At 38.9% G+C, this 72089-nt stretch overlaps 1 protein-coding gene across 1 annotated transcript; it reads right to left on the reverse strand.

Moving 5' to 3' along the window:
- Positions 1 to 24121: 24121 nt before the first annotated feature.
- On the reverse strand, positions 24122 to 39591 carry LOC133788727 (PH, RCC1 and FYVE domains-containing protein 1-like). The gene is made up of 10 exons (XM_062226316.1): positions 39238 to 39591; positions 38828 to 39142; positions 37858 to 37944; positions 31519 to 31608; positions 30501 to 30581; positions 30209 to 30403; positions 27786 to 29918; positions 26911 to 27057; positions 25215 to 25600; positions 24122 to 24801 (listed from the first exon to the last, which is right to left on the reverse strand). The coding sequence occupies exons 2-10, from the start codon at positions 38894 to 38896 to the stop codon at positions 24669 to 24671; spliced, it is 3321 nt and encodes a 1106-aa protein (XP_062082300.1). The 5' UTR covers positions 38897 to 39142; positions 39238 to 39591; the 3' UTR covers positions 24122 to 24668.
- Positions 39592 to 72089: the final 32498 nt, after the last annotated feature.

Raw genomic sequence — 72089 nt, forward strand, 5'->3', positions numbered from 1 at the left:
GTGTACACATACCCAATCACCGGGGTCAAAAACCTGCTTGTGACGACCTTTGTGAGCATCAAGTTGGTTAGTGTTTAAAAGAGCCTCCTTAACCTCACTTTTTTTTGCATAAAAGTTATTCTGTTTTCTCTCTAATTTTCCCTCATTGATCGAACTCTTCTCTTTCTTTTCTCTCTCACTTGATTCGACCCTTTTCTCTCTTTGTCTCTCTTTTTTCTCACTCTCATTCATCTTTTCACTCTCCTTCTTTTGCTCACTCAATTTTTTTTTATCACTCAATTTTTGCAACCTCACTTGGTCTTCATATACTTGCTTTGGCGTCAATGGAGCTAGAGTGATAGTTCGTTGACGGAACGTGAATGAGTACTTGTTGGTGAAGCCATCATGCTGGACTCGCCGATCAAATAGCCAAGGCCTTCCTAGAAGGAGGTGTCCAGCTTGCATTGGAACCACATCGCACAATACCTCATCCTCATATTTGCCAATTCGAAATGATACCAGAACCTATTTTGTAACCCTCACTTCACCACTATCATTCAACCACTGCAACTTGTATGGACGAGGATGTTTAAGCGTTGGGAACCCCAACTTCTCAACCATGGAAGAACTAGCAAAGTTAGTACAACTACCTCCATCAATAATCACACTACATACCTTGGCTTTCACATGACAACGAGTGTGAAATATGTTCTCCCGCTGCACCTCTTCTTCCTCTTCTTTTGCTTGCAAATTTAAGGCTCGTCGTGTGACTAGTGCAAGCATCTCACCAGATTCTGGCCCATACTCTTCATCATCTATAGAAGCATCTTCCAATGGTGGCATGTCAGCAAGATCATCTTCATCTTCAGAATCTACCTCGCCATTTTCTTGAATCACCATAACTCTCTTGTTTGGACATTGGCTAGCTATGTGTCCTCGCCCCTGACATTTGAAACACTTTATCTCACTAGAATGGGATGAAGTAGGGGCTGTTTTACCTTGAGAGGTCGTGGCTGGTTTTGGTGTAAAGGATGAAGTAGGTTGGTCTTCTTCCTTCTTTGGATAGTTCGACCGCCAAGGTGTTGCACTTGGATTGTGTGGGCTCGGTCTTGGCCTCGAACTTGTACTACCCTTCTTGAGCTGCCTCTCAACTTTGATTGCCATATGAACCAAATCCTCCAATTCCACATAATGGTGTAGCTCGATTGGGTCAGCAATCTCTCGGTTCAACTCATTCAAAAACCTTGCCATGGTTGCCTCCCGATCCTCTTCGACATTGGCTCTAATCATAGCCATCTCCATCTCCTTGTAATACTCATCAACACTTCTGTAGCCCTGACGAAGACCCTGCAACTTAAGGTACAGATCTCGATAATAATGTGGTGGTACAAACCGTCGCCTCATCACCCTCATCATAGCCTCCCATGTGTCAATAGGGCGATCTCCACTCCGCCTCCTGTTGATGCACAACTGATCCCACCAAACAATAACATAATCAGTAAACTCAATGGCAGCAAGTTTTACCTTCTTCATGTCGGAGTAGTTGTGACAATCAAAAACTAGCTCCATCTTCTTCTCCCACTCAAGGTATGCTTCAGGATCACTCTTCCCCTGAAATGCTGCGATTCTCATTTTGATATTCCCCATATAATTATCTACCTGGTTCCTATCTTCTCTATTCCCACCATACCTCCTATGGTTACCCGTCGATATCCTATCAAACTCATCATCAGAAACTACCCCTTCTAAATCCCCTTCATTCTCATCCTCCCTTTGGTGTACCCTACCCCTCCTTGGTCTCCGTTGTGCCCCCTCTTCTACCCTATCCAACCGCTCATGTATTTGCTCACACTCCTCCCTCAACATCCTCCTCATCTCCCCCATTAAAGCTTCAATTTGTAGATTTGGAACTGTAGGTGGTGGAGCGTCATTGCCTGCATTTCTTTCTATATTTTGTGACATGATGGAGAATCTGCAAAACAATAAGGTTAGACAATTATAGAAAGGACCTCACTGCACTCCCTCACGTGTTTCACTCAAAGAAAATGGTCACTCAAGTACACTCGTGTTTGCACTCAATGATGGCTTTTACCCTCAAATAAGCTCACACCTCTGCCTTTTTCCACTCTATTTTCTTCTTTAAGCTCTTTGAAAACTAATGAAATGGTGATATGGAGGTTCAAGCAGCTAATTCTACCAAACAAATCAAACGAAAACAGATGAAAAAGTGGCGAAAAATGGTGATTTTTGGAACACTTGTGTGGGGTTTTGGCAAAAAGGCCTCTAGACCATAGGGATCAAGAATAGAACAAAAATTTTTAAGAGGGGTTTGGAACACTTGTGTGGTGTTTTTTTTTTTTTAGAGTTCGGATCCCTTTGAATTTTTCTTCTTCTTTCTTTTCTGTCTTTTCTTTTCCTCTTGATCCTCAAACGCAGGTACAAGACACAAGAAAAAAAAAATCAAACTTGGATTCGAAAACAAAACAACTCAGGTTTCACAAAAGAGCAATAGATTCTCAATGCAAATTCGGATTTTCACAATGAAAAACTAGAGAAACTCACTGTCCATTCAGATTTCACAATAAAACAAGAGAAACTCGATGCCAAATCAGATTTCCCAATAAAACAAATTCGGATTGTACAATAAGAACAAGAGAAAAACTCAATGCCAATTCGGATTGCACAATAAGAACAAGAGAAACTCAACCCCAATTCAGATTTCACAATAAGAACAAGAGAAACCCAAGGTACAATTAGGATTTCAAAAGCAAAGCAAGAGAAACTCAATGAAAATTCGGATTTCACAATAAGAACTAGAGAAAACCAATGCAAAGTCAGATTCCACAAGTAGAACAAGATAAAACTCAAAGCCCTAATTCACGTTAAGAACCCTAATTCATGATTTCAGAAATGAAAAGAAAACAAAATAGGGGATTACAAAGGAATTGAAACTTTGTGTAGACTAGTTTCGGATTTCAAGGGATTTCACCAAGAAATAATGGAAACTTTGGAAATAAGGGAATGATTGAACAAGGAAACAATTGAAATAGGGAAATTAACTATAGTAGTTTCAGATTTCACAAGAAAAAAAATAAACAAGGACAAAGAACTCAAACACGACTAGATGATGAATATATATATATATATTTTTTTTGATTTCAGAATTGAAAAACGAATTGAATAGAAAACAGAAATGAAAAAAAAAAAGGATAGGCCAAACCGGATGATCCTAAGCTCTGATACCAACTGATATGAACCACACCAACATTGTGATGAAACCCGACACCAAATATGGAACAGCCACCAAGAACATACGAGATTGGAATGGAACCGCGACCCAATGTAAAGCACGAACCTTGGTATGAGGAAGACGCCACAAACGGGGATGGAATCCGTTTGATAAGTCAGAATGAATGCCACAAGGAATCTCCTTGATAAGTTCAAAAGTTTCTTCAAGAACTCAAGAAGAAATAAACTCACAATTTCATTCAACATAATCTGATTTTTCCAAATGTTTTCAAGGCCTAATATAGGCGAAAATTACATCAAGACAAGCCCCTTTGTCTTCCTAAAGCAAAACCGAAATTTAAAAAAAACAAGCCTTTTGTCTTCCTAATGAAAACCAAAAATTAAAGACAAAAGGACTCTTGGACTCACACAAGTCAAGTGTTTGACTTTTCACAAAATAAACAAAGACTAAATAAAAAATACAAGATGACAAAATACAATAAGACTCATCAAGCTCCTAAACTGAGTAGTTTTGGCTCGCGCCCTCGTCACCAGACCAACTGGAACTAGACTTGGATCTTTAGTCTTGGTGTCCTCATCAGAACTCTTCTCTTTCTTTTCTCTCTCACTTGATTCGACCCTTTTCTCTCTTTGTCTCTCACTCTCATTCATCTTTTCACTCTCCTTCTTTTGCTCACTCAATATTTTTTTATCACTCAATTTTTGCAACCTCACTTGGTCTTCATATACTTGCTTTGGCGTCAATGGAGCTAGAGTGATTGTTCGTTGACAGAACGTGAATGAGTACTTGTTGGTGAAGCCATCATGCTGGACTCGCCGATCAAATAGCCAAGGCCTTCCTAGAAGGAGGTGTCCAGCTTGCATGGGAACCACATCGCACAATACCTCATCCTCATACTTGCCAATTCGAAATGATACCAGCACCTGTGTTGTAACCCTCACTTCACCACTATCATTCAACCACTGCAACTTGTATGGACGAGGATGTTTAAGCGTTGGGAGCCCTAGCTTTTCAACCATGGAAGAACTAGCAACGTTAGTGCAACTACCACCATCAATAATAACACTGCATACCTTGTCTTTCACATGACAACGAGTGTGAAAGATGTTCTCCCGCTGCACCTCTTCTTCCTCTTCTTTTGCTTGCAAATTTAAGGCTCGTCGTGTGACTAGTGCAAGCATCTCACCAGATTCTGGCCCATACTCATTGTCAGAAGCATCTTCCAATGGTGGCATGTCAGCAAGATCATCTTCATCTTCAGAATCTATCTCTCCACTTTCTCGAATCACCATGACTCTCTTGTTTGGACACTGGCTAGCTATGTGTCCTCGCCCTTGACATTTGAAACACCTTATCTCACTAGAATGAGACTTAGTAGGAGTTGTTTTACCTTGAGGTGGTGTGGCTGTGGTGGCTGGTTTTGGTGTAGATGATGAAGTGGGTTTGATGAGGACACCAAGACTCAAAATCCAAGTCAAGTTCCAGTTGATCCAAGTCAAGAGGGGAGGAATGATGAGGACACCAGTTTAGGAGCTTGATCAATATTTAGCTTCTTGTAATGAGTCTTTTTATTTTAATCACGTTTTTTAGTCTTTGTTTATTTTGTGATAAGTCAAACATTTGACTTGTGTGAGTCCAATAGTCCTCTTGTCTTTAATTTCGGTTTTCATGAGGAAGACAAAAGGCTTGTCTTTAATTTCGGTTTTCATTAGGAAGACAAAGGGGCTGTCCTTAATTTTTCGGTTTCATTACGAAGACCAAGGGTCTTGTTTTCATGTAATTTTCGTCCTTATAAGGACTGCCAAAACAATGTGAAAGGGCAGATTATGTTGAATGAAATTGTGAGTTTATTTCTTCTTGAGTTCTTGAAGAAACTTTTGAACTTATCAAGGAGATTCCTTGTGGCGTTCATCCTGACTTATCAAACGGATTCCATCCCCGTTTGTGGCGTCTTCCTCATACCAAGGTTCGTGCTTGGCTAAGCATTGGGTCGCGGTTCCATTCCAATCTCGTATGTTCTTGGTGGCTGTTCCATATTTGGTGTCGGGTTTCGTCACACTTGTTGGCGTGGTTCGTATCAGGGTTGGTCTTCTTTCTTTGGATAGTTCGACCTCCAAGGTGTTGTACTTGGATTGTGTGGGCTCGGTCTTGACCTCGAACTTGAACTACCCTTCTTGAGCTGCCTCTCAACTTTGATTGCCATATGAACCAAATCCTCCAATTCCACATAATGGTGTAGCTCGATTGGGTCAGCAATCTCTCGGTTCAATCCATTCAAAAACCTTGCCATGGTTGCCTCCCGATCCTCTTCAATATTGGCTCTAATCATAGCCATCTCCATCTCCTTGTAATACTCATCAACACTTCTGTAGCCCTGACGAAGACCCTGCAACTTAAGGTAGAGATCTCGATAATAATGAGGTGGTACTATAACGCCCTGGATAGCCAAGACCGTTACACTGTGTGTTTATAAGGTGCCAGACTTGCTAATCAAGTTATTTAAGTAAAATCGTCTTACTGAAACAGTGGAGGAACTAGGGTTAAAAGTGTTTTGGTCTCAAAAGTTACGTTTTCATTACTAAGCATTGTTTATAGACATGGGATCCCAAAAACGACAGTTTAAAAGCTATTTACAAAAGTTACAAAGTTTAAATACATTGTCTGGCCATACTAAGGCAAAAACGAGCAGTTAGGTAGTCCCTGTCCTGGTCCACTCCTCGATCGTGGTGATCGAACAACTAGTTATGTACATTCCACCTTGGAGCTCTCCACCTCGGGTTTGGTCCAGCCTGCCCTTGCCTTAACCTGCACCACGTAGCACCCGTGAGCCAAGGCCCAGCAAGAAAGCATGATAACATAGTAAGATCAGCAACACTTAATAAAGATTTCACAATGCTCAACCGAGAATTCAACATTTCATACATTTATCCAATCAGCAATAACAGTTGTCATTCAGACAGTCAATTAACTATATTCATAGCACAATATTCACGTTCATAACCAATAGATTGTCATACCCATCAAATAACATTCAGGGTTGGCGCCCTTAGTCGCACCCTCTATTTAGCACACTGTCTTCGGCTCAATAGAGCCGCCCCCAGTGTAATACTCACTGACTCTGGCCAGCTTAACCAAGCTCAGTGATAAATAAGCTGCCTCAGCTCCCAGTGGCCGAGCTGCGCCTCAATGCGCAAATATTGATTCCGACACCCTTAGGCCGGTAATCGCATGTCCCATGGCGTAATAACACCATCTCACGACATGATATACAAATATTGGGAACACTTAGTCCCATCGTGACCACATGGTTAATCACACTCACATAACAATACACACCAACATAGGGAACACTTAGTCCCAACCTAACCACATACTCAGGTGCAGCTTTCTTACCTTTCAATTCACTGGTTTCCGATGCCACGAAGCCGCGAGCACGGTCCTCTACCCCGAGCCTCTCCAAAGTCCTAATCACAACACAAAAATAATATTCTTTGTCATTAACCAATCCAAGACTACCTTCCCGGAACCTAATCCACACTCTCGGAACCCCCAAAACCCTAGAACAACACCCCGGAGACATCCCCCGAACCCCCGGGGCAAAGGCCAAAAATTGCCAAATGTGACACCCTGAAATTAGCCTTGTGCCGCGGCACCACATTCCTTGTGCCGCGGCACCCACCTCCAGAGACCCCTAGGCCGCGGCAAGCAAAAGCCGTGCCGCAGCACACCATCGCAGACCCAGATTTCTGGGTTTCCCTTCGCGTTTTTCCCAAGCCTAACTCACTCCAAATCATCCCAACTTCATACCCAAGCCCCAAAACCTGTTTGAAACCCCACACAGACCAACCAACAACTTATAAACACTATAACCCAACTCATCTACACATTTATCCACAGAATTCACACCTAAATTCAAACTCTAACACTTAAACTGAAAGTTAAGAAAAGCACAAACCAGTCCCCTAATTCCTTAAACCATAACAGCCATGAAATTGCAAATACACTTAATACCCTTACCTTTATCAGAGATTCGACTTGAGCTTCCTCCAATCCAAGCTTGAGCTAAGTTCCACCTTAACAAACCAGCTGAATCCCACACAAGAAAAACCATGGCTATTTCTCAATTCCTTTCAAAAACCAAATTCAAAACTTAACAAAACAGGGATCAATTCCTTACCTCAGTATAAACCTTGATATAAGCTTGATTCCACACCCCTTAAGCCCTTCTTCAGCCTCAAAGAATTCAGTTCAGCTCCTCTCCCACCTTGCTTCCTAGGTTCTTGATTCCCCCTTTCCTTCATGCCCTTTCTAGCCTTCCAAAAGCTTAACTTCAGTTATACTTTGCATAAACAAATCGTACCTAACTTTTTCCTTCAGCCAAAGACTCTATAACTCTGCCAAAAGACCTTCTTAACCCTCCATTAATATTACTTACTAACTAAACCTCAAGGGCTTATTTGTCCTTTCCCTAACTTTACAATTCTACCACTTTCCTTGTAAAACTTGTTACTCTCCATAGTTACTAATAGTTACACAGGTTACCAAATTGCCAGTTACCACTATCTAGCTTTCTAGGACCGTCTCGGCACGTGCATCACACTAGTATCACAGCACCCACGTGGTACGATTCACACATCATAATTATCACATAATATAATTCACATAGTCATATAACATGCTTAAAATCATAATCTTGCATCTTAATCATAATCATCACACATAATTCTCATCATGCCCTCCTGGCACACTAATCAAGGCCCTTAAGCCTTATTAGTGAATTTGGGTCGTTACAACTATCCCCTCCTAATGAGAATTTCGTCCTCGAAATTTACTTGAGCAATTCAGGACACAAATTCCACACAACTGATTCCAGCTATCCCGGTCACTCCTTGACCCTATTTTTTCTGGTGTGTTACCTTAACTCAAGGTACAATCTTATTCCTCAAAACCCCAGTCTTTCAATCTCATGTTTAAACCGGTCACCCCACATGGAATATCTTCATTTTAATCTGTAGATCCTTATCAATCAACACATGAGTTTCTCCAATCCATGTCCCTAACATGGAATACAAAATCCAATGCGTATAGCTAACGGTGCCCAAAGATGTAGTCAACTTAAAAACAACCTCACTGATCCCCTACCGGATCCAAACAGCCTTGATGCCCTGGGGTCCATCTAGCTCTTCACCTCTCTATCTCTGGCGACATCCCACGAAAGCTACCATCTTCTACTCGAAACTCCATACCCCTGTTTCCCAATTCAATAAAGTTTTTCCATCTACTTTGAAAAGCGAGTTCCATGTTCTAATCTTTTAATAATCTCAATGATCCCCTGAACTACCTCCAGATCCAAATACAACCTATCACTTATCTCATTCCAACGAAGGGATGATATACAATCCTTCTTATATTTCATTTTATCAAGTGTTCTTCCAATAACCAAATAACTCCCTTTCTCTCTGATTTACCATCAGTCTGAAAATAATAAAACTCGTCAGATTCTGTCTATCTATTCATTGCCTTTCTTAATCCTCCCAAGACCTGAGAATAAGATAAAGTCCTTGTTCAATGAAATTAACTCCGAATTCCATGGAGGCTTACCACCCATCTCACTTAGAGTTTTGAGTACTGATCAGCTGTATAAATTATTCTTACTGATAAAAGCAAGTTCTCCCCAGACGTTGCTCCATGATGACCCCACCATCTTGACAACCTCTCTGCGATACCTATCACCATATTTCCTTATTCCCATTATAGCATACTCAAAGGTTGCGATGCTAATCACAAACTGCGATCGGGATAAGAATTTTGTTCCTCATTCATTAAATTCTTCTCCATCTAGGCCTCTAATACAAAACCTTCAAGTTATTGTACCTTTTTCCTAATATCTGGATGAAAGGACCAAGAGAATAGTACGAGATTCATCCAGAATTTCCATGTAATTTCGGTGTCCATCATAGTCCAAATTTGGTCCTTATATCACTATAAACTTACACATAACACTGTAGAATCCTTTGCTAATTCAATTAAGACTTGCCTTTAATTCCTTTCATTTGGATTTTCCTTAACTGTCATTCTTGTTCCTGTATACGATAATAATTCCAGGTATCCACTGGCTATTAAGCCTACTAGATACACCACTCTAGTTCTAGTCGGATCCTTTAACCAACACCATGCATAGATCATCACTTTCTCCTGACTTGAGGTATCATAGCAACACAACAATTGATTCTAATCTGTAAGAAGCGTGAATCTCACCCAACTACCGGTACCATCACGCTTACCTAGGGAAACTCTTACTTCCAAGGCATTCTCCAACCTTAACAAAGCTCTAACCAGAATACATCACTGTGCCGTCGATCAAGACAATTACAAGTCCAACTCAGATAATCTTTGAATACTCTTTTCACCTATTTCACAAAAAAAAACAGTTTGGCACTGACCAAACCCTCAACACATAACCTAGCATCCTCAGTGCCCTTATCCAACATAATAGCAACCTCCTACCTATTTTTTTTTCCCTGTTCTCCATCTGGTAATAACCAGGTCGAAGATCCCTAACTGCACCTGATCTCTAGCTGGTAATAACCAGATCAAAGATCCTAACTATTCTTGATCTCTAGCTGGTAATAACCAGGTCAAAGATCCTTCCTGAAGTATGTCATCCTACTCAACAATTAAGACCTTAACTCTCACCGTTTTGTTAAAACCATTCAATACAACATCTTAAATCTAATTCCATCCCTGACACCAGTCTTATCCCTAATCCATCTCTTTACGCAGAAGAACTCCCTGACGAATTCCTTGGAAACTTATCTGGAAACCCATAAACCAACCCAGTCTGTCTTGTCCCACTGATACAACTCAAGTAGTGTCCATCACATCAACTAAGGCTCTAATCATTTCCCTTGCAGTAGACCTCACACTCCAGGTATAAACACCAGCCACTGCAAGGATTTCCCCTTTTTAAACTCAAGAGTTACCGCTCCTTTCTTACAACCCATCACCGTTCCCCCTGCTTGACCGACTCTTCATGTTCAAAACCCTCACGTTGTAACTGTCCTCGAGGATACTTCAAGTAGTAGCTGATACATTCATCGGTCTTAGTGTGCTTCTGATCAACTCTTTCCGTACCTGATCTCCTCCCTTCCTGTACTTAACCTGGAATACCTTTGAAGAATGAAGTTACTACCCTCTGAAACCTTACCTCTGACCCTACTGTTTTAGTCGTGATATCATCAGTATAGTAGTCGTTCACATTCCACTTCTAACTGGGGAGTAATTCAACTCGTCATTAGTGACTCCTGAATGCAAACCATCCATGTCATTTCTTGTTCTCTGCTCGTCAAACTTACTCATGTCATTAAAGTACAAACGACTAGAAATCCTTACTAGTAATGCATCACACCCCTCTCGGTACAAGTAATAATTCCCTAAGATGTCTCTTTCCTTGATCCTTATCTAGTAATAACCAGACCGATAATCAACTCCTAAAGACACCGTCCTGTCTTGTAACGAGGCATTTAAACTCTTCATCCCTAGTATCATCTCTCATTGCGTCCCTGATACCAAATTCTTCCATACCCAAATTCCAAACTGTGCCCGAAAGCTGCATTCTCATCTATATCCTTGTTGACTAATTTAATTTCCATCCGATCCAGTCAATATTCTTCAAGGGATACTCATGACTGTCCAGGGTTGTCTCTTATATAACATATTAACTTTCCTCAACAAATACTCATCTGAATCCTTTCTAATAAATGCACGGTACCAATCCTTTCAACTCTTTCCCCAACCAAAGCACAGGTTATCCAATTCACTGATCACCTCTGGGAACTAACCTTGGGCTTTAAATGAATAAAGTATCCCAGTCTTCCCTGCCTCAATGGCCAACCTGTGCACTGAACCCCTTTCCTGTCCAACCCAGGAACCATAAAACCACCAAAGGTTCTCATTCTTCCAATCACTGAGTAGCCACACCTACTATATTTCGACGAACGAAAATATCATCATATGTATTCCCTTCACCATAGATAATGAGGCCCTCTCTCTCTACTGCCCAAGCACAGACAACCAACTCAGAGTTTAACTCACAATGACTTATCATCCTCGGCTTCATCCATTTGTACCGTAATCCAAAGTGGACCGACCAACCCACCAAACTCAGCAATATGTATTATCGCTACCTTGCCACTTTTGACACCCTTTTACCACAATTGCCTAGTAAGGTTACTTATCCCAATTTATCCTTCTCATATCACTAAGAACGGGGTTAGCCACACCCATTCACTAATTGATTCCTGAACAAACCCAAACCTTCCTCGAAACTAGAGGACAAGACTTTCGTACAATAATTCTTGTCTATTCCTCCTCAATAACTGGCCTTTTTCATCCATCCAATAAATTCTATCAGACCTTACAGCCTGACTCCTATATCAACAAACACCAGCGGCGAATCTCAAGGGAAGGTGGAGGATTCCAACCCCCCAACTGTCATCTTCTATTCCTACCAAAACCAAAACTGAATCCAATTGACCATTCTCAATACATACACCCTGAATTAATCTGTCTTTACCGACTAAACTTCTCAGCCCTGACGTTTATACCCAAAACCAACTCAAGGGAAGATCCAAACAATCATAACAACCAAACACACATAAAACATATTAAGCACCCATATTATGCATAAATTATCAAATCTCTTTATCACTAGATGCGTTCATACCTTTTATGCCCTCCATGCCAACAAACGGGTATATCATATAAGTTCAATTTAACATATAATAACCCGCAATCCCTATATCGCCATTACCCATGTATTCAACCACATGCAAGAGCAATACTAATCAACATGCCTAAATAGCACCACACAGCAGTCAAGGGCCAGGCCCCATCAGTATCTCATGCTCCCTATTCATCAAACAGATATCAACAATCATATCTCACTCAAATCATTTAAGCACATCATCATGCATACACAATTACCAAACCCTGAGTTGAGCTTGTCTCCCGCGGCGAATGTACATATCCAGCTAGTCTTCAGGACCCATAAACCAAGGACGCTCTGATACCAAGTTGTAACGCCCTGGATAGCCAAGACCGTTACAATGTGTGTTTATAAGGTGCCAGACTTGCTAATCAAGTTATTTAAGTAAAATCGTCTTACTGAAACAGTGGAGGAACTAGGGTTAAAAGTGTTTTGGTCTCAAAAGTTACGTTTTCATTACTAAGCATTGTTTATAGACATGGGATCCCAAAAACGACAGTTTAAAAGCTATTTACAAAAGTTACAAAGTTTAAATACATTGTCTGGCCATACTAAGGCAAAAACGAGCAGTTAGGTAGTCCCTGTCCTGGTCCACTCCTCGATCGTGGTGATCGAACAGCTAGTTATGTACATTCCACCTTGGAGCTCTCCACCTCGGGTTTGGTCCAGCCTGCCCTTGCCTTAACCTACACCACGTAGCACCCGTGAGCCAAGGCCCAGCAAGAAAGCATGATAACATAGTAAGATCAGCAACACTTAACAAATATTTCACAATGCTCAACCGAGAATTCAACATTTCATACATTTATCCAATCAGCAATAACAGTTGTCATTCAGATAGTCAATTAACTATATTCATAGCACAATATTCACGTTCATAACCAATTGTCATACCCATCAAATAACATTCAGGGTTGGCGCCCTTAGTCGCACCCTCTATTTAGCACACTGTCTTCGGCTCAATAGAGCCGCCCCCAGTGTAATACTCACTGACTCTGGCCAGCTTAACCAAGCTCAGTGATAAATAAGCTGCCTCAGCTCCCAGTGGCCGAGCTGCGCCTCAATGCGCAAATATTGATTCCGACACCCTTAGGCCGGTAATCGCATGTCCCATGGCGTAATAACACCATCTCACGACATGATATACAAATATTGGGAACACTTAGTCCCATCGTGACCACATGGTTAATCACACTCACATAACAATACACACCAACATAGGGAACACTTAGTCCCAACCTAACCACATACTCAGGTGCAGCTTTCTTACCTTTCAATTCACTGGTTTCCGATGCCACGAAGCCGCGAGCACGGTCCTCTACCCCGAGCCTCTCCAAAGTCCTAATCACAACACAAAAATAATATTCTTTGTCATTAACCAATCCAAGACTACCTTCCCGGAACCTAATCCACACTCTCGGAACCCCCAAAACCCTAGAACAACACCCCGGAGACATCCCCCGAACCCCCGGGGCAAAGGCCAAAAATTGCCAAATGTGACACCCTGAAATTAGCCTTGTGCCGCGGCACCACATTCCTTGTGCCGCGGCACCCACCTCCAGAGACCCCTAGGCCGCGGCAAGCAAAAGCCGTGCCGCAGCACACCATCGCAGACCCAGATTTCTGGGTTTCCCTTCGCGTTTTTCCCAAGCCTAACTCACTCCAAATCATCCCAACTTCATACCCAAGCCCCAAAACCTGTTTGAAACCCCACACAGACCAACCAACAACTTATAAACACTATAACCCAACTCATCTACACATTTATCCACAGAATTCACACCTAAATTCAAACTCTAACACTTAAACTGAAAGTTAAGAAAAGCACAAACCAGTCCCCTAATTCCTTAAACCATAACAGCCATGAAATTGCAAATACACTTAATACCCTTACCTTTATCAGAGATTCGACTTGAGCTTCCTCCAATCCAAGCTTGAGCTAAGTTCCACCTTAACAAACCAGCTGAATCCCACACAAGAAAAACCATGGCTATTTCTCAATTCCTTTCAAAAACCAAATTCAAAACTTAACAAAACAGGGATCAATTCCTTACCTCAGTATAAACCTTGATATAAGCTTGATTCCACACCCCTTAAGCCCTTCTTCAGCCTCAAAGAATTCAGTTCAGCTCCTCTCCCACCTTGCTTCCTAGGTTCTTGATTCCCCCTTTCCTTCATGCCCTTTCTAGCCTTCCAAAAGCTTAACTTCAGTTATACTTTGCATAAACAAATCGTACCTAACTTTTTCCTTCAGCCAAAGACTCTATAACTCTGCCAAAAGACCTTCTTAACCCTCCATTAATATTACTTACTAACTAAACCTCAAGGGCTTATTTGTCCTTTCCCTAACTTTACAATTCTACCACTTTCCTTGTAAAACTTGTTACTCTCCATAGTTACTAATAGTTACACAGGTTACCAAATTGCCAGTTACCACTATCTAGCTTTCTAGGACCGTCTCGGCACGTGCATCACACTAGTATCACAGCACCCACGTGGTACGATTCACACATCATAATTATCACATAATATAATTCACATAGTCATATAACATGCTTAAAATCATAATCTTGCATCTTAATCATAATCATCACACATAATTCTCATCATGCCCTCCTGGCACACTAATCAAGGCCCTTAAGCCTTATTAGTGAATTTGGGTCGTTACAGGTACAAACCGTCGCCTCATCACCCTCTTCATGGCCTCCCATGTGTCAATAGGGCGATCTCCACTCTGCCTCCTGTTGATGCACAACTGATCCCACCAAACAATAACATAATCAGTAAACTCAATGGCAGCAAGTTTTACCTTCTTCATGTCGGAGTAGTTGTGACAATCAAAAACTAGCTCCATTTTCTTCTCCCACTCAAGGTATGCTTCAGGATCACTCTTCCCTTGAAATGCTGGGATTCTCATTTTGATATTCCCCATATAATTATCTACCTGGTTCCTATCTTCTCTATTCCCACCATACCTCCTATGGTTACCCGTCGACATCCTATCAAACTCATCATCAGAAACTACCCCTTCTAAATCCCCTTCATTCTCATCCCCCCTTTGGTGTACCCTACCCCTCCTTGGTCTCCGTTGTGCCCCCTCTTCTACCCTATCCAACCGCTCATGTATTTGCTCACACTCCTCCCTCAACATCCTCCTCATCTCCCCCATTAAAGCTTCAATTTGTAGATTTGGAACTGTAGGTGGTGGAGCGTCATTGCCTGCATTTCTTTCTGTATTTTGTGACATGATGGAGAATCTGCAAAACAATAAGGTTAGACAATTATAGAAAGGACCTCACTGCACTCCCTCACGTGTTTCACTCAAAGAAAATGGTCACTCAAGTACACTCGTGTTTGCACTCAATGATGGCTTTTACCCTCAAATAAGCTCACACCTCTGCCTTTTTCCACTCTATTTTCTTCTTTAAGCTCTTTGAAAACTAATGAAACGGTGATATGGAGGTTCAAGCAGCCAATCCTACCAAACAAACCAAACGAAAACCGATGAAAAGTGGCGAAAACTGGTGATTTTGGGAACACTTGTGTGGGGTTTTGGCAAAAAGGCCTCTAGACCATGGGGAACAAGAATAGAACAAAATTTTTTAAGAAGGGTTTCCAGGCTCGTTTTTTTTTTTTGCTCTCGGATCCCCTTCCCTTTTCCTTTCCTTTCCTTTCTTCCTTTTTGTTTTTTTTATCTCTCAAATTTGATAACCCAGATACTCAATTTTTGAAAAGAAAAATTTTGAACACCAAAGAACCAATCCGAAAACCAAGCAAATTGTGGTACTATAACAGATTCAAGAACACTCCCAATAACAGAAAACCAATATTCCCAAAATCCAATCTGTGATTCAACCAATAAGATCAAAACCAAAATAATTTGTGGCACTATAACAGTCTCGGATTCCACAACAAATAAAGGAACCAATTGAAACCAGGGACACAATTGAAACAAGGGAGTTATCAATACCAAATTCGGATTTCACAACAAGAAGAAGAGAAACCCAAGACAAAATTCGGATTTCAAAACAAAACAGCAAGAGAAACTCAATGAAAATTCAGATTCCACAATTAGAACAAGAGAAAAACTCAAAGCCCTAATTCACGTTTTCAGAAAAAAAAAATTAGATGGATTTTCAACATCCCTAATTCAAACGCACCAATTGAACAAAGAATCGAAAATTAAAGAACTTTGTGTATACTAGTTTCGGATTTCAAGGGATTTCACAAAGAAATAATGGAAACTTTGGAAATAAGGGAATGATTGAACAAGGAAACAATTGAAATAGGGAAATTAACTATAGTAGTTTCGGATTTCACAAGAAAAAAATAAACAAGGACAAAGAACTCAAACACGACTAGATGATGAATATTTTTTTGTTTTTTTTTTATTTCAGAATTGAAAAACGAATTGAATAGAAAACACAAATGAAAAAAAAGGATAGGCCAAACCGGATGATCCTAAGCTCTGATACCAACTGATACGAACCACACCAACATTGTGATGAAACCCGACACCAAATATGGAACAGCCACCAAGAACATACGAGATTGGAATGGAACCGCGACCCAATGCTTAGCCAAGCACGAACCTTGGTATGAGGAAGACGCCACAAACGGGGATGGAATCCGTTTGATAAGTCAGGATGAACGCCACAAGGAATCTCCTTGATAAGTTCAAAAGTTTCTTCAAGAACTCAAGAAGAAATAAAATCACAATTTCATTCAACATAATCTGATCTTTCCAAATGTTTTCAAGGCCTTATATAGCCGAAAATTACATCAAGACAATCCCCTTTGTCTTCCTAAAAACTGAAAAATTAAAGACAAGCCTTTTGTCTTCCTAATGAAACCGAAAAATAAAGACAACCCTTTGTCTTCCTAATGAAAACCGAAATTTAAAGACAACCTTTTGTCTTCCTAATAAAAACCGAAAATTAAAGACAAAAGGACTATTGGACTCACACAAGTCAAATGTTTGACTTATCACAAAATAAACAAAGACTAAATAAAAGACAGTCTAATAAATCATATATAACATCATATCGATAGGATACATATATTATTTATGATTCGGTCTTGAAGACATTCAAAAACAATAACAATCATTAAACCAAACATGCATGTGGTGCATTAATTTGAGACTATGCGCATTCATCTCCTTTTGTACCTGTCACTTCGGTGAACAATAGTATATACTTATATAAACATATATACCTAACAGCAACAATAAGAAGTGACTTCAATTATCATTATGCATGTTCATAACAAAACACAACCTATAAGCAATCCATACAAAATACTAGCATGTTTGATACATAATAACAAAACTCCCACTGAGCTCAACAAGCTAGGCTCCTAACAATCCCATTCGAGCAACATGCTCCAGAAATACACATATGGGTAAGCCTTTCGTTAGTGGGTCTGCCAACATGCTAGTGGTAGGCGTGTACTCAATAGAAATGAGGGACTCAGCGACTTTCTCTTTAACAAAATAGTACTTTATATCAATATGCTTTGAGCGAGAAGTACTCCTAGTGTTCTTAGAGAAAGCTACTGCTGCGGAGTTGTCACAATACAATTTCAGCGACCTCGAAATAGAGTCTACAACATTCAAAGCTGAAATGAAATTCCGTAGCCATATTGCTTGACAAGTAGCCTCATAACACGCCATATATTCTGCCTCCATCGTAGAAGAAGCTGTGAGTGTCTGCTTGACACTTTTCCATGAAACAGCTCCTCCAGCCATCATATAAATGTAGCCTGAAGTGGACTTTTTATCATCCACGCATCCTGCATAATCGGCGTCACTGAACCCAACTATATCAAGAGTGTCAGCTCGCCGATAAGTCAACATATGATCCTTTGTACCCTGAAGATACCTCATGACTTTCTTAGCCACTTTCCAATGGCTAAGACCAGGATCACTCAAGTATCTACCCAACACGCCGACAACAAAAGCAATATCAGGGCGTGTGCATACTTGAGCATACATCAAGCTACCAACCAATGACGCATAAGGAATGACTTTCATTTCATCTCTCTCTTTATCATTTTGTGGACATTGGGCCTTTGAGAACTTATCACCCTTCACTATCGGTGCCTTCCCAGGAGAACATGCATGCATATTGAATCTTTTCAAGATCCGATCAATGTAAGTCTTCTGAGACAAACGAAGAATACCATTAGCCCTATCCCGAAGAATCTGAATCCCAAGCACATAGGAAGCCTCACCAAGATCCTTCATATCAAAATGGCTAAACAAAAGTTGTTTTGTCTCAGACAACTGATCAGAATTATTAGATGCAAGCAGGATGTCGTCAACATACAATACTAGAAAAATGAAACTGCTCCCACTGACCTTCATGTATATACATTGATCTACAACATTCTCCTTGAAGCCATTTGCAGTGACAATCATATCGAACTTGAGATACCACTGCCTTGATGCTTGTTTAAGCCCATAGATAGACTTTTTGAGCTTGCAAACCATGTGTTCTTTGCCAGACTTCTCAAAACCAATAGGTTGAGTCATGTAAACATCTTCAAATAAATCTCCATTCAAGAAGGCAGTCCTCACATCCATTTGATTGAGTTCTAGATCAAAATGAGCAACTATAGCCATAATGATTCGCAACGAATCTTTGGTGGAAACAGGTGAAAAGGTTTCTTTGAAATCAATACCTTCTCTCTGGCTATAGCCCTTAGCCACAAGCCTAGCCTTATACCTTTCCACTTGCCCATTCGAGTCACGTTTGATCTTATTCACCCATTTGCATCCAATGGGTCTGCAACCTTTGGGTAATTCAACCAACTCCCAAACTTCATTTTGTGACATAGAATTCAACTCATCTTTCATTGCATCCATCCACAACACAGATTGAGGACTATTCATAGCTTCTTGATAGGTAACTGTCATCCCCAATATCAAGATTTTCACCTTGGTCTTGATTTTGAGGTTCATCATGAGTTTCTACCGGAATCTGTTCAATCATAGGGTCATCAACAGGAGCGGAAGCGGAAGCAACAGGTACAGGGACATAAACACGTTCTTCCCTGAATACAATTTCTCTTGACCCTTGACTTGAACCAAATTCTTCTTCAAAATAGACAGCTCTATCTGATTCTATCACTCTGGTGGTGTGAGAAGGACAATAGAACCTGGAACCCCTCGACCCAATAGTGTAACCTACAAAGTAGCCACTAATAGTTTTCGGATCAAGTTTCTTAGATTGTGGGTTATAGGGCCTTACTTCAGCTTTACATCCCCAAACATGAAAATGACGCAAACTCGATTTCTTACCCGACCACAACTCATATGGTGTCTTTGGGACAGACTTACTAGGTACTTGATTCAAGATATAAGCAGCAGTTCTTAATGCCTCACCCCATAAAAATTCTGGCAAGCTAGAATGAATCAACATACAGCGCACCATGTCAAGAAGTGTGCGATTTCTCCTTTTCAGCGATTCCATTCTGTTGGGGCGTCCCTGGCATTGTATATCTTGCATCAATACCACATTCCTGCAAGTATTTGGCAAAAGGCCCGGGGTTCCTTCCAGTTTCATCATAACGTCCATAATACTCTCCACCTCTATCAGAGTTGACAGTTTTAATCTTCTTTCCCTTTTGAAGCTCAACATTCGTCTTGAAAATCTTAAAAGCATCCAAAGATTCAGATTTTTCACGAATGAGCTCAACATGACCATACCGGGAAAAATCATCAATGAAGGTGATAAAGTATCTATAACCACCCATAGCAGGTGGAACAAAAGGCCCACAAATATCAGTATGAATAGTCTCCAATACATCTGTGCACCTGTCTGACTTGCTCTTTCTAACCTTGGCAGTCAACTTTCCTTTTATACAATCAACACAGGCAGTGAAATCAGAGAAATCAAGATCCTGAAGTACACCATCCTTCACCAATCTCTCCATTCTATCTCTAGAAATATGGCCTAAACGTTTATGCCAAAGCATAGAAGATTTCAAATCTGATCTTGCACGTTTTGACCCAACAATAGCATTAAGAGAAGAAGAACAAGAAGAAGTAGAAGTAACAGGAACAACATCATGTAAATCAAGCTTATATAAGTTTCCACATAAAGTTCCATTTCCAACCAACATAGAGTCACGATACAAAATCAGTTTTCCAGTTCCAAAATGAAGACTATAACCTAGTCTATCCAAAATAGATACAGAAATCAAATTCCTCCTAATAGAGGGTAAATAAGCAACATCATGCAACTCCAAAAAATGCCTAGTATTTAGCTGCAGTCTAACAGTCCCAAAAAATTCAAGTCTGACTTTAGTATCGTCTCCCATGTATACATGCTCCTCCAACCTACTCGGTCTTCTTCGGTTTGTCATTGCCTGCAAGGAATTTGTAACATGAATTGTAGCTCCAGTATCTAACCACCAAGTGTTTGAGGGCACATCAATAATATTGGACTCTAAACAAAACCATCACAAGACAATTACCTTTCTTCTCTAAGTGAGCTTTGAGCTTTCGACAATCAGCTTTCTTATGCCCAAAGCATTGACAAAAGTTGCACTTCCCTTTGAAAAACTCATTCTTATGACCAGTTGAAGATGAGCTAGCTTGCCCATTTCCCTTAGGATGGTTGGCTTTCTTCTTAGGATGCTTTTGGTCACTAGAGTTGTTGGAAGTGAACTTTCTCTTGTGAGGATTGTTTGGGTTCGTCACCATGGAGATACTTCTTGCCCTACCTTTTCTCATGTCCTCCTCTTCCTTGGCAAGAATAGCAGACATCTCCCCAACAGTCCATTGTTCTTTCTGAGCATTATAGCTTGATCTGATCGCATCAAACTGAGATGGAATGTTCTCCATCACCAACCACACCATGTAATCCTCACCAAGGTCCATATCCATGGCCTTAAGTTTATGATAGTGGCCCATGAGCTTGTCAATGTGGGCCCTAATGTCACCTGAACCATCGTAAACAGTGTGATGCAGCATGTTCAAGTGTTCATTCTTCTCATTCTTTGAGAGTTTCTTATACTTTTCCTTAATGGCAGCAAGAAAATCCTTTGCATTTTCAGACTTGGGAATACTATCACGAATGGATTCGTCCATGTGATATCTCATAAGCATCAAGCAACAACGATTGGAGTGTTCCCAGTCCTCGTAAGATTTCTTAACCTTCTCAGTAGCATCATCAGCAGGCTTAGAGGGTTCATCAATTCTCAAGGCCAAGTCCATTTTCATGAAGGTCAAGTTCATCGTGATATTTTCAATCCACTGCTTGTGGTTGATTGCATTCAGCGTCAAGACGGCAGGAGATCTAGGAATGCTTACAGCTGAATGAGAAACAAGAGCAATAACTATTAAATACATGTTATGATAAACCATGTCATTTGTGCTCTTTTCTCATCAATATATGATCGCAAAATAACAAATGATCATTATGTATGCTAGAGTTCTTAGACAAACATACAAAAAAGAACTCATACACAGGTAAGAACAATCTATTAAACATTATAATCAAATACATTAATTTACTATCGAAAGGATAGATAAATTGTGATTCATAATGTTTAATTAATTTTCTTCACCATATTAAGCATCATTACCAAGCAATTATTATCGATAGGATAATTAATTACTTATATAGATCTTAATGTAATTTTGGAGGAAAAAACACAAAATTTAAATAAATAATTATTTAAATGTTCCTCTTTACTAAACAATTCACATGCTTATTCTTACGACAGACAAGAAAATAAACAATAATTGTTGACAATATATAATGAGATTCATGCCACAAAAGATTAAATACAAATACAATTATGCATAGAATTCATGGATTAATCTTGTGCATAAACATATATAAAATAGGGTATTAAAAGTAGAGTGAAGTGGTGAAAAATTAGGTCCAAAATGGACCATGCACGCGCCCCCACGCGCCCCTTTTCCCTTTTTTTTTTTATTTTTTTAAAAGATTGAACTAGAACATTAACAATATCATATCAGAAAAAATAAAATAATCAAACAAACTGTGGCGAACTCGTAATTTTATTTTACCTTGAACAAAATTAATAAATATATATAAATAAAAAAAAAATGTAAAATATAAGGGCAAGGAAACTCTATATTTTAGCTAAATTTAAGCTAAAATGACTAAAAAGTAATTTCAGACAATCCCTTTGTCAATCTCATTACAACCATGCTCTCTATTTAAGCTAGTATAGATTATTTTAATAATTTTTTTACAATTTTGAGTTTTAGTTTTTTTTTAAATTATTTATGTGAAAAGGTAAGTTTTATTAAAAATAATTTAGAAAAAAATAGTTTCTACATTTAAATAACTCCTTAATCTCCTTAATGGGTTTGGAGAGTGAATATAAAGAGCGATTGGAGTGCTTTTTTTTTAATTTCACTTCCTATTATAGTTAAAAAAAAAGGCTATATAGTATTTTTGCCCCCCAAACTATGCCTATACATTGTCGTACTTTCTGATTTTTTTAGACGGTTAAAAATTCCCCAAAAACTATTCACAGTATTGTAAAGTGAGAATTCCGTCCAATGTGGCCAACGACATGCTAGCATGACTCTTTCCTAGCTGATGTGGCATTGCCACGTGTATAATTAAAAAATAAATAGGATTTTACTCCCCCAAACTATTACCACTACCAAATCATGCCCCTCAAATTGAAAATTTTAAAATTTAAACAATATTTTGAATATTAAAAAGAAAAGATAAAAAACATTAAGCTAAAAATCCATTTAAATTAAATCAAATCATACAAAATTAAACAAAATCAAATGGATAAAAACAAAACTATATTAAAATTTTCTCTTATTTTCTTTTACTTTTTCTTACTTTCTTTCACTTTTGCACTAACCAAACAATCTCAACAACACTCATCAATTTATTACAACAAAAACTCAACCAAAAAAATTATCACAACATATGCAAATCAGAATTTCAATCTCTCAAATTCATACACATTTTAATCTGATATTAACAACATAACAAAAAACCCAAAGCTGAATGTCGCCGGGAAACCTGCATGTGCCCAGCCTGTCAATGATGTCGCTACCTAGCCAACTTCAAGCTCACTTGGACGCATGCACAATACCTAAGCTAATTTTTGTCACCATCAATTTTTTTTTAATTTCAATTGATTTTTAGTTTAATGGGTTTTTTCCTTTTTCTTAATATTCAAAAGATTATTTAATTTTAAATTTTTTAAATTCTGGGGGCGGGTGTGGGGACGATTTGGTAATGATAATAGTTCGGGGGTAAGAATCATATTTATTCTTTAAATTATAAACGAGCATTGACATGGCAGTACCACATCGGTGCCCATACTGCCACATAACCATTCCGTTAGCAAAATTGGACAAAAGTCTCACATTTCAGTAAAATTAATAATTTAGGAGGAGTTTTTAACAAGTTGAAAAATCCGGAGGCACAATTTAAATTGGTAATAGTTCGGGAGAAAAAATCCTTACAAGCCTAAAAAATATTATTTTAAATAGTCTCTCCAAGAGGCAAATTGATAAAGTATAAGACTAAAAAAATCTAAAAATAAAATTGTGCCATATCAACAATATTTGTTGAACCCCAATTTGTTTTTTCTCTTGCTAAGAAAGTATTCACTTTTTGATGGACACTAAACAGTCTAATTCTATAATAAACCAACAGTCTCCCCTTAAGTAATTAGTAAGCTGATAGGCCACCGATGACATGTGTATACGCGCAGGGGCAGAGGAAGCAACAGTAGGAAAGCAGCAGGGAATAATTAGTTAATTGGTTAGAGGTTGTTATGTGAGTAACTCTAATGTATAAGAGAGTACGTGGTACCTATGGAACAGTATATGTCGTGTAGTAGAGTCAGTGAGTAGGGTGTGAAGTGTTCGGTAGGGTGTAACCCTTTGTGAGACGGATCTAGGCTCTCGAACTCCTAGCTATCCAATACAGAAACTCATCATTCCTGCTTCTTCTCTATTTTTCTAACCTTTGTGCAGGTACATTCTACCATAAGCCAGAGGTTTACTCTCTTTTTCTCCCTACTGTAAATAATTTCGATTGTAAACCAATTTTAGTAGATGATACAACAGACTTGATTCACTCAAAAACAGGTAAAGAGAATAAAAATTCAGAACCAGCAATATCACAAAAACTGTAAATTTTTAAAAAATATTCCCGTTAAATTCTGTGTGGATTGGATGGAGGGCAACTTAATTGGATAAGAAAAACAAAGCATGGCCTAAAAATTACATAGCAATTGACTGTAAGATTACCTGAAAAAATGTATAAACCGTGGTGAAGGGAAGGGGCAAAAAAAAAACTGCAGATGCATTCACTTATGGAATTTACAAGGCAGCTGCTTTCAACATGAGCCAGCAACCTACTAGGAATTTACATTTCTGACCCTCAATCCCCCACACAAAGGCACATAGGGAAAAAATGGAATACAAATCAAAAAGGGGGGAAAAATTAAAATCAGAGACAAATTGGATAAAATGAGAAAACACAATCAAACCCCTCTTAATTCTCCTTCCTATACCCAAGCCTTTGCTTCCTTTACTTAGCTCCTTTAGAAGGATGGAAGCCAACTCTAATTAATCAGTATGACCTCACTGTTACTCAAGCTCCAATCTAGAGAAAATCCTTTCATTTACATAAAGATTGTATCAATAGGTCAGTGAGCCAAGTCCTCGCTCCCAACACCAACACTAGACTTGTCCATAGTGCGAACGTTGTATTGCTCATAAACTCTGGTTCGGTTCTCTGCCCACCATTGCTCTGCTTGTTTTTCACTAAACCGTTTTCGACTGCATTTTGAAAATAAATTAGAGTTGAGAACCTATCTGATAAGAAAAATTAGTTCATGTTCCAGGATGCATGTGGATTTGAGTGAAATGATACGTTTCAGAATTTTAACCCTTTATACATTGATTTGTGAGGGCTAAAGTAATTCAGACTGAATATCTATGATAAAATTCAATTTCAGTTAAGATTAAATGAAGAAGAACTAAATTGATCATTAATGTTTCAAAATGAGACTCAATCCATAAATTTACTTTGCTTGCAGTAGTCAGCATGTTTCAGTCCTTAAATGTTTTATGGGATCATCAGCACTGTCAACCAATGACGTGTAGAGGTGCAGTATATTATATCCATCATGTTGGTGGAAAATTCTCCAAAAAGCATTGCTCAGATAAAAAGTTATACAAGGATAACATACCTGAAGCGAACACGCTTGAGATCCTTGGCACCTCCTGGAAGAGAGGTAAGTGTAATGTAAACACCCGCTTCGTCTTGCTCAACCCATTCATTGTCATTACGAGATTCACCATCTTTTGTTCGGCTCCCATTTCTAGTTGTTACATCTGAATGGCCTTGTTTATTATGACCTGAACTCCTATTACTGGTGGTAGTGGACCCATTGCAATGCAATTGGCCATTTGCTCCATTTGGCTCTGAATCTTGGGATAATATTTGACCACTCAATCTTTCAATTGAAGGATTAGAAATATCGCTAAACACATGATCAGAGCCCAGAGAAGTGAGAGAAGGTGATTTAGTATTCCGGGATGCTCCAACAGGAAGTTTTTCGGCCATCTCCTTTAACTGTCACCAAAAAAGAAATATAATGCATCATATAAGCAAAATATTATTATGAAAGATCTAACTTAACAAGATTAAAATAGAAGTAAGATCCATGTGACATGGTTATGCATGTATATCATAATTAAGAAACATTGTCCACATAATTGAAGAACGTATCTCATGGAATAGACTGACTGATAAACTAAATAAAACAAGATTCTCCCCCTGATTAACTAAATAATGCATGTCCAAATGAAACAAGATTCTATGGACAAAAGTAATTAAGAATATAAACAAAATAGAGAGAGAAAAATTGAAAATAAGGGGAAATAAGGTTCTTAAACAAGCTCTACGCCACAGCTCATATGCAGAATCTTATTGTTATGCAATTCGTTGATATAGAATAAAAAGTCATCATTGAGCCAAAACTGCCAAAATTATTGATTAAAATTTTATCTTTAAAGAGTTTTCCGATGGCTTTTCATTCCATTCTTCATCCGTTACCAGCACATTCCAAGACGAAAATTTACAACAAAACTAAAATAAATACAACACAATGTTGCCTTTAAGAACATAGATTTAGGCCTTTAGCACTTCAGGCGAAGTGGTTCCAAACCACCATGCTGCAGCTATAGAACTTGTAAACAACCACAAGTGTGAAGTCCAATGTTTATATACAATTAAGACTTTGAAAAAGTTCCATCCTTGATAACTACTCTATTGGAAGTCTGTTCATTGGTAGAATGGTCATGCTTTACTGCTGTTAATAACAATAGATTTACATGATGTAAGATTTCCATTAACAGGCTAGGCTGGATTAAACTTGTTCTCAATTTGTCTAGAGAAGGAAAAACTCAATCTAAAAGAAGCTTATAATATGGGGAAGCATAGGAAAACTACAGCTTTTCAGAATGTTAAATATTCTTTAAAAAAATGTTTCTAAAAGAGAAGAGGCAGAAGATGTCTTGCTAGAACTCTTATCTGCATGGCCACCGGGTAGGAAAAATATTTTCCTTCTAATATTTATTTTCCACTCCCTGGTTTGGATTTTGAGACAACAAAATTTTGAAGCTTTACACAAGCATACTCCTTTGTGTCACTATGATGTGTGATTAAAATAATATTAGACATAAGGGCAGTACTCCTGCAACTTATCATATAATGAGAAAAAACATAAAATTTTTGTATTTACTTCATTTAAATTCCACAAATCTCAAGTGTCAATAATTAACACACTCAAGTCAAGACAAGCAACATTCATGTTCAGTGTTCACATTAGAACCAAACTGCTCAAAAATTGAATAGTGTAGTTATGAGCACAAATATCTTACTTGGGCTGTAAGCGACTTGATGACTTCTTTTGCTGCCTTACACTTGGCAGCCTCTTCCCCTGCACTTTCTCTTGCTTCCTTGAGCAGTTTAGTTGTTCTTTCCAGCTCAACTTCTTGAAGTTGTGCCTTCCGTGTAAGATTTTCAACCTAAGAGAGATGTCAGACACAGAAGAATAACATTAACAGATCAAGTGAATCGACAAGCAGACACGTGAATGAATAAACAGGTCAGTGCATATATTCCTAATTAAAAGTGCATCTCCAATTGCTCCTTGAGGCTGGCTCAAGAGGTTGGGTGTGTTAGTGCGTACAGCCGGGAGATTGGGGAGGGGGGGAGGTTCTTTGCTTGCCCTAAAACATGTATGCCAAACATAATGTGGAATTCACCCTTCCTAAACGTATGATACTAAACAGCTTGTACTCATAGGAGGAGTTTCCAACAGTCAGAAGCATAGATTATTTCATCTATTCACTTTATAGTTTGTGCAGTTGGCTGCACTTAAATGTTTCCATAAACTCAAAGCTGAAAAATCAAAGGGATGGCCATTTTCCATGACATGCGATCCCCAATAATGACATAATTTTATGAGACATTATAGTGAAGTCCACATATAAATCAGTGAGGTAAGAGTGTAAAAACAGAGAAAAAGAATGCTAACACTCCTCCATTTAGAGTATGAGAGATTATCGTAGCTGCTCAATCTCCTATAATTACTTTTTTAAGCATATCCCCAAAATGAAAAGAGCTCAAGTCCATACCCCTTATCTACCTTTTTGAAAATATTCACATTTAACAAACATAAAGCAAATGTAATAAATTTTAAGAGCACATGGAAACTGTAAAGCTAAGTATTAACTTGTCTAAATCATGCTACCTGTGTTCTTAGTTTGATAACCTCCTGGCTGAGGCTCTCGTTTGTCCTTTTGGCATCATCTACAACAATCTTTGGTGATGTAAGTCCTCCAAGAGTTGGAGTTGGTGTTGTAGAACGAGGAGGACTGGGCCGCCTTGAAATTGGAGATGTTGCTCGAGAAACAATTCTTGATCCAGGAACAGAAGCTGAGAAAAACTTCTTGGATGACCCAAAAACTGGATTAAAAGACTTGGAAATATTAAGAGCTCCCCACTGTGAACTTCCATTTGGAATAGGTGAGACCCGACTGCTATTAAATTCCAGTTTCTTGTTCTTCTTTGAAGACCGGGTTTCCACTTGCTTCAAAGACTCCATAGAAGAAAATCTAGCAAGTTGTGTTCGAGATCTTGAATCCAACTTCTCATCTTTATCAATGAATTCATTTGACCCCTGATTGATACTTCCTCTTCTGCTCACAGAAGACTGAGATGAAACATCAGTTTCAATAGCTTTTCTGAGTTTGTTAAAACAACTATCACAAACACGATAGGGTTTGTTGGGGTTTGGTGCCATGGAAGCCTTAAGAGACTTTTTACTGCTACATGAATGGCAGAAAACAAGCCCACAATTATAACAATTATGGCGTTTTCTTTTGAAATTAAATGGTAGACGGCAACCAGAACACATAGATTGATCGATTCCTGATACCCACTTATGAAGACAAATAGCTGCAGTAAAATTAGTGCCACAAGCAATGCTTCTAACTTGCTTGTCTTTCAAAGCTTCAACTAAGGTAGGAGAAGTTCGATCATCTATGTCCCCATGACCTAAACGCCCATTTGCTCCCTTTCCCCAAGTATAAACTTCGGTTCTTGAAGTCAAAACAGCAACATGATACGCACCACAAGCTATTTCATCCACAAAACTCTTGGATAATTTTCCTTCCACACGGGTTGGAAGCTTTCCATCAGCTTGAGGATTTCCCAACTGGCCACAAATTGGACTGCCCATTGTATAGACATTGCCGGATGTTGTAAGTGCAACTGTCAAACCATGTCCACAAGCAACTCGACAAAAGTTTGGTTCAACAAGGGCAGCAACACAAGTAGGCACAAGCCTTGCTTCCTTGTCACCATGACCAAGACGGCCTTTATCACCATCTCCCCAAGTGAACAGCTTTCCTGAAGAACAGTTGCTAGAACTTGAATTCCCAACCATGACTTCCACAACGGCAGCAGTATGCCAAACACCACAAGCTGCTCGCACAGTACGGAGCCCCTTCAAGGATTCCACTTCCCTGGGTAATGAAACACTCATCCTATCTCCATGGCCCAAAACACCAAATGTTCCATCACCAAAAGTGAACAATTGTCCAGCAGATGTCACAACAGCAGTGTGCCAGGGTCCACAAGAGATAGATGAGACATGAATGCCTTCCAAAGGACCATTAACTCTTTTTGGCATCCAATGACTCACTTCATTTCCATGGCCAAGAAGACCAAAATTGTAAGCACCATCCCCCCATGTGTACAAATCACCAGAAAGAGTTACAGCACATGTGTGGTACTCACCACAAGCTACAAGCTCAATGTTTGTATTACTCAAGGCATCAATAAGTTTCGGATAAAAAACGTCAGAATCTACACCATGGCCAAGCCTGCCTCCTGATTCCTCCCCCCAGGAGAAAACTTCTCCTTGCTTCGTAACCAAAGAAGCATGTCGTCCACCACATGCGATGTGATGAACATCAAGCACTACAGCAGATTCTAAGGCTTTGGGCAATAAAGAATCCATTTTTCCAGCAAAACTATTTCCAACTCTATGTGTTCCACCACCCAAAACACCATCTCCTGTTCCTTCCCCCCAAATGAAAACGTCTCCCAGGGCATCACCATCATCATGACCAGAACCTTGGCTTGATGAACTAACAGCACTCGATAGACTGACTCTAAAAGCATCCATCGGCATTGCCTTCATATGTACACTATCTGAGCCTCCTGAAGACAAAGAATGGACTGAAGCAGTTGCAGAATCTGAGGGGAAGAAACCCTTGGGAGGAACAGCATATTGTATCACATCTGATAATGCCTTGTCCAGACCATTTTTTGGAGGACTTTCATATGGACTATGAAGGCGAAGATGATCTGAACCATCCTGGATTAGATAGACAGAAGAAGGTTGATTAACAATATTTTCTTTTTAACCAGAAGTACTGCATTTAATAGGCAAACAAAAACACAGCCAAGCGAGTACCCTTGCAAAGCAAAACAAGACCAAAGCTCAAAACCTAAAAATAAAAGGAGGAAAACTAGAAGAAGGGGGGGCCTCCATACCATATAATTGTGGCACATTTAACTAAGTCATGGACTGCATAATTAAGAGAACCATCTAATATGGAAAACATCCATTCAAGCAAAGGAAAAAAAGGGGAAAAGAGCTTTCACCTTCTGTAAGCTATCATTACTACCGAAGGGAGAATGCAAAGGAGAACTCCTCCTCGTGTATGTTCTAGGACTATTTGCCTCAGATGGGATTCCATCACTCCTAGACTCATTTCTCCATTTTCGATGATGACCACGGGATATCAATGCTTTTAAACCACTAAACCATACCTCAGCTTCATCTTTATCTTTGCAAATCTAGAAGCATGATATCAAGAGAATACAGTCATCTTTAAGATGATTTATTTAAAAACCATACAGCTGTAATCAGGTGAGATAAGAGCACATTTCTTACCAAGTCCAGTGATCTATCATTATAGATAAGAGAAAATGACTGGTACTCCTTCTCTGGCCGTGGATATCTTTGAAAGATTGGCTGTAAAAGGTGTTGTCAGATTTAATCAATACCAAACAGAAAATTTTCCTCATTCATACGGAGTTAACATACTTCTGTTAAGGCAAGAATGAAATTGTGACAATGTAACACCCGTACAAACACATGCTAAAAGATAAGAAAAGTAAATCCCTGCACACAAACACAATTGCTAAGCATCCCACTACCCAAGCCACAATATCTGATTAGAGCGGTTATTAGAACATTGATGAGGAAGCACATGCTGCAAACCTAGACAAATAAAAGTGTTCAACCAACTCATAGGGCATGTGTTCCTAGTAAAAGATCTTACTCAAAATTAGCATTTTGTATCTGTCCTCACCATTCTCCATACAAAATGATAATGCACAGTCAAGTTTCCAAATTTGATCAGATTTCATATTAAATGTGTAAACACAATTGCTAAGCACCCACTGGTAAATTACATGGCTTAGTGCAATCTGTACAATATAATCCAATGTAGAGAAGGTCAAGAAATTCAGTAACAGGTCACCAACTTCTGTGATTTACTAGTACAATGAATCTCAATCTCCATCCACAACTTTATCAATTCATTTAGAAATATCAGAGAAGAATCGGATGCTGCTTAGCAGCCAAAGTACACATACCTAAACAAAGGATTAGAGAATGACAAAAGATTTGTGGGATAAAGCATGTATCAGATAATAACAGCCAATATGTATTTCAAATGTTTCACCCAAATAAAATTATCTATTATCAACTAAATGGGAATTAACAGAAATGCACAAGGTATGGATGATAGATTTTTTTATGGAGCCGAGAAAAATGAAGCAGAAAAGAGTCCAACATTCATAAATTTTGTTGACAACACAACATCTAATAATGTAGAGATAATCAAAGCATAGATATGAACGTGTTTCTCCTCTTTAAGGTGCTATCACCCAAGAAAGACACTTACGGTGCGTTGCCCTGATATAATTCTAGAAACATGGCTCAGTTTAAGGTGTTTCTCCTCTTTCCCGGAGAACCATATTAAAACAGACTCATCCTGAAAGCAACAAAATCAAGAAATAAGAATAACAAATTTAAAAGTACAATCTAAGAATCTTGCTCTACAACTAGCTACAACTGAATGAGAATATTGTTATATTGAATAGATATATTATTACTGTTTTCTTTTATCATAGCTAATAAATGCTAACAAATAAAATAAAGAACAAAACCAACAACTCATCACAACATGACTATAGTAATAGCAAAAATTGCAGACAAATTCAATACAGGGTAAAAAAAACATGTGATTGAGCTCAATAGTGACTTTTAAAGACGTGATGTTGTCGAGTTCTCAAATTATGACTCTTTATGTGATGAAGTCATGGTAATACAGTTTAAAAGGGTTATATTGAACAAACTTCCATTGAAGACAGTCTTTTCTTTATTCCTCTAACTATGTAAGATGAGATTATTTGAGAGTTCAAATGTGATGAGTTATTCCGACTCAATTTTACTAGAACTTGCATACATATGGGGAGAGAAAAAGAGATGCAAACTGAAAAACCAATTCCCAAAGAGCCACTGAGATTCATGTCAAGACTGGGAAGGGAAGGGAAGGGGTATTGTTCTCCTTAATTGAATTTCATTCTCCCTCTTAACCATTCAATATCTTTACAACAACGTCTTAAACATCAAATTCACAAAGTAGATTAACGATTCTTTTTTGTGTTTAAAGTAAACTTCTGTTACGAAATTTTAAAAAGCAGATTATAAAACAATATAAATTGAGGTTATTTTTTCATGCAAAAGTGTGAATTGAATGAACCATAACATATCAGGATTTATAGCCGGAAGTACAACAACAATTTTGTTCTGCAATTCTTCAAAAAAAATGTAACAAAAAGAAAAATCAAATCTAAAAGAACAAGCAAATATTAATGCAATAAAAGGTAGTTCTTGAGCATGAAGAGCTCTAACAAATTGTGGAAAAAAAGAAATTAAAATAATAGATCACTAATAAATTTTGATGTCAGATTACATGCCTATTTATAGGCCTTTCTACCAAACATCTCATCTCTGTAGGGAGAAAATAGCACTAACTAACAATTACCCTAGATTCACACATCTCATCGCTGTAGGGAGAAAATAGCACTAACAATTACCCTAGATTTAAGGAGCCTAACGAAGGAACACGAAATACAAATTTAAAGAATAAAACAAATTTGGTTTATCTTCTTTAAAAGATATTTCCAAATATTTAAATATTAGTAAAATACAAATATTCCAACACCCCCCTCTTAAGTTGGTGCATACAAATCCCACATGACTAGCATGCAAATAAACCCTTCAAAGCAATCACTACAGAAGCCCTTAGTGAGTACGAACTGCTGACCACTTGGCACATGGACCCACATAACTCCCCTGATTCAACTATTTCCTCAATGAAATGGCGATCTACCCCACATGCTTGGTTCTATCATGATAAATTGGGCTATGAGCTATGCCTATAGCTGATTTATTAACAAAATATAACTTCATTGGACTTGGCCTTTGAAGTTGCAGCTCCTTAAGTAACCTTTTGATCCAAATTAGCTCACACACTCCTTGAGCTAGCTACCACATTTTGTTTATTCCTTCTCCAAGTTACCATATTTCCCCAAACCTTTGTACAGTATCCTGTAGTTGAAAACCCATCTTCAACTGAGCCTACCCAATCTGCAGCAGTGAATGCTTTTATACTTCAATCCTCATTCTCCATTTCCCACATGCTTTCTTTAAATACCTGAGAATTCTACATGTTGCCTCCAAGTTTTCCTCTAATGGTTGATGCATATATTGACTTACCAAGCTTACACCAAATGCAATGTCTGGTTGTAGGTGGAAGAGATAAATTAACCTCCCAACCAGCCGCTGATATCTCCCTATATCTACTAATTTATCCACATAATTATGCTTATATTCAGCTTTAGGTTCCGCGAGTTGTTGCTGGCTTACAACCAACCATTTTCGTGTCTTTGAGTAAACCAATGACACACTTCCATTGAGAAATTGAGATTTTGTGCTTATTTCTTGCAATTCCCAAGAAATACCTTACCAAGATCCTTTACTTCAAACGCCTGAGCCAAAATCTTCTCGAGATTTACTAATCTTTCCATACCATTACCGGTTAGGATCATATCAATTGATAAGAATTGCAACCTTATAGTTTGAGTAACTAAAAAAAGAGTAAGATCCGACTGACATTACATATAGTCAATATTTTTTTAATTACTTGACTCAATTAATCGTTTGAGTGAACCCCTCCACTACCAATCTTGCTTTGTATCGATCAATCCCTCCATCTACCTTATATTTCACAATAAAGACCAATTTCCATTGCACCACATTTTGATTTTTCGGCAGTTCTACAATTTCCCAATTTTGATTAATTTATAATGCTACCATCTTATCATCAACAACCTTTCTCCATTCTCGGATCTTCAAGACTTGATGTAAACACTCAAAACATGGAAGTCAATTTGCTGAAACACATATTTTAAAGTCAAATGAAGAGTGCAAGTCCTTTTCTCCTTTCTTTGTGTGATAGGCAAATCTAGTTCTAAGGAACTAGAATCATTATGGTTAGAAGAACACTCAGCACGCACAGGTTCAGGAATCTTACCTTTAGGTGGAGCCATTACCCGTTCCTTTTCATGTGGTGCGAGTTCAATAAAAGGCTATAATTCTTGATGTTTTCCTCATCTCCTTGAATACACTAAGGGTGCGTTTGGAAAGTCACCCTGTAATTAGAATTTTGTGTAATTTCGAGTAATTACTCAATTTGACGTGTTTGTAATTACATAGTAACTATGTAATTGGATGTAATTAAGGGATTCTAATTACACTCCTATTCTCGTAGTCCTGTGAGAATTGGATGTAATTACTAATTAGTATCAATTTTAAATAATATTTATTGCATAATTTTATTTTCTCGTGTAATTACTAATTGTTTTGTCAGATATAACAATAATAATTCATAAGTAATTACCTTTTGACGTCCAAACACACATTGTATTTTAAAATATAATGTAATTACTCAGATATGTAATTACTACCTAGTAATTACACGGCCTAGTAATTACATAGTTGTTTCCAAACAAGCCCTAAAAATTATATTTCCTTGGTATGTTTTGGTAATGTAGTGGGGTTTTCACGAGAATTTTCATTGGAGTGAGTAGTGATAGGAAGCTATAGAGATGAAACTTCTGAAGGAATAGAAGGTAAACATGTTTCCCAAAAACACTAAAGCAAAGTATTTGGGTAAAAAGACTGGGATTCATTGAAGGGCACATCAAGAGAGACGAAAGTTGAAAATATCGATATGGATGGAAATATTGATACTTAAATTTTATAGAATAATCGAAATAGATATCTTAAGAAAAGTCACAAATATCAAGAATATCACTCTTAAATTTTCTAAAGAAATCAATAAAACTTTAAATACAAAAATAGTCAATAATACATCTTTATTTTCCATGGGTGTTAGGAATTGAGGATGATAATTCTTATTTGAGAATGAAATGTAATAACAAATATAATATGTTTATAGAATAATAGAAATAGAAAAAAATTCAAAAGTTTGAGTAATATAACGTGGGGTAAGAGTTGTTTCAAAATTTCTTACATGTATATGTGAAAAATTAATATATTAAAATATAAAATTAAATAGGGAAAACGTACCAACCAACCTACATAATATATAAAGCTCTTTTTTCCCAAAGAAGTATAAATTATAAAGTTTGAACATATCTCTTACACATATTTGAAAAGAGATGTTTGTCCATTGTTTTAGACATATCACGTTTTTTGTTTTCTCATATTTTTTTATTATTATTTGATGGCAAGACACAATAAAAATATCAAACAATATTGATAATACATAGTGGACACTTGGAAAAAAAACAAACAAAACAATTTTGAAATTCTAACTTAAATCTAATTTTGACAAAAATAAATTTTACAACAAAAAAACACATCAAACTATCATTTCTCCCTACATCGCAATATATCAATCAATTCAATATTTCAATCCTTGAGAGAGAGTTGCATTCACAACAATTTGAGGATTATAACATTTGTAACATTTTTTGTGGAAGTGTAACCTAGGAAGATGCATTTGTGGGATCAAAGAACAATTTTAGTACACTAACAACCTAGATTATGAGCATAGGAAGTACATTCGAATGTTTTGAGTAGTAGAGTCGAGAAAAGATGAGTATTAGGATGAAAATGAAGAAGAGAGATAGGGGTTTGATACTTAAATACCCGAAATGGCATTCAATTAATAACATATGTTGCAGTTAGGATGACTTCCCCAGAATTGCTTTGGAACATAAGTAATAAACATAAGGGCCTGGGCTCTTTCAAGAAGGTGTCAATTTTTTCTATCAGCAATGAATGTTGACCAAAGTAGTTAGGTCAACAAATAGCAAGGTCAGAATGGGACTTTTGTGCTTGGACTTGGCCCAATCATCACTCTCTTGCAATTTTCTTCACATCATACCTCTGCCAAAGCTTCTCGGATGATAGGCAATGGTTCTTGCCCACGATTCGACCACGCACCTTGTCTGAGTCTAGATTATGACCATCAAGATAATCGAATAAACACTCTCTGTCCATCATTTTCTTGTAAATAAGAGAAGCATCATAACATGTCCATTCAACATTAAGGAAGAGATCAATTTCTTGTCATATATGATGCAAGATGCTATGGTATTGTGACTCAAAGATTGCGTTGTTTTTTATCTAGGAGTCTAGACTTAACTCAAAAACTTAAGTTGAATTTTCTAAGTCAGAGAAAGTCTCTCGAACAGCCTCCCACACATCTTTGGTCGTAGATAAAATATATGAAGATAGGTTCGACCAATCTCAGCTTCCTTGGAATTGATTAGACAAGCAATGATCATTGAGTTTCCAGAATCCCATTCGAAATAGGCAACATTGCTGGGAATCAGGTGCTGGAATGTCGCCAATGTTTGTGAATGGTGATTTGAAGAGAAGGATTATCAAAGGATAAAGATGATGAAATAGGTGCTGAAAGGCTAGGAGATATAGAAGAGTTGTCTACTTCGGTGGTTTGGTCACTGGTTTTGGCCATTGTTGAGGAAGGAAGAAAAGGATGCTCCAGCTACGGGTTAAATCAGAAAATGGGGTGGGTCATGCCTATCTATAGGCCATTCTACAATACATCTCTATAGAAAAAAACTAGCACTAACAATCTCAACCTAAATTTAAGGAACCTTACCAAGAAATAGGAAATACAAATTTAAATTTAAATATAAATAATAAAGAAGATTCAGTGATTCTCTTTAGAAGATATCTCCGAAAATTTAAACATTAGTAAAATACATATATTCCAACCCAAATCATGGTTGCAAGAAGAATTCTTTATTGAATTTGTATTCGAGTAGGCATGTAAATGGGGTGGGTCCGCCCCGTCCCGCTAGGTTCCTTGGAGCGGGTCGGGTCGACCTGCCCCGGCTGAATCGGGGCGGGTCTGCCCTGACCGGTTTAACTTTTTTTTTAAAAAAAAAATTGAATTAAATTTAAATTAGACTAAAAGTAAGAAATGAAATTTTAAATAGTATATACAATATACATTATATGGCTCCATTTCAATAAAAAAAAGTTTCGAAATATATATTATTTCATTTGTAAAATCACAATATGCCTGTATATTTGAATCCATCCATTTTTCTTAACTGAAGAGAAAAAAATAATACTAATGTAAAAGGATACTAGAAATATATATAAAGACACATTACTATTGTAGAACCAATACTAAGACACTATAAATAATAATGTTAAGAAAAATATACAATAGTTGCATATATCTCAAAATAATATTTTTTTTTTATTATTGGGTTAGAGTATAGAAAAAAAAAAGTTTTCTAGGCGGGGCGGACTCGCCTTGCTTGGGGTGGGGCAGCCCCGCCCCGCTTAAATTCATAGCGGGGTGGCGCCCCGTTTTTACAAGGCCAAAGACACCCAGTCGGGCCCCGCCCCGCCCCACCTCACCGCCCCATTTTACCATTTTTGTCATGCCTATATTCGAAAATACCTATCTCTAGTTTCTTATATTTCAATTTTGATCCTTAATAAAAGTTTGTTTCTGTCACCAATAATAATAATAATAATGAGTAACCAGGGGAAACAACTCACGGATATGCTTTTTTGCTGGAAAAGAAAGAAGGAAATAAGACATAAACAAAGGAAATTGAGAAACATGATAGCGGTTCAAATAGAATATCAGGAATAAACTTACATTGGAAAGACGAAAGGGACAAAACTTGGGTTTCCCTCTTCTTCCATACTTGAGCAAGCATGCTCCTTTCTTCAGGGCAGTAATGGCCTGTCGTATAGAAAATCACATACGTAATTCATGCATATTCAGCGTTTTTGCACATGGAGAAGAAACTAGAAGCAAACATATTAGTGACGAAGTAAGAAATGACAATAGAATATTATTTGCACTGCAGATTGAATACAAAATAGTCAAGTTCACTAAGAAAACAAAGAGGACTAGGGTGTACTACCATAGCCAAGATTAATACAATAGAATTATTACATGTTTTACAATAAATTTTGGCTATTTCCTACTCGTTATTATTTTTTATTATTATATGAACTTCTTTTGTAGCAATACTATTGTATAATTGAAACAAATTCCCTCTTAATCAATCGTGTAGCCTTCAATTAAACTGATTAATCAAAACTCCATTTAGCACTAACCCATAACAATTAACAGGAAATCATTTTTATTAAATATACAGGTAGGGAGCTATGCAACATCACTTATATCAGATTCCCAGACAGAATCATCCGTGAGAAATATAATTTTCACCAAATAACGAAGGCACAAAAATCAGCAGAAATTAAAAGACAGTCGTAAAATCCAAGTGTAGACTGGCATCAAGTATTTTCAGGCTCTTGAAATAACTTTATCTGTATCACCTCACCCCCTAATAAACACAATCACAATTCAATTCTTCAAACTTCGCATATCACAGCCAGCAATGTAGCTAAGCGACCTAGATGGCAACCAAAAGACCCCGATTCATATCACCAGAATCAACAAAAGTTTCATCCAGAAAAGCGAAATGACCAATCAAATTGACGCTTACTCTTTCACTGGTTTAAGCAACTTCTACACTCTAAAATATCAAACTCTACCGACATTTGCATCTAAACGATGCAAGGAACAAAAACAATCCGGAAATGAATATGAATATTACCTGCTCGATATCCCTCTCTACGGGACCAGTCCTGCTGAGATCCGAAGCCATTCTATCGGTCCGCGACATTACGCGAAAAAGCGTGTTTTTTAGTGAAAAGAAAACCCTAAATCTAAAAGCAAATTTGAGAAAGAGACATGCTCAATGCCAAACACCGCCATTTAACCACCAATCGCTAGCTGAAACTCTAACTCAAACCCCGAATTGACACACGCAAACAGTCCCCAATTGTCACCGACGCCCGAATCAACCAACATAGCCACTCGTTTCGGACTCAAAGTCGCTCCAGCTACAGCTTCCAGAACTGTTCCGACACTGTAAAGCCGAGAAAGACTTCGAATCGCTGAATGATAAAAGAAAAGCCTAGCGCGGCTAAACTGAAAAAGAGAAAAGAAAAAGAGGAGAAAAACCCTGAGCTGAGCGACGAGTGAAGCTTCAGTACTGCGAAAATTTTCAAAATGGAGGTGAAGGAGATGAGACTGAGTGAGTCCACTGAATCCGATTATTCCGAAAAGCAAACACAAAATCGCTGAGTTGTTGAGTCGACGAGTTACCGAGTCACTGAGCTCGAGAGCGAGAATCTGGGCAAGAAAGTACGGGAAAAGGTGGGAAAATCTAGGAAAACTATGATCTGATTATCAGTTGCAGTTGCAGAAGAGAGAGAAATAGTTCTTTTTTCCACCTAGAGAGTGGTGGAATTTTTTAATTTTTGTTTAATTCTTTCGTAAAGGGATAGAAAGAAAGAAAAAAAAAAGAAATAAAGCAAAAATAATAAATAATTATAACAATAATAAATGGTGGTATCGTCGTCGTTTATGGCTGCGAGCTGAAAATAGAAAAAGGGAAGGATAGAGGAAAAGGATAATGCCCGTCGTTTTACGTTTAATTTCCATATTGACACTTCGCTTTTAAACCCATATTTCTTCTTCTACTTCCGCTTCTTTTATATTTGTTGTCCATTTTCTTTTTCGCTTCTTTTATTTTCTTTTTCTTTTGTGTCCAGCTAGTGTCAGCTTCTTAACAACATTTGAGATTAAAAAAAAAACAAGAAAAATAGCTTGATGGGGACTTTTATTTTTGGGTGGTGATTAAGTTTTATGAATCGATCATCGGATTCATATTTTCTTAGTCAGACTTCTGTAGTTACTAAAGAAGTTAATATAAATTGAATTCTTGTTTTTTATTCCTTTCAAAAAATATATTTTTTTAATCAAATTCAATTCTATTTTCTAAATATGACCCATATAAACTGATTTTTGTTTCAGGTAAAATAATAATAATTAATTAATTGCATATTAAAAAAATAGTTGAGTTCATTGTATGCACCTCAAAAAAAATTAATGTTTAGATCATTACATATACTTATTTGTATTAAAAGAAAAATAACATGCAAACTTTTTCTATAAAAGTGGAAGCTTTGAAATTTTAAGGGTGTGATTGGTAAGGGATTTGGAAATGATTTTATGATTTTGAAAACTTAAAATTTGTGGGACCTACCAAAATATTTGATTGGTAGATTGTTTTTGAAAACTATATCCTAATTAGAATTCTAATTTTGTGTTGTAATTTAGAAAACAAAAATTTTGCGTTTTCTCTGTTTTGTGATTTTTTCTCCAAAAACTTAAAATCAAAATTAGGATTTGTTTGTTCTCTCTACTCCTATCATTTGTATCATTGCTTGTATTTTTTTTTTTTTTTTTGCCAATTTTTATGACTTGAGTATATTCCCACTAGTAATAAGGTGTTTATGGAACATTTATGCACAATTCAAAAATAAGTTGTGCTGGTATTTTATAGATGACAATGCAATATTGTTATAAATTTAATCAATAATTATTATTAAATTTTAATTTATCAATATAATTAATTTTACTTAATTAAATCTATTGATAAATCAAAATTTAATATTAGACAACCTATGTATATAAAATATATAAAATTAAAATAATATTCAAATTCAGTTGTTCCAATCACATATTCAGTTTATGTTATATTTTCAAATTTAATACCAATCACAGATTCATTTTTTTAAAACTCAAAAACAGTTTACTGACATTGAACCAATCACATTTTCAAAAACATGATTTTAGTCACTAAATTCAGATTTTCATTTTAGAATCTCACTTTTCAAAAATACAGTTTTCTAATCGTAAACCAATCAGACCCTAAGGTTTTTAATCAATTTTATATGTTAACTTATGGAAAGGGTACGTACGGAGTTGTGTTTTAGGGTTGAGAACAAAGTGAAAAAGGGCAAAAGTGAGGGGCTTGGTGCAAAATGGGTAGTGCATGTACTTTCAATTTTGTAGTAAAATAGTCTAATTAATTACAATATTACCAAATATGTTATTTAGCAAATTACATTAATATTATTCCATTCTAAATATTTTAAAATTATGATATATGTATCTTAGTTTTGTTTAATTAGTTTTTATTTTAAAGCTTTTTTGGTTTTTTATGAATTGTTGGTATATAATTTTTCAACTAGTGTATATATTTTTTGTGGGAAGGTGTTACACCTAAATTTCGATAATAAATAAACAGTCTCGAAATGTAGGATCGTGAGGTGTAAGCTTGTATTTAATAAGTATTAATGTTATACTTGTCCAAATATACATGAAGTTCCAGAGCTATGTCATTTGCACTTAAGCATGAGTTGCTGGCTCGAAGGCAACAATAGTCTCCTCCAAAAGATGAGTTCGAAAGACCAATCAATCAAGGAGGAAGTGACAACTAGAATGATGAGCTCGAAGCTACATGTGATCTCGAAGGCTCGTTGGAGAAGTATTCAAGCTCGAAGATGCGTTAAATTAATAACGGAGATGCTAATATGAAATCCCTATAATTAGGGGATTTAGTTTAAACTGTGTAATCAATCATATTGTTTAGGAATATTTATTTACAATAAATGTGATTAATCGTATTAAAACTACAGGATTTGTTGTCCTAATTAAAACCTAACATGGGTAACGCAATATCCCTAAGATTAATGGAGGATTCTTGTAACCAGGCCTATAAATAACATGGAAATAGTCATTTGTAAGGACGCGCGCTATTTTGTACTGAGAAACATTTTGTGAAATTGCTCTTCCTTGAAGCTTTCACGCAGATTTCAATAAAAGTGACTCTGCACTTAGGCAAATTTTTAACTGCTGAACCATGTAAAAATATATGTTATTCTTTTCTTTCTGAATAAACATTTGCTTAATTGCTCTTGTTTTTAGTTGACGGAAAACGTCGTTAACAGATGGTATATCAAAGTTGTATGGTTAATATTATATAAAGATTACATATTTTTTTTAAACTATTGTTAACACGGTATATGCATTGTTTATGCTATAATATATCAAATTTCGTTATAGTTATTACATATCAATTGATTTTGTTTGTTTTCTTTTCTAAAAAAAATTATGGTATATAAGTTTACTAGCCTGGTATATTAATTTGATATATCATAGTTGTTGACACGGTTCTTCGGAAACAGATAATTATACGAATAAACGGGATGGATTAGTGCTAGATAATGAACAGTAATATGTAAATATTTATCTTCCAAACTAGTGAAAATAGTATAGGGGGAAGGTTATAACTCCTTTCCTTTTAGGTGGTTCGAATGTTAAAATCTCTCTAGTCCACCAGTCAATATTATTGATATCTCTCTAGTATTCCTTACAGGGTGTTTCTTTACAAAACTAGACGCCAACCCCTTGCAACACCCTGGGTCTCCATATTTATAGGGAGAGGACACCTGGGTGTTGGCAAAGGGGGTCATCCCGTGACCTTCTTACCCATCATGTCACTTCTGTGACACTTATGATTAATTCCTAAAACCTGACAAAGAAGTGTTGTCTAATCAATAGGTAAGGGGGATAATGGGCCGCATAGCCCAAACCAGTCGTGGGGTGCCTGGACACGCACGTTTATGCTACGTGTCCGAGAATTCAGGAATGGAGTAGACACGTGATGTCTGATATGCGCACGTTTACATTGCGTGGTTGACTTCATAAATGGTCGGGGGTGTCAACTCTATGTCGTACCTCGAGCTTGATGTAGTTCTAGCTCGTGGTGTCCACACTGCTGACCCGATGCCTTCGAGTATTCTTACTAAACCTTTGACTACCTCGAGCTAAAGAGGTGGAGACTCATAACAGCAGCTCCGGGTAAGTGGCCTCCACGTGGCTGATAGAATTATGCCATTTTCCAGCTCGCTAATAACCCGTGGATATTTAGGGCGTACATTTGCCCCCAAGCCCCTGCTCGTGGCACGTGACGTCACCTGGGGCCACAGCGGGGGCTTTTAGGCTTCCTTGTCGACTCTTCATGTTCCGCCTGTTGCGCTGGTATCGCATACGTGGAGCATCGTGGTTAGTGACAGTCCGTCTTCCGAGAATCGCATTAAATGGCCTAGTCTATCTTCGGTCGTCGTTTCGTCTTTCGAGTTGTGACCCTCGTATCCCGCATTAAGACAATCGAACGACCCTCATTTCTTTGCCTTTTACGTATATATAAGGTTGGCCACCTTTCGCATGAGCCACCCTTTATTTGAAAATTTTCCTCATCTTCTCTCTTCTCTCTTCTTAGACTCAAAACCCTTTTTTCTTCCAGTTACTGTTCCAGAAGTCCCTGAGTTTCAGACACAAAGGTTTCTCCGTGACTCCGGTTCTAAAGGCTCCACCAGGACTCTGACTTCAACGCCCTTTTCGACTTTCATACAACAAAAACTTCTGTAAGTCCTTTGCCTGCTGCATGTTCAAATGTTTCTGTTTTTTTTTTTTTAGGTAGACTCCTTTTTTAGTTGCACACTGTAGGTTGTTTGTTGTTTTTTACTCTAGGGGTATCGACCATAGGAAAGAATGCTTAGGAACATAACGCATAGGACAAGATAATTCTGGGGGGATTTTTCTGGGTAATCTCTTGAAATGCCTGTTTGGAGAGGGGAAGGCAACAAGTTTTTGGGGTACAAAACCGGGTAGCTTAGGGGCCACGCTTCCTAGGCGGTTTTTGCTTTTTGAAACTTTCCCTCCAAGGCAAGCATTATCCTGACCCTCCTGACACACGGATTCCGAGCGATCGGGGACCCGTTGGGAGCACAGGCGCGTGTTCATAGAACTGCGTGGCCTCACTCACCGCGGGCTGAGATTACCTCAGCTCGTGTAAGGAAAATCATTCCTCATGCTAGATTCCCTTTCTTATGCTTTGGTCGTCTTTCTAAATTTTCTATATCTTTGTTCGTTAGGCAACCAGATGGGATCCAGGAAGAACATGCCCAAGAAGAGTGCCGCCAGCTCGTCGTCCCAGCAGGCCAATAAGGGGAAGGAGGTGGTAGCAGATTCCCCTATCCCCCTCTTCGGTCCCGCAGTGGAGAAGGAGGTCGAGGTGGGGCCTGATGCCTTCTTCGAGGCCGAGAGGATTGTCTCGAAGGTCACAACTCAGGGGAAGGTCAACAAGATCTTGCTGTCCCACAACATCGAAATAGGGACGGGAGCTCTTGTTGCCTGACCTCCCCTCGAGGGCGAGCAAAGCTGCACACCACTCGACGAGGAGTTCGCGGCCTGGAGCGACGAACACCTTAAGGCCGGGGCCTTTCTTCCTCTGGACTAGTACTTCGTGGATTTCCTGAACTTCGTGAAGCTGGCCCCCTTTTAGCTCCCCCCTAACTCCTACCGTCTGTTAGCGGGGCTGAGGTATCTATTCCTGAAGCAGGAATGGGAGGTCCCTACACTAGCGGACATCCTCTACTTTTTCTGCCTCAAAGCCAGCCCGGATCAACGGGGGCGAGGTGACGGGTTCTACTACTTGACCAGTTTTCCCAACTCTGTCGCGGTCATCGAGCTGTCCAGCCACCCTAATGACATCAAGGATCAATTTTTCATGTTGACGGGGTTCCGCAACTGCGAACACCATTACTTCAACCGTCCTCGTAAGTTCTTTCTAACCTCAGCTCGCAAAATCATCGTTGATTAGTTTCTTTCCATACATATTGACTTGAATACTATCGTGCAGCTATTTTTGCGAGGACGGCTAAATCGGTGACCCTCGGGGGTCAATACGAAACCTTGGCGGGGCTCCCCCCAAGTGAAAAAGACTACCGCCAGCTCGTGTCTGATGAGACGATGCTGGCGTGCAAGCTAATTTCTCCGGGCCAGACTCTGGCCTTGAGGAGGCCGCGGATCGCCCCAGCAGTTCGCGAGATGGCGCCCATCCCCGAGGAGGGGGCCGCGGATGACGACGAGGAGGACAAGGAAGACGAGGTGCCACTCGTGCGTCGGAAGCGGGCTCTTGAGGTTGCCAGGAGGTCAACGCGGAGCGGGTCCAGTCCGGGGCAGCAGCCGGTCCCTCCGGCCAAGGTAACCCATACTTGTTTAGGAATTTAGACAGAGCTGCCCCAGACCTACATCTTGCTAGGTTTAACCCCAACCAACTCGTTCACCGTCACCGAAACAACCCAGATCGTAACATAACTCTACTCCAGTGCGTTGACCAGCTAGTGTTGCGTTATGACATCGGCCGCTCTAGGGGAACTGTAGTAGTAGACAATACCCTGGCCTTTAGGTCAGCCTTCTTTGAGGAGTACGGGACCAACCTTAAGTCGTGACCCTCCCTTCTGGAGGGTATAGTAGTTCCGGGGCTTAGGCAGTATGTAGAGGAGTCCAGTCCTGAGGCGGATCTGGACCTAGAGCCCCCTCTCACTCGTGAAGTTATAGTCTTAGACTCCCCCGTAGAAGCTCCGCGGCCGGAGGTCGTGACAATAGATTCCTCATCTAGCTAGGAGGGTAGGACCTTTTTCAATACATTCTATATTTTTCTTTTTGCAATCACATATTTTTGCATTCATACTGACGATTCGTTCTTTGTTTCAGGCGAGGAGATGTCGCAGCCCGGGGACAAAATTCTGCGATCTATGTTGCAGGGGGGAAATCCGTCCTCCGGGTCGTCTGGACCCTTGGTGAAGAGGCTCCGGCTGACCAAGAAAACGCCCGTCCTTGGGACTACCTCCAAGTCTCCTGCCAAGGGGAAGGGCCAGGGTCCTTCCGCCGTAGAGAAGGTGTCTCCACCCCCTCCTACCACAGAGAAGATGGCTCCACCTCCCCCGCAACATCCTGTCTCTAGCCAGGAATTGGAGGTACCAACCGGGACCTTGCTAGCTCCGGTTCCCACCGTGCGCATCCCAGTCAACACTCAGGCCCTGGAGAAAATCCCCGAGGCCTTTCGAGGGACGGTTTATGAAACCCCGACATATATGGTGGATCACTACTTCAATGCCACCCCAAGGGATCTGCGGGAGATCGACACGAGGAGCCCCGAGAACGTTATGGAGTCTTCACTAGGGATGACCCTCACGGTAAGTTTTCTTTACCACTGGTCCTCTTTGCTTTTTCTAAAGCACTCGCCTTATTATCTTTTTATCTAGTAGGCGGCTTTGGCTCTCCACTGGAGCATATCTCGATCCAAGGCCAGGATTGACGAGATCAGGGGCGAGCATCAGGCTGCCCAGGTCGCCCTCGTGTCTGCTCAACAACAAGAGCAGGATGCCAAAGATACCCTAGTGACTGCCCGAGAAAGCAAGAAGGTCGCGCAGGGCGCCTTGGTTGCTGCATAGGCCGAACTGGAGGCATCCCGGGCTAAGCTGCTGGAGGCCGAGGCTACCAAGGTCGCCCTGGACGCCGCGAAGGTCGAACTTGAAGAGGCCAAGGCTGCCCTTGTGGCGGAGAGGGCATCTTCCAACTCCTCCATGGAGGCCATGCTGTATCATTGCTGGGCCTTCAACCAGGATGGTGACTTTTTCTTCCTGGGGCCGGAGGTGTGGGAGTCCTTCCTAGAGAAGTTCAAGGCTCACCTTCAACAAGAGGCGCCCTCTGAGACCGGGGAGACTTCTGCTGCAGCCGAGCAGGACGCTGAAGGGGTGACTTCGTCGGAGCGGCCTGGCGGGGCTTAGGACTTCTGCTCCTTTTTTATACGAACCACACCAACATTGTGATGAAACCCGACACCAAATATGGAACAGCCACCAAGAACATACGAGATTGGAATGGAACCGCAGCCCAATGCTTAGCCAAGCACGAACCTTGGTATGAGGAAGACGCCACAAACGGGGATGGAATCCATTTGATAAGTCAGGATGAACGCCACAAGGAATCTCCTTGATAAGTTCAAAAGTTTCTTCAAGAACTCAAGAAGAAATAAACTCACAATTTCATTCAACATAATCTGATTTTTCACATTATTTTGGCAGTCCTTATAAGGACGAAAATTACATGAAAACAAGACCCTTGGTCTTCCTAATGAAAGCACCATAAACAAGACCTTTCGGCTCACACAACTCTTCAGCTCACAAAACAAGACCTTTCGGCTCACACAACTCTTCAGCTCACACAAGTCAAGTGTTTGACTTTTACAAAATAAAGAAAGACCAAATAACAACAATAACGTAAATAAATTAAAAATGACAAATACAATAAGACTCATGAAGCTCCTAAACTCAGTCAACTTTGATGAGTAAGACAAGTCTTTGTTCTCCTTCAATGTTGACCACAGTCTCCTCTTGTTTTAGGACTTTGTGGACTAGGCTGTTAAGTTCTTCCTTGAATCTCTTGGCTCGTGCCCTCGTCACTGGACCAACTGGAACTTGACTTGATACTTGGGTCTTGGTGTCCTCATCATTCCCCCCTCTTTAGAAGGATTTGACCTCAAATCGTCACCTGCATCAAAAGGACTCAAATCAGAAACATTAAAAGTAGCACTAACATTATACTCACCTGGTAAATCGAGTCTGTAGGCATTGTCATTGATCCTTTCAAGTACTTGAAATGGACCATCTCCTCGAGGTAGCAATTTTGAACGCCTTTGTGTTGGGAATCGCTCTTTCCTCATGTGTAACCATACCCAATCACCGGGCTCAAAAACCTGCTTATGACGACCCTTGTTAGCTTGCTTAATGTATTGTTCAGTCCTTCTCTCTATGTTGAGTCGCGCCCTCTCATGGATTTTCTTCACAAATTCTGCCTTCTTCTCGCCATCTAAATTCAAATGCTCAGAAACAGGTAAAGGTGATAAATCCAAAGGAGTTAGAGGATTAAAACCATAAACAATTTCAAATGGTGAAAATTTAGTAGCAGAATGCATTGAACGATTATAAGCAAACTCAACATGTGGCAAACAATCTTCCCAAGTCTTAATATTTTTACTTATGATAGCCCTCAACAAGGTTGATAGGGTCCTATTAACTACTTCTGTTTGACCATCGGTTTGAGGGTGACAAGTAGTAGAAAATAATAGTTTTGTCCCAAGTTTTCCCCACAATGTTTTCCAAAAATAGCTTAAGAACTTAGCATCCCTATCTGATACAATTATTCTAGGCATACCATGTAATCTCACAATCTCCCTAAAGAACAAATCTGCAACGTTAGAGGCATCATCAGTTTTATGACAAGGAATAAAATGAGCCATCTTAGAAAATCTGTCTACAACCACAAAGATTGAATCCCTCCCACGCTTACTTCTAGGTAAACCCAACACAAAATCCATTGAAATGTCAACCCATGGTGAACTAGGGATAGGTAGGGGTGTGTATAGGCCATTTGGCTGAACTCTTGATTTAGCTTGCCTACAAGTGACGCACCTACCACAAATTCGCTCAACATCTCGTTTCATGTGGGGCCAAAAGAAGTGCTCTTGCAACATAGCTAGGGTCTTAGCAACTCCAAAATGTCCCATCAACCCTCCCCCGTGGGACTCTCTAACTAGCAAATCTCTCACAGAACAATTAGGTACACACAACCTATGCTCCCTAAACAAGAAACCCTCATGCCTATAAAATTTTCCGTCAGCAGACTTTTCACAAACAACATAAGTTTTGATGAGGACACCAAGACCCAAGTATCAAGTCAAGTTCCAGTTGGTCCAGTGACGAGGGCACGAGCCAAGAGATTCAAGGAAGAACTTAACAGCCTAGTCCACAAAGTCCTAAAACAAGAGGAGACCGTGGTCAACATTGAAGGAGAACAAAGACTTGTCTTACTCATCAAAGTTGACTGAGTTTAGGAGCTTAATGAGTCTTTTTATTTTTAATCACGTTTTTTAGTCTTTGTTTATTTTGTGATAAGTCAAACATTTGACTTGTGTGAGTCCAATAGTCCTTTTGTCTTTAATTTTCGGTTTTCATGAGGAAGACAAAAGGCTTGTCTTTAATTTCGGTTTTCATTAGGAAGACAAAGGGGCTGTCCTTAATTTTTCGATTTCATTAGGAAGACCAAGGGTCTTGTTTTCATGTAATTTTCGTCCTTATAAGGACTGCCAAAACAATGTGAAAAATCAGATTATGTTGAATGAAATTGTGAGTTTATTTCTTCTTGAGTTCTTGAAGAAACTTTTGAACTTATCAAGGAGATTCCTTGTGGCGTTCATCCTGACTTATCAAATGGATTCCATCCCCGTTTGTGGCGTCTTCCTCATACCAAGGTTCGTGCTTGGCTAAGCATTGGGTCGCGGTTCCATTCCAATCTCGTATGTTCTTGGTGGCTGTTCCATATTTGGTGTCGGGTTTCATCACAATGTTGGTGTGGTTCGTATCAAGTTTCCCCAAAATCATGGTCAGCAGAATACAACTCCTTTATGTGTTCAAACCCAAGAAATTTAGCATCAAGAGTAGAGATTAGGGCATACCTGCGAGAAAGGGCATCAGCAACCACATTCTCCTTACCTTGTTTATAGCGAATGACATAAGGAAATGTCTCAATGAACTCAACCCATCTTGCATGTATCTTGTTGAGCTTGTGTTGGCCTTTCAAATGTTTCAAGGATTCATGATCTGTGCGAATCACAAACTCCTTTGGCCACAAATAGTGCTGCCATGTTTCTAAAGCACGCACTAGTGCATACAATTCTTTGTCATAGGTGGGGTAATTGAGGGCAGCCCCACTTAGCTTTTCGCTAAAGTATGCAAGCGGTCTCCCATCCTGCATAAGAACAGTGCCAATACCTATTCCAGAAGTATCACATTCAACTTCAAAAGTGTTAGAAAAGTTAGGCAAAGCAAGTAAAGGAGCATGAGTAAGCTTGTATTTCAGTAGCTGAAATGCCTCCTCTTGAGCTTCACCCCATTTAAATATCACATTCTTTTTGATAACTTCTGTAAGTGGTGCGGCGATGGTGCTAAATTTTTTCACAAACCTCCTGTAGAAGCTAGCAAGTCCATGAAAACTTCTAACATTACCTATAGTTGTAGGGGTCGGCCACTCTTGGATGGCTTTGATCTTTTCTTCATCCACCTGAATTGTAATGACCCACTAATCTAGACTAATTGGACCATTATCGAAACTATACATAAAACTTACATTTTTACGAAAATACCATAATTTATTGAATAACTTGAAAATAAGAGTTATTTACAAATAAACAGAATACTAAGAAGGATTTTGGGATCCCATTGTCTTTTAAACAAAATAAGATTTAAAATAAAAAAAACATTACATAATAATGCGGAAAATACACATAAAAACCATAAAAACATAAAAGGAGACTATATCCTTGAATCGAATAACACTCGGCCCCTTGACTCCATTCATCATCGATACACATTCTCCAAGCGTCACGAATCTTTCCGCCTATAAACTTATTTTCCTGCACATAAACAGAAAGGAGTGAGCCTAATGCCCAGTAAGGAAAATCTAACACAAAGTCACATACATAATTTCATAAGAAAACATAAAGACTTAACATAATACATATAACATACACTTATTATAATGGCCATTATTACTTGGGGTCCCATAGACTAAACAAGCATATGCCCATGGGGTTAATGGGGTCCTACTAGCTAAGTAGGTCATATGCCCATAACCCATTTGGGGTCTTGTTAGTCATATGGGTCATATGCCCAAGCCTACAAACATACACATATACATATCATAACACTTTTAATATATAACATAAGCACATAACATATTAATTCTAGCCTATTTTCCTTACCAAAGTTACCGAGATTATGGACTGAGTTGGGATTGTTGGAACACTCCTAAAACCATAAGAAAGAGTAAGTCTAAAGAAAGGAGATGAAATGAAAGAGATGGAAAGACTAAACCATAGAAAACATACTTACCGACTTATATGCTTAAAAGCTTGGATTCCCTAACCAAAATAAGAATAAGGTTAGGGGACTGAGTAGAAGGTTTTGAGAAAGGAAATAACATAAAAATACAGAAAAGAACTAGAGTTTTGGGTTTACCTCAAAGATTGCAAGATCAATCTAACCTTCACCGAAATACTATAGAACTCACTTCCCAAAGTGTTTGATAAGCTTATGATGTTTAAGCTTATAGTTTTTCCCCAAACCAAGTGTTTACACTCTCACACTCACTTAACACTAGCAGCCTCTGAACTTAGAGCAAATGGTGAATAATGGCTGGGTACTAGGTCCTATTTATAGAGTTTGGGAATGAAAATATCTTGATTTTACTTGAATAAAAATAATGGCTTTTTAAGTGAAAATCATTTGAATAATCGTTCAGCAGAGGCTGAAGACTCGTTCAGAAGATGCTGGACTGTTGAAGGAGTTTGAATGGCTGAAGGGAAAGGAATTCAAAAGTATTTGAATTCATGCTGGTGGAGGCGATATATCGCCCCCTATAGGCGATATATCGCCTGGACCTTTGTTCCCGAGGCGACCGTGCATCGATTCGTGTTTTCCGTATCTACGTGCTGCGACATATCGCCCCCTATAGCTGCGATATATCGGCATACGCAGAATATTTAAACACGAATTTACACATTTTTAGCTAAGTTTGAATGGATTAAACAGCCTTGACTAAGCCCTCAACGTGCTCAAAGCTGCTGACTGACCCTATACATTCAAACTTTTACCCTTATTTAATTTAATCCTCAAAAATACTTAATCCTTAATTACCATTCAAAACATGTGCTTAAAATCCTATTGGTTGATGTCTAAACCTTATAATATAATAATATAATCCTTAATATCAGTCACATTAATCAAACCTTAGGTTATACTTAATATTCTTAAACTATAGGTTAAACTTAGAAAATCTATAAGTACTACTATGAGTGTCCAAATAACTCCCGGTCTGAACCAAAAATCCAAAGTAACAATGATAACACTATACATACTATAATACTACTAAACAATTAGCTAAGTAAAGTTCTTGGACTCTACATGAATACGTGTAGCACTTACAACAAAGCCTAGGAAAACAAGCTTATCGGTGCAGAAAGTACACTTACTGAGGTTAGCATATTAACTCTGTTTCCTAAGAACATCCAAAACAGAATGCAAATGCAAAACATGGTCATGCAAATTCTTACTATAAATAAGAATATCATCAAAATACACAACCACAAATTTTCCAATGAAAGCACGCAATACATGATTCATTAAGCGCATGAAAGTGCTAGGTGCATTAGTTAGTCCAAAAGGCATGACTAACCACTCATACAATCCATGTTTAGTTTTAAAAGCAGTTTTCCACTCATCCCCTTCTTTCATACGTATCTGATGATACCCACTTTTAAGATCAATTTTGGAAAACACACAAGAACCATGCAATTCATCTAACATGTCATCTAAACGAGGAATGGGATGTCGATATTTTACCGTTATATTGTTGATGGCTCGACAGTCAACACACATCCTCCATGTTCCATCCTTCTTGGGAACTAGAATCACTGGAACAGCACAAGGGCTCATGCTTTCTCTCACATGCCCTTTCTCCATCAATTCTTCAATTTGCCTTTGCAATTCCTTTGTTTCATCAGGATTACTTCTGTAGGCTGGTCGGTTTGGGATGGAAGCACCTGGAACAAAATCAATTTGATGTTCTATTCCTCGAACAGGTGGCAAACCATGTGGTACTTTCTCAGGAAACACATCCTCAAATTCCTGCAAAATAGACACAACAACACTTGGCAGCGAAGAGTCAAGTTGGTTAGTATTTAAAAGAGCCTCCTTATACATGAGTAAAATCATGGGCTATTTTGTACATAATGCTCTCTTAACCTCACTTTTTTTTGCATAAAAATTATTTTGTTTTCTCTCACTTGATTCCACACTTTTCTCTCTTTGTCTCTCTTTTTCCTCACTCTCATTCATCTTTTCACTCTCTTTTTGCTCACTCATTTTCTTTTTGTCACTCAATTTTTGCAACCTCACTTGATCTTCATACACTTGCTTTGGTGTCAAAGGCGCTAGAGTGATTGTTCGTTGACGGAATGTGAATGAATACTTGTTGGTGAAGCCGTCATGCTGCACCCGCCGATCAAATTGCCAAGGCCTTCCTAGAAGGAGGTGTCCAGCTTGCATGGGAACCACATCACACAACACCTCATCTTCATACTTGCCAATTCGAAATGAGACTAGCACCTGTTTTGTAACCCTCACTTCACCACTATCATTCACCCATTGCAACTAGTATGGACGAGGATGTTTAAGCGTTGGGAGCCCCAGCTTCTCAACCATGGAAGAACTAGCAACGTTAGTGCAACTACCTCCATCAATAATGACACTACATACCTTGTCTCTCACATGACAACGAGTGTGAAAGATGTTCTCATCTTCATCTTCAGAATCTACCTCGCCATTTTCTCGAATCACCATAACTCTCTTGTTTGGACATTGGCTAGCTATGTGTCCTCGCCCCTGACATTTGAAACACTTTATCTCACTAGAATGGGATGAAGTAGGGGCTGTTTTACCTTGAGAGGTTGTGGTTGTGGTGGCTGGTTTTGGCTCGGTTTTAGGCTTGGGCGTGAAAGGGTTTTCTTCCTTCTTTGGATAGTTCGACCGCCAAGGTGTTGCACTTGAATTGTGTGGGCTCGGTCTTGGCTTTGAACTTGTACTACCCCTCTTGAGCTGCCTCTCAACTTTGATTGCCATATGCACCAAATCTTCCAATTCCACATAATGGTGTAGCTCAATTGGATTAGCAATCTCTCGGTTCAACCCATTCAAAAACCTTGCCATTGTCGCCTCCCGATCCTCTTCCACATTGGCTCTAATCATAGCCATCTCCATCTCTTTGTAATACTCATCAACACTCTTGGACCCTTGATGAAGACCCTGCAACTTAAGGTATAGATCTCGATAATAATGAGATGGTACAAACCGTCGCCTCATCACCCTCTTCATAGCCTCCCAAGTGTCAATGGCACGATCTCCATTTCGCCTCCTATTGATGCACAACTGATCCCACCAAACAATAGCATAATCAGTAAATTCAATGACAACTAGTTTTACCTTCTTCATGTCAGAGTAGTTGTGACAATCGAAAACCAACTCCATCTTCTTTTCCCACTCAAGGTATGCCTCAGGATCACTCTTGCCTTGAAAGGCTGGGATTCTCATTTTGATATTCCCCATATAATTATCTACCTGGTTCCTATCTTCTCTATTCCCACCATACCTCCTATGGTTACCCGTCGACATCCTATCAAACTCATCATCAGAAACTACCCCTTCTAAATCCCCTTCATTCTCATCCTCCCTTTGGTGTACCCTACCCCTCCTTGGTCTCCGTTGTGCCCCCTCTTCTACCCTATCCAACCGCTCATGTATTTGCTCACACTCCTCCCTCAACATCCTCCTCATCTCCCCCATTAAAGCTTCAATTTGTAGATTTGGAACTGTAGGTGGTGGAGCGTCATTGCCTGCATTTCTTTCTGTATTTTGTGACATGATTGAAAATCTGCAAAAATAAGGTTAGAATAGTTATAGAAAAAGACCTCACTACACTCCCTCACGTGTTTTCACTCAAAAATTGTCACTCAAGTCCACTCGTGTTTCACTCAACTTTGATGGCTTTTACCCTCAAATAAGCTCACACCTCTGCCTTTTTCCACTCGTATTCTTCTTTAAGCCCTTTGAAAACTAATCGAACGGTAATATGGAGGTTCAAGCAGCAAATCCTACCAAACGAACACCGATGAAAAATTGGCGAAAACTAATGATTTTTGGAACACTTGTGTGGGGTCTTGGCAAAAAGGCCCCTAGACCATAGGGAACAAGAATAGAACAAAAATTTTTAAGACAGGTTTCCAGACTTTTTTTTTTTTTTTTTTAAGAATTCGGATCCTCTTGGTTTTTTTTTCTTCTTTTCTTTTCTTTTTCTTTGATTTCTCAAATGCAGATGCAAGGAACGAATTTGAAAGCAAAATGAATCGGTTTCCACAAGAGAAACAATGGAAACTCAAAAAGAAAAGAGAAACAATGCAGATTCGGATTTCACAAAAAGAAAAGAGAAAACCCAACCCACTTTCGGATTTAACAATAAGAATAAGTGAAACTCAATCCCAACTCAGATTTCACCATAAGAACAAGATAAAACCCAATCTCAATTCAGATTTCACTACAAGAACAAGAGAAAACTCAATCCTAATTTGGATTGCACAATAAGAACAAGAGAAACCCAAAGAACTTTCGGATTTCACAACAAAACAAGAGGAACTCAATGAAAATTCGGTTTTTACAATAAGAACCCTAATTCACGAATTCAAAAACAAAAAGAAAACCAATTAGGGGAAATTGAAACAAAGAAAACAGATTATTTGGTTAATGAAAATTGGAATAAGGAAACAAGGAAATTCATAAATCAACAAGCTCTAGCATAGTTTCGGATTTCACAACAAATAAGGGAAACAAGGACAAGCTCTAGAATAGACAAAACAAGACTAGATGAACACGAATTGATTATAGGAACACGAATTGATTTTTTATTTTTTTTTGTAATTTTTTTTCAGAAACCCTAATATAAGAACACGAATTGAATAGAAAAAAAAAACAAATGAAAAAGGATAGGCCAAACCGGATGATCCTAAGCTCTGATACCAACTGATACGAACCACACCAACATTGTGATGAAACCCGACACCAAATATGGAACAGCCACCAAGAACATACGAGATTGGAATGGAACCGCGACCCAATGCTTAGCCAAGCACGAACCTTGGTATGAGGAAGACGCCACAAACGGGGATGGAATCCGTTTGATAAGTCAGGATGAACGCCACAAGGAATCTCCTTGATAAGTTCAAAAGTTTCTTCAAGAACTCAAGAAGAAATAAACTCACAATTTCATTCAACATAATCTGATTTTTCCAAATGTTTTCAAGGCCTTATATAGCCGAAAAAATACATCAAGACAAGCCCCTTTGTCTTCCTAAAAACCGAAAAATTAAAGACAAGCCTTTTTGTCTTCCTAATGAAACCGAAAATAAAGACAACCCTTTGTCTTCCTAATGAAAACCGAAATTTAAAGACAAAAGGACTATTGGACTCACATAAGTCAAATGTTTGACTTATCACAAAATAAACAAAGACTAAATAAAAAAAACGTGATTAAAAATAAAAAGACTCATTACAGGAAGCTAAATATTGATCAAGCTCCTAAACTGGTGTCATCATCATTCCTCCCCTCTTGACTTGGATCAACTGGAACTTGACTTGGATTTTTAGTCTTGGTGTCCTCATCAAAGACAAGCCCCTTTGTCTTCCTAAAGCAAAACCGAAATTTAAAAACAAGCCTTTTTGTCTTCCTAAAGCAAAACCGAAATTTAAAAACAAGCCTTTTGTCTTCCTAATGAAAACCAAAATTAAAGACAAAAGGACTCTTGGACTCACAAAAGTCAAGTGTTTGACTTTTCACAAAATAAACAAAGACTAAATAAAAAATACAAGATGACAAAATACAATAAGACTCATCAAGCTCCTAAACTGAGTCTTTTGGCTCGCGCCCTCGTCACCAGACCAACTGGAACTAGACTTGGATCTTTAGTCTTGGTGTCCTCATCATAAGGAACCAATTGACACAAGGAAACAATTTAAACAAATTTGTGGCTCAGATTTCACAACAAATAAGGAACCAATTGACACAAGGAAATAATTGAAACAAGATTTGTGGCTCGGATTTCACAACAAATAAGGGAAATAAGGAAATAATTGAAACAAGGAAACAATTGAAATAAGGAAATCAACAAGCTCTAGAATAGTTTTGGATTTCACAACAAATAAGGGAAACAAGGAAACAATTGAAACAAGGAAATTAACAAGCTCTAGAATAGAAAAAAACACGACTAGATGAACACGAATTGAATATAGGAACACGAATTGATTTTTTTTTTTGTTGAGAAACCCTAATATAAGAACACGAATTGAATAGAAAAAACAAAAAGGAAAGGATAGGCCAAACCGGATGATCCTAAGCTCTGATACCAATTGATACGAACCACACCAACGATTGTGGTGAAACCCGACACCAAATATGGCAGCCACCAAGAACACACGAATCTGGAATGATGAACCATGACCCAATGCTTAGCCAAGCACGAACCTTGGTATAAGGAAGACGCCACAAACGGTGATGGGAATCCGTTTGATAAGTCAGATTGAACGCCATAAGGAACCCCTTGATAAGTTCTAATAGTTTCTTCAAGAACTCAAGAAGAAAAACTCACAAATTTCATTTCATCATAATCTGATTTTTCCAAACGTTTTCAAGCCCTCTTATGGCCGAAATTACATGAAAGAAAGGCCCCTTTGTCTTCCTAATGAAAACCCTAACAATCACAAAAAAAAGACTCTTGGACTCACACAAGTCAAGTGTTTGACTTTTCACAAGATAAAAACACAAAGACTAAATAAAACATGATTAAGTGATTGATTAAAATAAAAAATACAAGATTCCAAAATCCAATAAGACTCATTACAAAATATTGATCAAGCTCCTAAACTGGTGTCCTCATCATTCCCCCCCCCCCCCCCCCCCTCTTGACTTGGATCAACTGGAACTTGGATCTTTAGTCTTGGTGTCCTCATCAGTATAGGGGGAAGGTTATAACTCCTTTCCTTTTAGGTGGTTCGAAGGTTAAAATCTCGCTAGTCCACCAGTCAATATTATTGACATCTCTCTAGTATTCCTTACAGGGTGTTTCTTTACAAAACTAGACGCCAACCCCTTGCAACACCCAGGGTCTCCATATTTATAGGGAGAGGACACCTGGGTGTTGGCAAAGGGGGGTCATCCCGTGACCTTCTTACCCATCATGTCACTTCTGTGACACTTATGATTAATTCCTAAAACCTGACAAAGAAGTGTTGTCTAATCAATAGGTAAGGGTGATAATGGGCCGCATGGCCCAAACCAGTCGTGGGGTGCCTGAACACGCACGTTTATGCTGCGTGTTCGAGAATTCAGGAATGGAGTAGACACGTGATGTCTGATATGCGCACGTTTACATTGCGTGGTTGACTTCATAAATGGTCGAAGTGTCAGCTCTATGTCGTACCTCGAGCTTGATGTAGTTCCAGCTCGTGGTGTCCACACTGCTGACCCGATGCCTTCGAGTATTCTTACTAAACCTTTGACTACCTCGAGCTAAAGAGGTGGAGACTTGTAACAGCAGCTCCGGGTAAGTGTCCTCCACGTGGCTGATAGAATTATGCCCTTTTCCAGCTCGCTAATAACCCGTGGATATTTAGGGCGTACAATAGTACACAAATAGATATATCATGTTATTAAACATATATATCATATGTACCATAAGATTTTATATACCATATGATACGAACCACACCAACGATTGTGGTGAAACTCGACACCAAATATGGCAGCCACCGAACACACGAAATTGGAATGAAGAACCGCGACCCAATGCTTAGCCAAGCATGAACCTTGGTATGAGGAAGACACCACAAACGGGGATGGGAATCCGTTTGATAAGTCAGGTTGAACGCCACAAGGAACCCCTTGATAAGTTCTAATAGTTTCTTCAAGAACTCAAGAAGAAAAACTCACAAATTTCATTTCATCATAATCTGAATTTCCCAATGTTTTACAAGCCCTAGTATGGCCGAAATTACATGAAAGAAAAGCTCCTTTGTCTTCCTAATGAAAACCCTAACAATCACAAAATAGAAAGACTCTTGGACTCTCACAAGTCAAATGTTTGACTTTCACAAAAAAAAAAAACAAAGACTAAATAAAACGTGATTAAGTGACTGATTAAAATAAAAATACAAGATGCCAAAATCCAATAAGACTCATTACAAGAAGCTAAATATTGATCAAGCTCCTAAACTGGTGTCCTCATCATTCCCCCCCTCTTGACTTGGATCAACTGGAACTTGACTTGGATCTTTAGTCTTGGTGTCCTCATCACCATAAGAAAAAAATCAATATACCATGATAATAAAATTATATACACTGCAATTTTTTTAACAAAAATAAAATTGGTATATTATTACTCAAAAAATGTATATACCATGCTAACAAAACTATATATCACCATTATATATAACAAGATATAAACTAAATATCATCTATAAAAAAATATATATACTGAGCTGGAAAATAATAAAACAACACTTAAAAAATGAAAATATATATAACATGTTAACAAAAATAGATACCACTGTAGATGTGATTTCCTACAATTGATTAGACGAGTGGCAACAACCTGTAAAGAACAAAGAGAGAGAGACAAGAGTTCAATTGCGAGCACCGGTGGGGTATCAACCAAAGGGACTCCGACGCTCAAGTTAGTCGGGTTGTAATGAAAGCTAATTGATAGTAAAAAAAGTATAACGAAAATAATGATATAATGATGGATGGATGAGTAGTAGGATGGTCAGAGTGACGGCGGAGACGACGGTGGCACTCAACGATCAGGCCAAGTCCAGTCGGGTCAGATCAGGCTGATTGATTCGACTTGCTTGACTGGATCTTGGAGAGAGCAGTACTCATTTCAGTAAGAGAGTAAAGTAGAGTAATGATGGTTATCAGATGCCCCCGATGTACCCTCTGGGTCCTCTTTATTGTCGTTTCCTTTATCGTTCCATTTTTGCCTCCCTGGTCTGTCTGACCCATTCTTACTCATTCCTCCCAATTTTTATGGGAGTGATTGCGTATACTCTGACCATTTCAAAGTCTTATGGCTGACTGAATGTACCCAGATTCGAGTTTGGGTATTAGTCTATCATTCCAATGGTTCATTTGGTAAGTATGAGTCCATTTACACCTTTGGCTCGTTGGGCCAGATTGGCTAGGCCAACTAGCTTCATGGGATTTTTTAACTAGAGAGTTATGTACACATATTTTTCCCACTACAATTTGTCTCTCACTCTCTAGTCTAGATTATATTCTAACTAGAGAGTTTTAGTATGCTTGATTAGTTCTTTGCTTGCTTTAAGCTTGTTTGTAAGTCCATATGTGCTCTAAGGTGTTCATAGACCAAATGGTGCGTTAAACGGCCTAGGGATTTTCCCTAGCAGGTCGAATGCTTAGCATACTTAGCAGCCAACCGAATAGTTGGCCGAAGAGGCCGATGGCCCATGCGAGAGGCCGAGTGGCTCATGAGAACGAGTAGAGTGGCCCGCCAAGGTGGTTGAGCGGGCTGAGTGGTCCACTGTGGTGGCTGGGTGACCTGTGCGCACAGGCCGAGTGAATATGCGAGGGAGTTGAGCGCACATGTGTAAGAGCTGAGTGCACATGCAAGGGAGTTGAGTGAACTTGCGAGTCGGCTGAGTACACGTGCAAGTGGGCCAAGTGCACATGCGTAAGGGTCAATTGCATGTGCGAGTGTAACGATCCAAAATCACTAATAAGGCTTAAGGGCCTTGATTAGTGTGTCGGGAGGGCACGATTGGTTTATGTGTGAATTAAGTAGTTTAATGCATGATTTTGTGATAAGCATGCTTATATGATTATATGAACATATATGAAATGCATGTCTATGAGTATTAGTATGCATGTAGGCCCCGTTTAACTTAAAGGGGTATATTTGTAATTTTAGCCCGTTGAGGGTGTAAATGTGATTATATGTTATAATTGTGAGGACCACATTATTATGTGGGTATATCTGCAGCATGCGACTTGAGGCGATCCTAGGGAGCTAGTTAGCGGAAAAGTCACAGCGGGACCTAACACTTGGCTCGGGGCGAGTCAATGGGTATTTTGGGTATTGGATGACTGTCTGGGTTATCGGGTTATGGAAATAAATAATTGGAGATATATTTAAGGTTAGGAAGTCTAGGTGGGAATACTGGGGAATTTTACCATTTTTCCCTCGAGGACGTTTTTGGTACCCCGAGCCTCAGGATTGATTTAGTCAACTAAGGATAGACTAAGTAAAATTAAGAAAACAGTAGAATAAGGCCCAAACCGACCCTTTTTCTTTCTCTCAGCTTATTCCCCATCATTTCTATTATTCTCTCAAAGAAGCTAGTGGAACCAAAGGCAAAGCTTGGTTGGAACTCAAAAAATTGAGTTGGGACTTTAGAGATTAGTTCAGGGTTAGCAAGAGGATAGTATCAAGGATTGAGGTAAGTTATGAGTTACATCTTTGGCTATTTAATTCTATAGTTGTGGCTGGATTCTAAGAGTTCCTAGGTTTTGAATTTAAGGTTGAATTAAGGCAGAAGACTTGGGGGATTAGCTCAGAAATTTCCTGGAGAATTGGTTCTTCAGTAAAGGTAAGCTTGCAATGATAGTTTAGTGTTTGAATTCTGTGTTTTCTGGGCTAGTTTTGGTGTTCTTGAGCTTATGTGTAACGCCTTGGATAGCCAAGACCGTTACACTATGTGTTTATAAAGGTGCAAGACTTGCTAATCAAGTCAATCTATTAAGGACGTGTTACTGAGACTACAATTAAGCTAGGGTTAAAAGATTTTGGCCTCAAAAGTTTCATTTCTTATAATCAAACATTTTCTTTACATGGGATCCTAGAAGTAGTAAAGTTAAAAGACAGTTTACAAAATTTCAGGATTTAAAATACAGTTATTAGCCACTCTAAGGAAAAACAAACAATTAGGCTTCTCTCGTCCTGTACCACTCCTCGGCCGTGGCGGCCGATCGGCTGACTATGTACATTCAGCCCCAAAGCTCTCCATCTCAGGACTGGTCCACCTTGCCTCTGCCTTTACCTGCACCACGTAGCTGTAATGACCCAACTACTCTAGACTTTTGGACCATTAACAAAAACTATACATAAGCACTAATTCTTAATAACACTTACAAGTGATAAGATCATAACTTTATTAAAACTTGTAAAAGCAAATGTTAGAGTTACATAAAATCTCAAGTAGGATATGGGATCCCATTGTTTTAAAAACAAAACATAACATAATGGTAATTAAAAAGAGATTACATAAATAGGTGCGGAAAAATACACATAAACCATAAATAAAGACTTCATCCTCGAAACCGAAACTCTCGACTCCTTGAATCAATTCCGCCTCAATACACATTCCCCAAGCTTCCAAGAACCTTTCCCGCCACTATAGCTATTTTCCTGCACATATAAACATAAAGGAATGAGCCTAATGCCCAGTAAGGAAAATCTAACATATAGCCATACACATAGAAATTCATAATGCAACATAAAATATACCATAACACTTATGTCACATACATACTATAACACTTATGTCACATACATACTATAATGGCCATTATTACTTGGGGTCCCATAAACTAAACAAGTCATATGCCCATTAGATTAGTGGGGTCTTGCTAGCTAAGCAAGTCATGTGCCCGTAATCTATTTGGGGCTTGTTAGTCATATAGGTCATATGCCCAAGTCTACAATCATACTTAACATAATATATTACATAACATAAAATCATAAGATAACATATAAAAGCATATAACACATAAATCCTATCGTATTTTCCTTACCAAAATAACCGGAATATGAGAACTGATTTGGGACCTTGGAACACTCCTAAAAACCATTTAAAATATGGTGAGTATATTGAAGAAAAGGGATGAAAGTGAAGAAGGATCTATGCTATATACTTACCAAAATCCTTGTGCTTAAGAACTTGGATTTACTAACCAAGAATAAGAATAAGGTTAGAATGAGTAGAAGACTATGAGAATTTTAAAGAACATAATACAGAAATGGACTAGAGTTTTGGGATACCTTGAGTACTTCTATGATCAATCTAAACCTTGTACCGAAATGTGAATAAACCTTGCTTCCCCAAGTGTTTGATAAGCTTATAATTCCCAACCCAAGTGTTTACACTCTCACACTCACCTAGAAACTTGCAGCCACTGAACTTAGAGTAATAGATGAATAGGTCTTATTTATAGAGTTTAGGAATGAAAAGATCTCATTTAACTTGAATAAAAATAATGGCTTTTTAAGTGAAAATAATTTGAATTATCGTTCAGCAGAGGCTGAAGACTCGTTCAGAAAGGTGCTGGACTTATCAAGAGGTTGAAGGTTTGAATGGAAAACGTTTTTGAAAACTTTCAAAATATGCTGAGGGAGGCGATATATCGCCTGGACCATTATGCCCGAGGCAATCGTACATCGTTTCGTGTTTTCCGTATCTTCGTACTGCGATATATCGCCCCCTATAGCTGCGATATATCGGCATACGCTGAATATTTAAACACGAAATTACACATTTTTAGCTTAATTTGAATTGAGTAAACAGCTTTGACTAAGCCCTTTAACATTTTCAAAGCTGCTGACTGACCTTAGAGTATTCAAATTTTAACCTTAATAAATTTAATCCTCAAAATACTTAATCATTAATAAACCTATACATAACATGTGCTATTATCTAATTGGTTCTTATTTAAACCTTATAGTATAATAAATATTATCCTCAATATCAGTCATATTAATCAAACCTTAGGTTAAAATTAATATTCCTAAACTATAGGTTAAACTTAGAAAATCTACAAGTACTACTATGAGTGTCCAAATAAATCCCGGTCTGAACCAAAAATCCACAGTCATAAAGATAATACTATTATTACTATAATACTACTATCTAACTAGCTAAGTAAAGTTCTTGGACTCTACAATTCTCCCCTACTAAAAAAGAATTTCGTCCTCGAAATTTACTTACCAAATAATTCCGGATACCGGCTTTGCATGTCCTCCTCCAACTCCCACGTTGCCTCTTGTTCAGAACTATTACTCCATAGGACTTTGACTATAGGAAAGCTTTTGGACCGTAACTACTTCATCCCCTTATCCAGGATGCTAACCGGTCGTTCCTCGTAACTTAAGTCTTTCTGGAGTGCTATCGTATCGTACTTGAGGACGTGAGATGGGTCTGACACATATTTGCGTAGCATCGAGATGTGGAACACGTTGTGACTATCTGCTAGTGCTGGCGATAGGGCTAGTCTATACGCAACTGCTCCCACTTTGTCCAATATCTCAAAAGGACCTATGAATCGAGGACTAAGCTTGCCTTTCTTCCCAAACCGCTTTACACCTTTCATAGGAGATATCTTCAAGAAGACTTGATCTCCAACTTGGAATTCCACATCGCGTCGCTTGGCATCCGCATAGCTTTTCTGACGGCTTTGAGTAGCAAGCATACGTTGTCTAATAAGCACTACTGCTTCTTGAGCTTGTCTAACAGCTTCGGGACTGAGAAGCTGCCTTTCTCCTACCTCGTCCCAGTGCAATGGCGATCGACACCTTCTTCCATATAACAACTCATAAGGTGCCATCCCGATCGTTGACTGGTAGCTGTTGTTGTAGGAGAACTCTATCAACGGCAAGTACTTATTCCATGATCCTCTGAAATCAAGTACACACGCGCGTAGCATATCCTCTAAAATCTGAATCGTACGCTCGGACTGCCCATCTGTCCGAGGATGAAAAGCTGTACTAAGACTTAACTTAGTACCCATAGCTTGCTGTAAACTTCCCCAAAATCTTGACGTAAACACCGATCCTCTATCCGACACTATCGTCTTGGGGATTCCATGCAACCGTACAATCTCTTGGATATAGATGTCTGCATATGGGTCTGCCGTATATGAAGTCTTAACAGGCAGGAAATGAGTCGACTTGGTTAGTCTATCTATTACTATCCAAGCGGAATCATGCTGCTTATTCGTCCTTGGCAGACCCGTCACGAAGTCCATTGCTATATCGTCCCACTTCCATTCTGGTACGCTAAGCAGTTGCAATAAGCCTGCAGGCCGCTGATGCTTTGCTTTCACTTGCTGGCATATAAGACACTTAGATACAAACTCTGCTATGTCCTTCTTCATCCCTAGCCACTAATATACTGCCTTAACATCATGAGTCATCTTGGTTGACCCTGGGTGAACTGAGTATGGGGTACTGTGTGCTTCTTCCAGAATCGTCTTCTTAATACTTTGATCATTTGGCACGCATACCCGATTCTTATATCTCAATAAACCTTGGCTAGATATTGAGAAATTTGTGGTCTTGCCTTCTCGGACTGCATCCATATGTGCTGCTAGTGTGTCGTCATGTCCCTGACCAATTCGTATATCTTCTAGTAGATTCGACTGGATAGACAAGTTAGGCAACTTGCCTACAATTACTTCTATTCCGGCACTGATCAGCTCCTGCTGAAGCGGCTTTTCTATTCCGGCTAAAGCTGCTAAATTCCCATAACTTTTCCTACTAAGCGCATCGGCAACTACGTTCGCCTTTCCTGGGTGGTATAGGATTTCGCAGTCGTAATCCTTTACTAACTCCAACCACCTGCGCTGCCTCATGTTGAGTTCCTTCTGAGTAAAGAAGTATTTTAAACTCTTGTGGTTCGTATAAATCTCGCACCATTCTCCGTAAAGATAATGGCGCCAGATTTTTAATGCAAAGACCACCACTGCCAACTCCATATCATGAGTTGGATAGCGCTGCTCGTACTCCTTCAACTGCCGTGAGGCGTAGGCTATCACCTTGTCATTTTGCATCAACACACAACCCAATCCTTGCTTTGATGCATCGCAGTAGACTACGAACTTATCGTTGGGTGTCGGTACACTAAGTACTGGTGCTGAGCAAAGCTTTTCTTTGAGCAACTGGAAGCTTTCTTCACACTTATCATTCCAGTTGAATCTTTGTTGTTTTCGGGTCAGGTTGGTGAGCGGAGTGGCTATCTTTGAAAAGCCCTCTACAAACTTCCTATAATAACCTGCTAACCCTAGAAAGCTTCTTACTTTAGATGCGTTCTTTGGTCTGGGCCAATCCTTCACGGCCTCTACCTTTGATGGGTCTACTGCAACTCTGTCTTTCGATATAATGTGCCTGAGGAACGCCACTTGCGAAAGCCAAAATTCGCATTTCTTGAACTTGGCGTAGAGTTGATGCTCCTTCAATCGCATCAAGATCAACCTCAAATGTCCCTCGTGCTCTACTTCATCCTTGGAGTATACTAAGATATCGTCGATGAATACAACAACGAATTTATCTAAGTAATCTTTGAAGACCCTATTTATTAAGTCCATAAACGCGGCTGGTGCATTAGTAAGACCAAAGGACCAAGAACTCGTAATGTCCATAACGAGTCCTAAAGGCTGTCTTAGGAATATCTTCTCCCTTTACCTTGAGCTAATGATACCCAGACCGTAAATCGATCTTTGAAAATACAGTCGCACCTTGGAGTTGATCAAACAAGTCGTCGATCCGGGGTAGCGGGTACTTGTTCTTAATCGTTACTTTGTTCAGCTCGCGATAGTCTATACACATCCGCATACTTCCGTCCTTCCTCTTCACAAATAGTACCGAAGCTCCCCATGGTGAATGGCTTGGCCTAATAAAACCCAAGTCTAGGAGTTCTTGTAGCTGCGTCTTTAACTCCTTGAGTTCCGTAGGTGCCATCCGATATGGTGCCTTAGAGATAGGCTCGGTGCCCGGTACTAATTCTATCGTGAAGTCTATTTCCCGAGTTGGCGGCAATCCTGGCAAGTCATCGGGAAATACCTCTGGAAATTCTTGTATAACACGGACATCTCCAACCTTAAGTGGTGTCTCCTTTTCCACATCTGTGATGCTGGCTAAAAACGATTGACATCCTTTCTCCATCATTCTCTGAGCTTTGAGAGATGATACTAACGGGGTGCGTAATTCTGAAGCTTGACCCATGAAGCATAACCTCTGGCCATCAGGAGTCTCGAACATCACCTTCTTGCGTTTGCAGTCGATGGTTGCGCCATGCCGTGCTAGCCAATCCATGCCTAATATCACGTTGAAGTCCTTGATCACTAGCTCTATCAGGTCTCCTTCTAGTTCTATGTCCTCAATCTTGATCGGTACGCCTCGTACTATCCGTGATGATAGAACTACTTTGCCCGAAGGCAACTCGGTTACAAACCTGATACGAACCACACCAACATTGTGATGAAACCCGACACCAAATATGGAACAGCCACCAAGAACATACGAGATTGGAATGGAACCGCGACCCAATGCTTAGCCAAGCACGAACCTTGGTATGAGGAAGACGCCACAAACGGGGATGGAATCCGTTTGATAAGTCAGGATGAACGCCACAAGGAATCTCCTTGATAAGTTCAAAAGTTTCTTCAAGAACTCAAGAAGAAATAAACTCACAATTTCATTCAACATAATCTGCCTTTTCACATTGTTTTGGCAGTCCTTATAAGGACGAAAATTACATGAAAACAAGACCCTTGGTCTTCCTAATGAAACCGAAAAATTAAGGACAACCCATTTGTCTTCCACATAAAAACCGAAATTAAAGACAAGCTTTTTGTCTTCCTAATAAAACCGAAAATTAAAGTCCAAAAGGACTATTGGACTCACACAAGTCAAATGTTTGACTTATCACAAAATAAACAAAGACTAAATAAAAAATGTGATTAAAATTAAAAAGACTCATTACAAGAAGTTAAATATTGATCAAGCTCCTAAACTGGTGTCCTCATCATTCCTCCCCTCTTGACTTGGATCAACTGGAACTTGACTTGGATTTTTAGTCTTGGTGTCCTCATCATTCCCCCCCTCTTGAGAAAGATTTGACCTCAAATCGTCACCTGCATCAAAAGGACTCAAATCAGAAACATTAAAAGTAGTACTAACAGTATACTCACCTGGTAAATCGAGTCTGTAGGCATTGTCATTGATCCTTTCTAGCACTTGAAACGGCCCATCTCCTCGAGGTAGCAATTTGGAACGTCTTTGTGCTGGGAATCGCTCTTTCCTCATGTGTACCCATACCCAATCACCGGGGTCAAAAACCTGCTTGTGACGACCCTTGTTAGCATCAAGTTGGTTAGTGTTTAAAAGAGCCTCCTTAACCTCACTTTTTTTTGCATAAAAATTATTTTGTTTTCTCTCTAATTTTCCCTCATTGATCGAACTCTTCTCTTTCTTTTCTCTCTCACTTGATTCGACCCTTTTCTCTCTTTGTCTCTCTTTTTTCTCACTCTCATTCATCTTTTCACTCTTCTTCTTTTGCTCACTCAATTTTTGTTGATCACTCAATTTTTGCAACCTCACTTGGTCTTCATATACTTGCTTTGGCGTCAATGGAGCTAGAGTGATTGTTCGTTGACGGAACGTGAATGAGTACTTGTTGGTGAAGCCATCATGCTGGACTCGCCGATCAAATATCCAAGGCCTTCCTAGAAGGAGGTGTCCAGCTTGCATTAGAACCACATCGCACAATACCTCATCCTCATACTTGCCAATTCGAAATGATACCAGCACCTGTTTTGTAACCCTCACTTCACCACTATCATTCAACCACTGCAACTTGTATGGACGAGGATGTTTAAGCGTTGGGAGCCCTAGCTTTTCAACCATGGAAGAACTAGCAACGTTAGTGCAACTACCACCATCAATAATAACACTGCATACCTTGTCTTTCACATGACAACGAGTGTGAAAGATGTTCTCTCGCTGCACCTCTTCTTCCTCTACTTTTGCTTGCAAGTTTAAGGCTCGTCTTGTGACTAGTGCAAGCATTTCACCAGATTCTGGCCCATACTCTTCATCATCGATAGAAGCATCTTCCAATGGTGGCATGTCAGCAAGATCATCTTCATCTTCAGAATCGAGCTCGCCACTTTCTCGAATCACCATAACTCTCTTGTTTGGACATTGGCTAGCTATGTGTCCTCGCCCCTGACATTTGAAACACCTTATCTCACTAGAATGAGACGAAGTAGGGGCTGTTTTTGTAGAGTCCAAGAACTTTACTTAGCTAATTGTTTAGTAGTATTATAGTATGCTTAGTGTTATCATTGTTACTTTGGATTTTTGGTTCAGACCGGGAGTTATTTGGACACTCATAGTAGTACTTATAGATTTTCTAAGTTTAACCTATAGTTTAAGAATATTAAGTATAGCCTAAGGTTTGATTAATGTGTCTGATATTAAGGATTATATTATTATATTATAAGGTTTAGACATCAACCAATAGGATTTTAAGCACATGTTTTAAATGGTAATTAAGGATTAAGTATTTTTGAGGATTAAATTAAATAAGGGTAAAAGTTTGAATGTATAGGGTCAGTCAGCAGCTTTGAGCACGTTGAGGGCTTAGTCAAGGCTGTTTACTCCATTCAAACTCAGCTAAAAATGTGTAAATTCGTGTTTAAATATTCAGCGTATGCCGATATATCGCAGCTATAGGGGGCGATATATCGCAGCACGTAGATACGGAAAACACGAATCGATGCACGGTCGCCTCGGGAACAAAGGTCCAGGCGATATATCGCCTATAGGGCTATATCGCCTCCACCAGCATGAATTCAAATACTTTTGAATTCCTTTCCCTTCAGCCATTCAAACTCCTTCAACAGTCCAGCATCTTCTGAACGAGTCTTCAGCCTCTGCTGAACGATTATTCAAATGATTTTCACCTAAAAAGCCATTATTTTTATTCAAGTAAAATCAAGATATTTTCATTTCCAAACTCTATAAATAGGACCTAGTACCCAGCCATTATTCACCATTTGCTCTAAGTTCAGAGGCTGCTAGTGTTAAGTGAGTGTGAGAGTGTAAACACTTGGTTTGGGGAAAAACTATAAGCTTAAACATCATAAGCTTATCAAACACTTTGGGAAGTGAGTTCTATAGTATTTCGGTGAAGGTTAGATTGATCTTGCAATCTTTGAGGTAAACCCAAAACTCTAGTTCTTTTCTGTATTTTTATGTTATTTCCTTTCTCAAAACCTTCTACTCAGTCCCCTAACCTTATTCTTATTTTGGTTAGGGAATCCAAGCTTTTAAGCATATAAGTCGGTAAGTATGTTTTCTATGGTTTAGTCTTTCCATCTCTTTCATTTCATCTCCTTTCTTTAGACTTACTCTTTCTTATGGTTTTAGGAGTGTTCCAACAATCCCAACTCAGTCCATAATCTCGGTAACTTTGGTAAGGAAAATAGGCTAGAATTAACATGTTATGTGATTATGTTATCTATATGTTTTATGTTATTAAAAGTGTTATGATATATGTGTATGTTTGTAGGCTTGGGCATATGACCCATATGACTAACAAGACCCCAAATGGGTTATGGGCATATGACCTATTTAGCTAGTAGGACCCCACTAATCCCATGGGCATATGCTTGTTTAGTCTATGGGACCCCAAGTAATAATGGCCATTATAATAAGTGTATATTATATGTATTATGTTAAGTCTTTATGTTTTCTTATGAAATTATGTATGTGACTTTGTGTTAGATTTTCCTTACTGGGCATTAGGCTCACTCCTTTCTGTTTATGTGCAGGAAAATAAGCTTAGAGGCGGTAAGATTCGTGATGCTTGGGAGGATGTGTATCGATGATGAATGGAGTCAAGGGGCCGAGCGTTATCGATTCGAGGATGTAGTCTCCTTTTATGTTTTTATGGTTTTTATGTGTATTTTCCGCATTATGATGTAATGTCTTTTATTTTAAACCATGTTTTGTTTTAAAGACAATGGGATCCCAAAATCCTTCTTAGTATTCTGTTTATTTGTAAATAACTCTTATTTTCAAGTTACTCAATAAATTATGGTATTTTCGTAAAAATGTAAGTTTTATGTATAGTTTCGATAATGGTCCAATTAGTCTAGATTAGTGGGTCATTACAGTTGGTATCAGAGAAAACGGTTCCTTCGCATGAAGTTCTCCTCGATACACATGCTCAAAGCTCCGAATCGGACCGCCAAGTAAGTGTTTAAGTTACAAGTTACAAGTTACTTTGTCTATGTGTATAGCTAACAACTTTAGTGTTTATGTTTCAGTTAAAAATGAATGGAGCTTTAACCTACCAAGATATCCGAGCCATTAAGGCCTTAAAAAGAATAAGGGAGCCAAGAAACACCGTAGGAGCCTTAGAAAGGATTACACGAAGGTTGCTTTTGTTTCACCAAGCAATAGGTGGCCTTCAAGAGGCTAAACAAATAATGCTAAGATCAACAGAACAATATGTATTAGTGATTAGGTTGTTTAAAGATTTCCATCCTGTAATAGCAGCCTTAGAAGAAATATGGGAAGAAATGAATGATGAGGATGAATCACCATTAGCAATGAGATACTATTTCCTCTTAGTTAGGTTCACCGCAAAATTTGAATTTCAATTCACCAAGGAGCAAAAGAATAGGATTCTCACAAACCTTCCTAGAGGGCATTTTGATGCTCATGATAATGATGACTATGAGGCTATAGATGATGATATGTTAGATGACGGATCGGATGTAGAAGATCCCGATTTTTAGATTAGTAGTTTTTTTGTTTTATTTACTTTTATGTTATGATTGTAATAAGTGAAATTGTTTTCCAAATGAATAAACATGCTAATTGAATATCATGTGTGAGTTTGAATTTTTTTCACAATCATAATAAATACTAAATAAAATGAATAATGACTGAGTTCGGTGAGGGTGGATACAAATCAATGAACCTGGTTTCCTTATTGAGAGTTAGGGGGCCTTAGTAGTGGGAACGATTTTACTGATCCCAGCCCTCCCTCAATATGGTTAACTTTGGAACAAAGATAAGTTTCGAGCCTGAGAATTAAGTCATATAGGATGATTAGAAACACACTTAGAAAATAAAGATGACTTGTTTTTCTAAGTATAGAAACCCACTCTAATAATAAATAAAGACCTATATAATTTTTCATAAAAAGTCATAATAAATAGGTCCGAGATATGTTTGTTTTAGAATAAGTTTTTGCCTTAGAGCCTATTAGGAAAAAAAAAAAAAAAGTTCTAACATGTTTCTTTTAACTGTTAGAACTCTGCTACGATGTCTCTCCGAAGATCTGCTCGCACCAACGGGAACGCTTCCAACGATGTTCCAGCGACCAATGCGGTCCCTACCGTTCGCCGAAGGAAAGTGCGTGTTACTGCTCGCCGCAACGCGCCGGCACAGCCAGCTGACAACACTGCAGAGATTGCCAGACTGCGACAACAAGTTGAGGAACTTCTGCAGCAACAACGCCAACAGACTCAATCTCAGCCTCAGCCTCCGCCACAGCCGCAACCGCAGCCGCAGCCACAGCCAATGGCCCCAG

This window comes from Humulus lupulus, chromosome 7, assembly GCF_963169125.1.
Source record: "Humulus lupulus chromosome 7, drHumLupu1.1, whole genome shotgun sequence".
In the NCBI taxonomy this organism is placed as follows: Eukaryota; Viridiplantae; Streptophyta; class Magnoliopsida; order Rosales; family Cannabaceae; genus Humulus; species Humulus lupulus.

Coding starts and splice junctions, on each gene's coding strand:
- LOC133788727 (XM_062226316.1), bottom strand. CDS start 38,896: ATGTCGCGGACCGATAGAATGGCTTCGGATCTCAGCAGGACTGGTCCC. Junction 31,609..37,857: donor GTCCCTTTCGTCTTTCCAAT/GTAAGTTTATTC, acceptor TGTTGCTTTCAG/GATGAGTCTGTTTTAATATG. Junction 27,058..27,785: donor TTATCAAACTAAGAACACAG/GTAGCATGATTT, acceptor CATCTCTCTTAG/GTTGAAAATCTTACACGGAA.